Source organism: Diabrotica undecimpunctata, chromosome 5 (genome assembly GCF_040954645.1).
Source record: "Diabrotica undecimpunctata isolate CICGRU chromosome 5, icDiaUnde3, whole genome shotgun sequence".
NCBI classification, from domain to species: Eukaryota; Metazoa; Arthropoda; class Insecta; order Coleoptera; family Chrysomelidae; genus Diabrotica; species Diabrotica undecimpunctata.
The window spans coordinates 122,395,454-122,467,542 of NC_092807.1; the positions used below are offsets into that span (position 1 = coordinate 122,395,454).

General features: G+C 33.3%; 6 protein-coding genes across 7 annotated transcripts in view; 2 read left to right on the forward strand and 4 right to left on the reverse strand.

Moving 5' to 3' along the window:
* Nucleotides 1–15,276: 15,276 nt before the first annotated feature.
* LOC140441736 (uncharacterized) lies at nucleotides 15,277–22,771 on the reverse strand. Its single transcript, XM_072532628.1, has 5 exons — nucleotides 22,525–22,771; nucleotides 22,256–22,471; nucleotides 21,361–21,495; nucleotides 17,245–17,695; nucleotides 15,277–16,209 (listed from the first exon to the last, which is right to left on the reverse strand). Exons 1-5 carry the CDS (start codon nucleotides 22,555–22,557, stop codon nucleotides 15,401–15,403), a joined length of 1,644 nt encoding a protein of 547 aa, XP_072388729.1. The 5' UTR covers nucleotides 22,558–22,771; the 3' UTR covers nucleotides 15,277–15,400.
* Nucleotides 22,772–23,181: 410 nt separating this feature from the next.
* LOC140441738 (dolichyldiphosphatase 1-like) lies at nucleotides 23,182–29,297 on the forward strand. The gene is made up of 5 exons (XM_072532631.1): nucleotides 23,182–23,411; nucleotides 23,489–23,589; nucleotides 23,649–23,827; nucleotides 26,266–26,578; nucleotides 28,891–29,297. The coding sequence occupies exons 1-5, from the start codon at nucleotides 23,315–23,317 to the stop codon at nucleotides 28,933–28,935; spliced, it is 735 nt and encodes a 244-aa protein (XP_072388732.1). The 5' UTR covers nucleotides 23,182–23,314; the 3' UTR covers nucleotides 28,936–29,297.
* Nucleotides 29,298–34,235: 4,938 nt separating this feature from the next.
* Nucleotides 34,236–47,977, reverse strand: LOC140441737 (uncharacterized). Its single transcript, XM_072532629.1, has 2 exons — nucleotides 43,521–47,977; nucleotides 34,236–43,304 (listed from the first exon to the last, which is right to left on the reverse strand). The coding sequence occupies exon 2, from the start codon at nucleotides 36,160–36,162 to the stop codon at nucleotides 35,278–35,280; it is 885 nt and encodes a 294-aa protein (XP_072388730.1). The 5' UTR covers nucleotides 36,163–43,304; nucleotides 43,521–47,977; the 3' UTR covers nucleotides 34,236–35,277.
* On the reverse strand, nucleotides 36,319–36,873 carry LOC140442456 (uncharacterized). Its single transcript, XM_072533526.1, has one exon. It carries the CDS (start codon nucleotides 36,871–36,873, stop codon nucleotides 36,319–36,321), a length of 555 nt encoding a protein of 184 aa, XP_072389627.1.
* An 8,701-nt stretch (nucleotides 47,978–56,678) lies between the features above and the next one.
* Nucleotides 56,679–59,819, reverse strand: Polr2C (RNA polymerase III subunit RpII33). The gene is made up of 4 exons (XM_072531139.1): nucleotides 59,614–59,819; nucleotides 59,360–59,531; nucleotides 58,818–59,205; nucleotides 56,679–57,017 (listed from the first exon to the last, which is right to left on the reverse strand). Exons 1-4 carry the CDS (start codon nucleotides 59,697–59,699, stop codon nucleotides 56,833–56,835), a joined length of 831 nt encoding a protein of 276 aa, XP_072387240.1. The 5' UTR covers nucleotides 59,700–59,819; the 3' UTR covers nucleotides 56,679–56,832.
* A 1,435-nt stretch (nucleotides 59,820–61,254) lies between these two features.
* Neurl4 (neuralized E3 ubiquitin protein ligase 4) overlaps nucleotides 61,255–72,089 on the forward strand; it is a 306,909-nt gene continuing 296,074 nt past the window's right edge. For both annotated transcript variants that reach the window (XM_072532633.1, XM_072532632.1), the window contains exons 1-4: nucleotides 61,255–61,485; nucleotides 62,311–62,412; nucleotides 64,035–64,148; nucleotides 69,606–69,883. In XM_072532633.1, coding sequence (XP_072388734.1) covers nucleotides 61,330–61,485; nucleotides 62,311–62,412; nucleotides 64,035–64,148; nucleotides 69,606–69,883 — 650 coding nt within the window. In that variant the 5' untranslated portion in view covers nucleotides 61,255–61,329. The remainder of the gene's footprint in view (nucleotides 61,486–62,310; nucleotides 62,413–64,034; nucleotides 64,149–69,605; nucleotides 69,884–72,089) is intronic.

Sequence of the window (72,089 nt, forward strand, 5' to 3'; positions counted from 1 at the left end):
ATCCATACTACTCAAAACAACTGTCGTGTGCCTGAAGGAGTCAGTGTCACGAGATAAATCTTATTTCCCTGGACTATATTACAACAGTTAATCGTTTAGGTATTTACTAGACTCTGGTATTGAGTAGGCAAAGTCCAGTAGGTCTCCATCAAATTTCCTCAAAGGGATTCTTCAATCATGTGCTGAATGGTCTCTCCTTCGGCGAAACTGCCTCATTATGTAATCAAATAAGATGTAATGAAATAAATATGTAATAAAATGTAATGTAAAAGATGAAAAATAAAATCTATTAATATGTTTTAATGTTTATACAAACATGCATTGTACTTATATAATTATTGATCTTTCAGATTAGCGGTTCCAAATCAAAAAGAGAAAATAATCAAGTGAAAACAAACGATTTCGATTCAGATAGGTTTAGGTACAATAAATATTTCAATATAACGCCTGAAGAATAACTTTTATTGTTTTTAATTACACTGAAACTGGCACTGCTTTTGGACAAGTGATTAATTCTTACTATTAAATCATATTTATGCCGATTGAAGATATCTTACAATCTGAGAAATAACTTTATGATCAATTTGTGTTTGTCTTTAAATTTCACCACAATTAAATAAAATTAATCGTTTTACTGAATAAAAACAAAACGTAGATATGCTACAATAAAATTATACAAAGTTCTTATTCCATGACTACTTATGATATAATACAGGGTGTTTCAAAAAGGTATATCATAAATTAAATCAATAATAAATAAATTGATTGAATCCAACTTACATTAATACAAAAGTGTATACAAAAAAAGTTACAGCTCTTTGAAGTTACAAAATAAAAATTTTTTTTTGCATTATCTCCTAAACTACTTGATATTTTCTAATAAAAATGGACACGTTACCTTCTTGTTCTGAAAGAATTTTTCATACAAAAGAAACAACAAAATCTAAGCTCACAGAAAAGTTTTAAGGGTGGTGTGCAGCCCTAAATCAGTCCAAACTTTTGAATACGTTCAAATCAAATGAATTTTGTGGCATCATTAGTTTAACACATTATTTTTAAAACTTTATTGCCCATTATCACTTTTTCGAAAAACTAGTTTTTTCCTAGTTGGCAATAAAATTACAATTAGTTTCTACAAATACAATAATTACAAACAGTTCCATCAATAATAGTCAATCATTTGAAGCTATCATTTATTGTGTGAATAAGATTAATATTAAAAATTTTGCTATTACAATGGCCTACATATTTCAGGAAATGGCAGATATGCATTTAACTTTGGGTAAGTTGGATCAGATTAAATTATAATTTCAATAAACTATCCGGAATATCGTAGGTGAATGTCAAGGAAATAGTGCAGCAGCCGCAAGGCATTATGCAGTAAAATACCCCAATCGAAATACACCCGATAGACGATTATATCTGACAATTGATTGTCGTTTATGAGAAACGGGTACATTCCAACCGCAAGTTGCTGGCAATAGTGGTCGTCCAATAATAGATGCAACTGATAAAGATATTTTAGAAATCATTGAAGAAGTCCCTGGAAGAAGTACAAGGGTAATAGCTGTTCAACTAAATGTTCCTCACGTAACGGTTTGGAGGCGTTTGAAGGATCAGCTGCTTAAACCCTTAACGGTTCAAGAGTTATTGGTTGAAGATGATCCTAAAAGGATTGGATTTTGCGATTGGTTGTTAATGGAAAACACTCGAAATGTTAATTTTATTAGAAATATTCTGTTTACCGACGAGGCTACCTTCAGTATAAATGAAATAACAAACCATCATAATGAGCACATTTGGGATGACGAAAATCATCACGCCAAAAAAACGACTCATCACCAAAGGACTTTCAAAGTTATTGTTTGAGCAGGAAATGTGGAAAACAATCTAATAGGCCCAGTATTTCTTCCCAACAATTTAAATGGTGATAATTATTTGCAGTTCTTGGCAAACGATTTACAAGAGTATTTGGAAGAAGTGAATATTGCAATAAGGCAAAATATGTGGTTTCTACAAGATGGAGCTCCACCGCATTACAGTAATGAAGTCCGTAATGAAAAGGTGTATAGTCAAGGCGTCAGTTCCAAGACTTAAATTGTGACAAGCTTTACCACAACTCGGCATTAGTCCATACCTTTTAGGAATAATCACAGAAGTATACAGGGATAACACTACTTACCTAAAAATCGGAAATAGACTATCAGAGCCAATAAAAGTAACTAAAGGACTAAGACAAGGATGCAGTATGTCACCTTTACTGTTTAATTTATATATTGAGGCAGCCCTCCAAAATTGGAAAAACCACTGCCAGGGAATGGGAATTCCCATGAGAAATTACATACTGTTCTCCCTCAACTTTGCGGATGACCAAGTCGTCTTAGCTCAAGATTCTTATGATCTAGAATTTATGATAAAGGGTCTATAAAGAGAATATATAAAATGGGGGTTATAAGTCAGCATGAAGAAAACAGAATATTTAGTTATCAATTCAGATGCAAGGTTTGAAGTGTTGATAGACCAGGACGTGGAAATAAAACAAGTGGAAAAATTTAAATATTTAAGTGCACTGATTGATAAGAACGGCTTGGGGGAAACCGAAATTAAACACCGAATTAATCAGGGACGTAAAATTGTAGGATGTCTGAACTCCTTATGGTGGGATCGCAACGTTTCCAAAAGGAACAAAAAAGAATAGGGCAAACCATGGTTGAATCAGTTCTTTGTTAAGGCTCTGAAGTATGGACAATTAATGCAGACCTGAAGAGAAAATTGTTGGCAGTTGAAATGGATTATTTGAGAAGAATTGCTAGAACATCAAGGTTGGAAAGGAAGACCAACGAATCTATAAGAAATACCATGAAAGCTGCAGAAACGGTTATTGACAGAATAGAAAAAAGAGGTTTAAAATGGTTTGGACACCTATTGAGAATGCCTGACGAAGGTTGACCCCAAAAATTTCACAGATGGAAGCCCCCTGGAAGAAGAAAAAGAGGTAGACCTCGACGCTGATGGAATGAAAGAATTAGAAGAGCGATGGAATCGAGAGGTTTGGAGGAGGAGGAGCATGCCTTGAACCGGCAGGATTGGCGGAGGAGAACGGGAATGCCGTTCTCTCCAAAATGCCGTCTCCAAAATGTATTGTATTTACAAGTTGGATCCTGTCATATATATATATATATATATATATATATATATATATATATATATATATATATATATATATATATATATATATATCAGTGGCGGTTGGTATATAAGTGCTGCGGAGCTGCAGAACCACCAAAATAATCCAAACAAAATTACTTTGAAAATTAAATAAAAAATATCACTACTTATAAAATTTAAATTCATTTAGATGGTTTTCGTGCATGGCCGCCTTTATTTTAATCTGTCGTCCGTCGCATCTCATGGCAACAGCAAGTCCCACTTATTTGACCGGACCGGTGCTACTCCGAGGTGTGAACTGTTAAAGATATCCCCGATAACACCCGCTCAACCCCTCGCCTACACTTTTCAGGCGACGACTGAAAGCAATATTTGAGCTGCATTTGTCGCAGTTCGAACTAGTGTGTACAAACCTACGTTTATTGTAATTTTAAATAATCGGTGATCGCGACGCGACGACTGTTAAAATAAGTTGTCCTGCACGTAATTCGGTATTTATATTAAGTATATGAGAATAAAAGTGCTGTTCAGGATGGATGTTATTTATAATTTGATTAATGTTAAGAGATTCTTTAAATATTCTTATGACGAAAAACTAGAATTAAAATGCAAAGGACGTCCTTTGCCAGATATTAAAATCGTAAAAGAAGGATCAAGCCGAGGGAAAAATTACAAACGACAATTTAATTGCGATATTTATACGAGAAATAGTTGGATATGTGGCTGCAACAGAAAAAACGCTCTTTTCTGTTTTCCTTGTGTACTCTTTGGAGGTGATAAGTCATGGACGCAAGTTGGTGTAACAGACTTAGTACATTTAAGTGATAAAATAAAAAAGCACGAAACTTCTAAGCATCATTTGCACAATCAAATGGAATATGCTTTATTAGGCTCCGTGAATATTAAGGGTTGTGTTATAGAGGTAGTACCTTTTATCGGAACGACCACATCGAGCGTCATAGACGGGAGATGGTTCTGGATAACTGGTCCTCATAAGACACCTAACTCTCACTTATGGCTCCATGTGCCACACCCCGGGCAACTGCATTGGTCTGCAGGCTAAACTAAGTGAGGGTAGCCAGATATGGCGAAAATTTCACCGAGTGATTACCGAGTGATACCCTGATGAAGGGCAGCAGCGATCATCAGTACCAGCTCAAGGCGCAAAGGAAATGATCCTGGATCGGCTTAAAACTGGACTACCACAAGCATGACTGGAGCAGTTTGAATGGTTGTGGTACTGCGATGGGGAAGGCAACGGAAAACCACCCCATAAGAATTTCCTAGAATAGTTATCATGGCAATACACTACGATAACAAAAACATTACTGATCATGGTGATCGGATCCCAAGACCCGGCAGGGGAGGATGCACACAAACAAATAGTAGGGCCTCCCTGGTCGTCAGCCAGCGAAATCCCTACGGCCTAAAAAAGGAAGCAAGTCCTCAACACCTAAGGATTGGAACTTGGAATGTACGAAGTATGTACGAGAGCGGCAAAACTCATAACATTGTAAAAGAGATGAAAAGATTAAAAATTGATATATTGGGAATTAGTGAAACACACTGGCAAAACTCTGGACAATGCGATATACTTGGATATAAAGTTTACTATGCTGGAAACGACACAACACATCACAGAAACGGCACCGCAATAATAGTTGCCCCACGTATTAATTCGGCAGTAAAATCTTTCACTCCCCATTCAGATAGAATAATGCTTTTACAAATTCAAACAACACCGGTGAATATTAACATATTACAGGTATACGCGCCAACGGCAGATAAAGATGAGGTAACCAGCGAAGAATTCTATGAACAACTGGGAAGCCTGATGAAAATGACAAAAAAACATGAAGTAACAATAGTGATGGGAGATTTTAACGCAAAGGTTGGCAGAGGCAAGGTGAATGAGATCGTGGGTAACTTCGGCCTAGGAGAGAGAAACGATAGAGGTGATAGACTTATATGCTTCTGCCAGGAATATAACCTGCTATTAAGTAATACACTCTTCAAGCTCCCCAAACGTCGACTTTACACATGGAAATCCCCCGCTGACTCACCTGACAACATCATAAGGAATCAGATAGATTATATAGCAGTACCAACAAGATATAAAAACATGATAAAATCATCAAAAACGTACCCAGGTGCCGATGTTCCTACGGACCACAATCTGTTGGTATGCAGAATGGTCATGAGAGTAAAACGGCTCGAGAAAAGATCTAATTTAAACACAATTGATATTAAGAAACTCACTAACCCAAAAACCGAAATAAAAGTACGAGAACAACTAGGAAAGAAAATAAACGACATTAACGAGAACACGTCGGACATAATAGAGAGATGGGATAAATCGAGGGAAGCAATCCAAACAACATGCGCGACTCTATTAAAGCGTGACAGACGAAAGAAGAACGAATGGATGTCTGATGAGATAATGGATATGATGGATGAAAGACGTAAATTCAAGAATAAAAATGAAGAAAAATACCAGCAGATCCACAAAATCATAAGAACGAAAATTCGAGAAGCCAAAGAAAAATGGTTTTCCAACGAATGCAGGGAAATAGAACAATACGAACGAAAATACGACAGTTACAATATGCACAAAAAAATAAAATCAATGACAAACAAGAGGAAATTCAATAAGTCACCCAACAGCATAAAAGATGGCGATGGAAATCTTATCTCGGAGCCATCAGCGATCTTAGAAACATGGAAATCATACATAGAAAAATTATTTGCATCTGACAGGACTGATGATCACCTATATGGAGAAGGAGAAACAGGACCTTCAATCCTTAAATCGGAGATAGAAGATGCCATTGCAGCACTAAAAAACAATAAGTCAGCAGGTCCGGACAATGTACCCTGCGAAATATTAAAGATCCTATGTAAATCAGACAAACAGTTCCTTGATAATCTAGTTGAACTTTTTAACAACATATATAATAGCGGTAAAATCCCGGAGAACTGGCTGCAGTCAACATTTATTACAATCCCGAAGAAACCAAAGGCCCAGATCTGTGATGACTACCGGCTTATAAGCTTGATTAATCATGTCACTAAAGCGTTCACTAAGATCATTCATAGAAGAATATATGATAAATGTGAGTCAAATATTGATAGATCGCAGTTTGGCTTTCGGAAAGCACTTGGAACTAGAGAAGCAATTTTCGCTCTCCAGGTGCTTATACAGCGGTGTAGAGACGTTGATAAGGACGTGTATTTGTGCTTTGTGGATTTTAGAAAAGCATTTGACAATGTCAATCATGAACAATTGATAGATATTCTGCGAAAGACAGGTATTGACGACAAGGACATTCGAATTGTGGCAAACCTATACTGGGGTCAAACAGCAAGAGCAAAAATTGGCAACGAACTCACTAAAAGTGTGCAGATCAAAAGAGGTGTCCGTCAGGGTTGTATATTATCCCCACTCCTATTCAATATTTATTCCGAAGAAATATTTAATAAATGTATGGAAAATGCAAATGAGGGCATAAAAATAAACGGCGAGTTAACAAACAATATAAGATATGCCGACGACACGGTGATCCTTGCCAGTACCATAGACGAATTACAGCAGGTAATGGAAAGAGTTTATTCAGTTAGTGAGGAATACGGCCTGAGCCTCAACTTCAAGAAGACAAAGTGGATGCTGATAAGCAGGAAGCAACAGCCTGCTCGACAGTTACGGATAAGTAACATGCTAATTGACCATGTAGAATCTTATGTGTACCTTGGCACCAACGTAAATGCAAAATGGGAACAGGCCACAGAAATTAAGGCGAGAATAGAACGAGCTAGAGCAGCATTTAGCAATATGAAAAAGCTCCTCATAAGCAGGGATTTGTCTCTTCCCCTAAAACTACGTCTAGTTAAATGCTACATTTTTCCGATCTTACTGTATGGTGTGGAGGCCTGGACGCTGACGGAGACGCTCACGAGAAAACTAGAAGCATTCGAAATGTGGGTGTACCGACGCATTCTTCGTATATCCTGGACCGAACATGTCACCAACACAGAGGTAATCCAAAGAATCGGAAAGGAGAAAGAAATCGTGAATACAATTAAACAAAGAAAGCTTGAATATCTAGGCCAAATATTGAGACACGATAAGTACCGTCTACTGCAATTGATTGTCCAGGGAAAAATAGACAGTAAGCGAGGGCCAGGCAGGAGAAGACACTCGTGGCTCCAAAATCTGAGGAAGTGGTTCGGGCTCACATCGGTCGAACTATTCAGAAGCGCCGCAAATAAGATCAGAATTGCCATGTTAATAGCCAACGTTCGCAACGGACAGGGCACTTGAAGAAGAAGAAGAATATTAAAGAACAGTTAGATTCTGCATACTGGATAAATATTCAAAAATTCAATGAAGCTGTAACAAAAAATAGGTATGTTCTCTCAAAAATTATAGACTGCATAAAATTTTGTAGTGTTTTCGAATTGGCGCTTCGGGGACACGACGAGACACAAACATCCGACAATCCTGGAATTTTTCGCGGCCTCATAAATTTTACTGCTGAATTGGATAAAACTTTAGCACAACACTTGGAAGAATCGACGGTTTTTAAGGGCATTTCTAAAGAAATTCAAAATGATATTTTGGACTGCATGTTGGAATTATGCCAGGATAAAATTTTGGAGGAAATTCGGGACTCTCCATATCTAGCTGTCATGGCCGACGAGACTACAGACATTTCAGCAAAATCACAAATGGTTGTAGTATTTAGATATTGTCGAAATGGAGCACCGGTAGAACGATTTTGGACATATGTGGTACCTTCAAAATTAAATGCAGATACTTTAAGCAAAAACATTTTCAGTGTTTTGGATCCTATCCTGGAAAGCTCAAATAATAAACTAATTGCTCAGAGTTATGATGGGGCAGCGGTCATGTGTGGACAGCACGCAGGAGTTCAAGCCAGAATCAAAGAAAAATATCCATTTGCTCATTTTGTACACTGTTACGCGCATCAATTAAATTTAATAATGTCTAAGGCTTGTTCCGAAAACTCTCAAGTTAGACTTTTTTTTGGAAATTTAAATGAAATCCCTACCTTTTTTAAAAATTCGCCACAACGAGTGGCAGTTTTAGATAAAATCGTCCAAAAAAAATTCCTCATGGCGCTCCAACTCGCTGGAACTTCAATATTCGAACTGTTAATGTTCTGTTTGAACATCGATCTTCTTTTATCGAATGTATGGAAGAAATAGAAGAATCGTTTGATAAGGCAGCTGTCTGTAGTTCAGCGTCTTAGATTTGAAGAATACTAGTGGATCAAAATTTTGTTTTTTGGTTAACATTTTTCCATCGCATAATGCCACAAGTAGACGTTTTGTATAATGCCCTTCAAAAGACTAAAACGGATCCTTTGGAAATCAATAAAAAGGTGACAGATTTCGAAAGATACATGAATTCAGTTAGAAATTCAATAGATGATACCATTGACCAAGGTTCTAGTTTATGCGTTGAACCATTACCAACTAAAAGGTTATGGAAGGATAACAGTCCAGTAGGTCATCGGAGAGCATCTATCGAAGTTTGTGATATAATCATAAATTGTGCAAATGATAGATTTGCTTTTAAAAGTCACCTACTTGCAACTTCATTGCTTTATCCTGAGCAATTTGATAATTATTGTGATAATTTCCCAGATAATAATTTAAGCCTGACTTGCGCGTCATATCCAAATTTAGATGGGAGCGCTTGAAGACTGAATTATCTGTTATTTATTTTAGAAGAGACTGTAGAGACATTAATGGGGCAATACCTTTTTTAAAATTTTTAATTGAAAATAATTTAACAGAGCCTTTTCAAGAAACTGTAAAACTGCTTCAAATTCTAATTACAGTGCCCATGAGTACGGCAGAAGCTGAAAGGTGCTTTTCGAGTTTAAAACGGATTAAAACATTCTTGAGAAATTCCATGACTGAAGACCGACTTATGTTGTCAGTAGAAAAAACACTTATAAAAGAAATACCAAACTTTAATGAAAAAGTTATAGACAAGTTTGCTTTAAAAAAAAATCGACGAATCGAGCTTATTTATAAAAAAAAATAATATATTTGGCTCTGTGTGTAGTTAGTTCGTAAGACCCTATAATGCAATTATTGTTGTGGCGATTTTGTTTGTAGTGTTTTTTCGTTTGCATTCCTTAGTTTCACGTATTTATCGATACAATTCTACTAAAAACATAAACTATAAAACAATTACTAGTGTGCCATAATGTACCATTGCTATTTTTGATATAATTGGATTTATCTTCAATTTGAAAAGAAGAAAATCGGTAAGTTCTTTATTATTTTTTAATAGATATATAATGAATAAATATATGGTGTAAAATATCAAACTAAAAGCCTCGTTGTAAAATACAACGATTAAAAGATATTGAATTAAAAAAAACCAAAAAATACTGCAGAACTACCAAATTTTTGAGTCTATATATATATATATATATATATATATATATATATATATATATATATATATATATATATATATATATATATATCGTCTATCGTCTATAGCCGTATCCTAAAAATACCATGGACAGCGAAAATCACAAATATAGATGTCCTTAAAAGAATAAACCAAGAACGCCAACTTTTCGAAACCATCAAGAAAAGGAAAACGGCGTATCTAGGTCACATCATGCGAAATGAAAAATACCAGTTCCTCCAACTTATAATCGAGGGTAAAATTGAAGGCAAGAGAGGAATGGGACGCAAGAAAATGTCCTGGCTCCGAAACATAAGGCAATGGACAGGGATTAACGACATACAATCTCTGATACATATTGCAAGAAATAGAGAATTAATGGAAAATGTGATCGCTAACATCCATTAGTGGATTTGCATCTAAAGAAGAAGAAGATATATATATATATATATATATATATATATATATATATATATATATATATATATATATACATATAGTACATTTAATTATTATATAAATTACGGATCGAATCTTTTAGTGACAGATATTCTTTTACTTGTTTAGTTTTCATTTAATGTATATATTTTGTTAGTTTATTTTTCATACAGTTTTTAATTTAAATCTGTTTCGAGTAAATATATGATGACTAGATATGAATTGATCGAGAGTAATGAATCGATGTCAAGTACCGCTATTCTATTAAGCTACCCGTGACGACGCCTTCTCGTGGCTCTAGTTCCGTGACGCTCGCCTCAGCATTTTACCGTAGAAAAAAAAGTTTTTGGTAAAAAATTACCTGTATGGGCGACAATGATGAATATAAAATTCCTAATTGTATATAAAAAAAATCACAATATCTAAGTCTTAAAACCCAGCAAATTTCATTTGTATACCCCAACCGGTTTCAGGGCAATAAATAAATCGTTGTAAGAAAAATTTTAACACCCCATATCTCGGAAAAGGAAGCATTCGCGGACATACGTTTATACAGCAAACTCATTATTTTTCCTGCAGAATTACTTCCTGAAATTAGTTGCACGTATTTACTAAAACTCTATTCAAAAGGACGACAAACCGACACTTTGAACCTCTAGGTCGGAGTCATTTAAGTCAGTAAAATTCAGTAACTGGGATAGAAGGTTTATCGTTAGATAGAACCACGCTCGACTCAACTAGTCCCTTGAAATAGACCCTGTTTGATTGAGATATTTTCAGTTTTGATATGGTTTTAATCGGGTATTTGAAGGTGAATTTTTGTGTTGCAATATGTTATTGTGTTTTAAAAATATCACTATATATTTGTAATACATCTATAAAACATTTATGCGGGACTTAGTCAAAGGCTTTCTTGTATTCAATAAAAACCGTAAAACATTTTTTTGGCGTATGACCGTCGATTATAAATTGTTGTTCTTTGCAGCATATGAAACCCTTAGCGTATCGTTTCTGTTGATGCTATTGTTTAGAGCACAGTTTTGGTAGATAAGCTGGATTATTCACGATGTGACCAAATTATACAAAATTGGAAGGAAAGTATTGGGCGGTACTTGGCTAATTCTCAAAGAGTGTATTGTCATATTTCAGGTGGTTATTTACTTTGTATCTCCTTAGGCGGAACGAATAAACGGATGGTTCTGTTGTACGTGTATCGTAGTGCTCAGCATTACCTCTTCAGCTCGCTTGCTTACCTTTCTGGTTCTCAGTCCTCAAATATACTCTGTGTATAATTGTCAATTATCCAATATCCCTACGCAGTCATTCAATTTTTCTTATCAATCGTATTTCCCCGGGTGGCATTCTGGGATCATTCCTGATTCCAGATCCTCATGTCGTGGCCTGATCTTAATGCTCATGACAGCAATTGATGTTGCTTCACAGTAGATTAACATGTGCAAATATTTCAATACATGAGCTTCTATAACGTATGTGGGTTTATACCATCTTATACAGCACATACTATTTCGCTTACCAGATCATTATGTGACTCGTTATTGACTTGCTGTGTATTATTAAGTGAGTTTCTTGCGTGGTATCTCATTATTATTTTTTAATGCGTATTAACCCAACACAGCACACAACTAGATTGTGACGTTTTAATATCGGCTCCTGGCTGTTTCCAGATTTTATGAAATTTATGTATCTTACGGGTAAAGTGATGTAATTAATTTGATTTATTTTTACGCGTATACTTGACGAGCAGGGAGTTTGAAAAGGGTATTACCCAGAATCATACTGTGTTCTTGACAAAAGCTAATAAGACCATCTCCACGATTGTTTCCCTCTTTAAGTCCTAATTTCTACTTTTCCTTTTACTACTTTTGTATTAAATTTGCTCATAATATTTATGTCAGGTTTATTTGAATCGGTGTAAACAAAAACGTTCTAACTCATTTTTTTTTTTTTCATTTTTGACATTTGGATGGAAAATTGTTCTATGAACAGAACTGCATCTTTTGGTGCAAAAACATTCTAAGTCTGTACTCTCGATGCATGTTAAAGAGAAAGCTTAAATATATCATTGTAAACTAAAAGATTCTATGTCAGTGACTCAGAATGTTTTTGTAGACAACACTATCAACATCTGTGTATTGTACTGTATTACTGTTCTGTGAGTCCCTCATAAAATTAAATAATCACATGTTTTTGTAAGGTTAAAGTCGTATTTAGCATCATTTTATTGTATTTTTATTAAAATTGTAATGGATGAAGAACTCAGCAGTACTAGCAACGGAAGAAAAGTAAAAAACGAAACTAAGTGGAAAAGAAATATCGTGAGAAATGCTAGACTCAAAGGTGAAATATAATTGATGATTTTTTTACGTAATAAATTAATTACCTGCAACAATGTAAAAACCCACAGACCCAGAAAAGGAGGTGCCGAAGCGAGGGCTGCTCATGTTTATTTTACATACGAGGTAATTGTCGGTGAAACTAGAGAAAGGGTATGTTTAGAAGCCTTTAAGTCGCTCTATGGCATTAAAATAAGCCGTATTAGAAGGCTTTGCTCAATATTATTATTGGGTAAACTCCCGAAGGATCTCTGTGGAAAAAAATTGGGCACTCATGCAATCAGTGGTCATACCAGGTTATTAATAAGACAACATGTAGAAAGTTATCCATTAAAAGAAAGTAAATATGCAGGAAAGACTATAAAATATGTGGACACAAGGTTGAATGTTACAATTTTATACAATATGTTTAAAGAGAAATACCCCGAATCAAAATGCAGCTATGAGTTTTTCTTAAGGTTTCTCAAGGACAACTTCAATTTACGATTTGGTCGCCCCCAGATTGATTCATGCTGTATTTGTTAAGAACTAAATTTAAAACTGAGAAGTCCTCATCTTAGTGATGAAGCAAAAAGAAATGTTGCTGAATTGATGATTCACAAGCCTAGATCAAAAAAATTCTACAATAAATTAAAAAAAGAAAATAACCAAGAAACAAAAGCAAAAGAGCCCTATGTGCTAGCACTAGCTTTCGATTATATGCAAAATATTCCGCTGCCCATGATTCCAGTACAGGAAATCTTTTATTTGAGGCAACTAACGGTGAATGTGTTTTGCATTCATTCAACCTACTATGTATAAAAAGACGTGCATTTCTGAGGAAACAAGAGGAAAACGTGTTCCTGTTAAGAATACGATATCTTTTGGAATAAGTTCCTTCGTGCACTTAACTTATGAAACAGCTTATCACCATATGGGATGTAAGGGCTTGTCAAAATATGGCCACTTATACACTCCCACGGTGCCTTACAGAAGGCCTTCGACCATTATATTCGAAGTACCCTCTGCGTATCTGCAGTCGTGGTCTGCCTCTACTCCTATTTCCCACTGGGACCGATAATAGAGTTCGTCTGGGTGGGTAATTTTCATTTGCTCTTGACACATGTCCAGCCCATCTAAGCCTACCTATTTTTATGAAGGATATTACATCTCTACCATTTACTATTTTTTTATACTTCTCGTACAATTCGAAATTATATCGCCTTCTCCAAATACTATTCTCACAGAATGCGCCCATTATTCTTCTTAGTATCTTCCTTTCGAAGACGAGCAGAAGATTTGCGTCTGTTTTGGAGATGGTCCATGTTTCTGACCCATATGTCAGCATGGTAGGATGAGTGTTCTATATATTATTATTTTGGTTTTCTGGCTTAAATTTCTGGAGAACTGGAGCAGCGTCCCGACATCGGACTCCCAGGGTGCAGAGACCCTATTTGGGAGCCGAGACTAGATTGATCCGAGAGCTGAAAAATGTCGCATATTTATAAGTATATTAATATTTATATGGCATTTTCAGATCTCTCGGCCAATAGAAAAATATAAAGATGTTCAAAGGCGGGGCGATGCGCATCCGGGTGCGTATTAGTCCACGACTAAGGCACCAGGATGACAAGCTAAAGGTGTGACTGTTTGTAGGTCTTTTATTGATGGGTTCATGGAACAAACCTACAAAAGTTCTCACGTCAACAATCAATCAATTAAATTTCCCACAATAATGTGGTATCCATACTGTAAAGTACCCTTAAAAAGTGAAGCACCAAGATATTGGTAAGCTGTTACCTTATATACCTGGTAGTATCAGACAGTTTTATGACGAATTAATGGAGTGGCCAACAACTGATAATCCCAATGCTGGAGAAGATGAACACGAAATCCAGTAGGAGGAAACACGACATTTTGAAGCAGTCAAAAAATGACTGAATATTTGAATTTAAAATGTTTACTTAAAATTGGATTTTTGTAGGTTAAATATATTTTTCTTGAACAAAATGAAGGTTTTTTGTGTCATCTTAGGAATGTAAACAAAAAAGTACTAAGTCGACAAAATTTAAATATTTATATCATATATACACACATATTATTTTGCACTAGGAGTTTTTTCCAGTTTTCCGCAAAAATAATTTTCATGACTTAGAACGTTTTTGTTGACACCGATTCATTTGTCATCTTGGTCAGCCGTTCCAACTGAATAGTGGTTTATTCTTTATCTGTCGTTGACGCCTGTATCTGGGCCACCAGATTTGTGTAAATTTCCAATCTCATACATACTTTGTATATTGCACGTAGCGATCTTTTAATATGTTGGTATTGCGAACCTTTCCGTTTTATACGGATTTTGTTTGCTGACGACGTGAGAAGCTCTATAATCCGATCGCTCTGGATCCCGGCTTCCGAGATGCGTGATCAGTACTTATTTTCTCATTACAATCTATCGTCATAACTTGGCGGTGAAAAATATGAATGAGATAGTTTTCCGTTGCCTTGCTCATCACTGTGTAAACGCTGATTCTGTAGGTACTACTGCTGTTTACTGTCTAATCCACAGCCTTAGGTATTGTCTATGGTCAGTTTCGAGACAATCAACTACTGCAACTAGAGTTTCACTATATCTGGCTACCATCACTTACATTAGCCTGCAGACCAATGTAGTTGCCCGGATTGTGGTACGTGAAGCCGTGGGAAAGTTGGACGTCTTCTGAGGATCAGTTATTAAGAAACATCGATGTGGTCGTTCATGATAAAAAGTATTACCTCTACAACAGATTCCCTACACCCGCGACTGATCCCATGACCTAACCTAAAACCCTGACTGTCAAGAAAAAATCTTAATAGCTTTGGCATTTATTAAAAAACTTACATTAAATATAAAGATTAAAAACAATTTATTATATCAGTCTATATCAGTTACATTTACAATTGTATTCACTATAAAATAAATACATAAATAAAAAAACTAAGAAATATTTTATCTAATAGCTACTTAATTACCTCACATGTTATGAAATTGGAATAGATCTAAACTTGGCAAGTCTAAATTTAACTCTAAATCAGGCTCCGTAATTTTCTTAAACCTTTCATTGACAAACTGATCTACATTTATAACTTCGTCTGAACTAGTTGAGTTGTCCAACAAAGTGCCACCTGGGTCGACTGTAGTTAACATTAATTCGTCTACTGTGTTCCTAATATTTGACAAATGAAGCAAAGAATTATCTGATAACAGTTCTGGCTCAATATGAGTGGTCTGATCTTTATCATTTAAAGATGTGTTACCTTTAGACTGAACTGTAGGTATACAATACGACTGCGACTTTCTCAGTTCATTCGAGTCGGTAAAGTAATCATATTCAAGATTTTTTGTAACATTTTCAGCTAAATTCAAGTCATTTCTATTATGTTCATTTAAGGTCAAGTTTGAGTTACCCATTGTGTTATTACTTTGCATGTGCTGGTTCTCAATCCCTACACTTGAACCTATTACTGTCATCTTTTCACTAGCTTTAGATACAGTCACAAAAGAAGGTGCTATCTTTTTTGTAGTTACTTGTTCTCTACGAAAAACTTCTTGCACATTTTTTGAAGAAGAATCATTCACATTTGAAATGGTTTCATTATTGACTATAAATGGGTCTCTTTCTGTTTTGACACTGATTTCTTTGGTTAGTTGGTTTTTATTTTTTGGTTGATCTATTGGTTTAAAAAAATCAGTTGTTGTTATCAGTTTAAGAACCGTCACATCTTTATAAAGTTCACTATCATTGAATGTATAGCATCCTGGATTAAGACCTATAGCATTGCCTGAAAAAAAAAAACATTATTAATAACGAAACTGTAAAATTAAAATATAAATTTTACACATATATGATGGTAAATCAAGTTTATTTATTTATTTGTACACAGGATGTCCCCATTTTTACAAAAATAGAATATCCTAACCATAACAAAAATACTAAAACTAAATATTAAATAATGATTAAATAATGGTAACCAAATGATTAAATTTAGATGAATTAAATTTTCCTAAAAATCTTATTAAAATGAAATGAAACTTTACTCCAAGTTAAAGGTCACACATCTTCGATCTCTAACATAGTCAAACAGTACTTAAATCTGACAGATATTATAACCACCAGGTCATAAGATTGACTAAAGTCCTTTCCCAATATCTGAATTCTGTTAATAGGAGAGAATAGTTAAAGAGGATATTCGGACAGATTCCCCTTATAACACTTGTCTAAATTATGTTATTCCACTTCCAATTTCCTCTTCTACATTAATTAAAAAATCATTTATTTACACTGGTAAGAAAGTGTTTAATCACCTACCACTCGATATAAGATCCTCAAGCAATATTTTTGTATTCCAAAGAGCAATCAAGAAGTTTTTATTATCTAAATAGGACTGAGGTCAGTTGCGCTAATTGATATATTTTATATATTTTAATTATGGAAATTTTATAATTAGTATTTTAATGTATCTTGTACCTTGTTTGTACTATACCATGTTGTGTTTTATAAATGTAAACTAATTTTAAAAACAATAAATTTCTCTCTCTCTCTCTCTCTCTCTCTCTCTCTCTCTATTCGCAGATATCTTTTGGGCAGCAGTTTCTAAAACTACAATTTTCATTTAGATCGCCAACCTTCGACAGGACACTGCGCAATAAGAAATAATTGTAAAGAGTCTAATGCATATTGTGTATTCTAAACCACAATTTTTAATAACTTCTAAATCACCACTGATAACCTTTTAGGGTTGATGTAGTATTTCATAAGAAAAACAATAAGAAGATATTTTCAGTTATGCGCCTAGAAAGCCTGCCATGAAACTTACCTAATACTTTATCAACTTCAACAAAATTTTTGTTTTCCTCAACTTTTTTGAAGAGAGCACTAGTTAACAGCAACACGTTATGTAATAAATTGGTTAATTCTTCACAAAATTTAATTCCTCTTTGAGCTACAGAACATCTCTGTGTAATATCAACTAAATAATTCCAAACCTCGAAATTGACATTACTGTTGTCTGTCTGTGGTAGAGGTCCATGATCTGGATATTTTTTAATATGCTGAAGCATTTTCATTTTACCCATATAAGCTTTACAACATTTCGGACATCTATACTGTGATGCTATTTTTCTTGGCCTTTGATGAGTGTCAAGTACTGGCATGTTTGTATTTGGGGGAGCCTCTTTAAACTGTGTAAAATCGGATGTGGGTATTTCGTAATCTTCTTCAAAAACATTTGAACTTCTTTTATCTATAATTTCCACTTTTTTAAAATCCTAAAATGAATTATTTAAATGTAAAAAAATAAAAAATCAGTATAAATACGTTCAAGCATTACACAGCGTGTTCTTAAACCCTCTTTGCAAAAGAAAACTACAAAATCTGGAACACATTTTACGAGAGCGGCTTGAGTACTTAGCCTACAGAAGAAAACACAAAATTTTGGAAAAGTGACGATTTATTTCTCAACATAGTCTACTTTTAGCTCGATACACTTGACCCAGGGATGCTCCAATTTCTTTAACTCATCTGAAAAATATGTTTTCTCGAGGTCTGCAAAGTAGGCGGCGAATACCTCCACATTATACTCAAACTTCTGCCCAACAAGTGACTTTTTCAAGTTTGGAAACAAAAAAAGTCACACAGAGCCAAATTTAAAGAATACAGTGAATGAGGCAGCAGTTTGTAGCCTGATTCGACCAATTTGGTCGTGCGACAGCGGAGGTGTGAGCCAGTGCATTGTCATGATGGAAGAGCACTTTTTTCTTCATCAAATGGGGCCGTTTTTCTGCAATTTGCCGTTGAATCGACGCAATATTTCACCATAGTAGTATAGATGGTCAGAAAACGATAACAATCACCTTTCTGGTCGATAAGACAGTCTTTGCCTTCTTCAGAGCACGTTCGCCGGATGAAGTGCACTGCTTCAACTGTTTCTTGGTCACAAGTGTATACCGAGGGATCCACATTAGGGTGTCCCGAAAAATCGCTTTTTGTTTTTGTTTAATACAAGACCTCTTGAAATTGGGGTAATTGCTCGTACATTATCACAATAATTTAAAAAAAATTATAACAATATATCTTTAGGGTTCTACCGAACTTTAAAGTTTTGAAAAATTGTCATTTTTATGGTAATATTTCACTATACTTAATTTCGCATCCCGAACTAAATATAAAACATTATTTAATGCAAGACCTCTTAAAATGTATGTAATTACCAATAGATTATCACAGTATTTTTAAAAATAAAATAAAAATATATCTTAAGGGTTCTACCGATCTTCAAAGTTTGGAAAATTTGTCATTTTTGTTATAATATTTTTTCGGCTCCTGAACTAAAATAAATTGAGATTGTACTGTAAGATTGTATAATATTGCGTTGTATTATACGTTCCGTTAAAGTTTAGAGAATTCTGTGAACTTTGGTTACGTCAGAAGAATCAATGAGGGCAACAAAAAAGTTGTGTACTACTCAAACGACCGATTCTATATCAGCAAATTGTGATGAAGAAGAAGAAGCAGTGCCTGACTCTTTCTCAACAGAGACACCGTCGACTTCTACGTTTAATAGAAATACGTTGCGGTTGCCAATAGTTGCTAAGGTCAGTGATAGATACAGTTTATCGATGCGTTCTGCTGCTGCTGTTGCTTCTGCCGTTTTGGTTGACGTGGGTTTGGTTTCTATCGAAGATCTGACACTGGTTATTGATAAAAACAAAATTCACAGAGCTGTATGTAAAGCCCGAAGAGATGCTTCAAAAGATGTTGCAGGTATTGTTGTAAATAGCATTTACTTTGATGGACGAAAGGACAAGACCCCGATAAATGAGAAAATGGGGAATCCTTACCATTGCAAAGAGATTTTGGAATAACACATCTCATTGTTATCAGAACCCAGATAAATTTATTTGCGACATATAACGCCTAGTGGTGGCACTGCAAATGGAATTTTTACTTCGATCACAACTTTTTTTGAGGGTCAAAGTTTGAATTTAGATGATGTAATTTGCGGATGTGATGGAACTGCAACTAATATTGGCTGGATGGGTGGTGTGATTCAATATTTAGAGGAGTATTTGGAGAGACCGTTACAATGGTGCGTTTGTTTGCTTCATGCCAATGAGTTACCGTTTCGTCACTTGTTCCTGACCATAGATGGTTCTACTTCGGGTCCTAGAGAATACTCCGGACCTATTGGAAAACAGTTAGTTGCTTATTAAAATAAACCCACCGTGACTTTTTGTGCTGTGAATGGTAATTTGCCTGACTTGCCAAAAAATGTGGTCAATCAATTAAGTACAGATCAAAAATATCTATATGAAATATGTCAAGCAGTAAACTCCTGAATTGGCAAACCGTCAACCTGGAAAAATGGCGCACTCCAGATGGCTTACTACTGCTAATCGTCTACTCAGACTTTATGTAAGTACGCTTAATCCATCAGAAAATTTACAGTTGCTTGTAAACTATGTTGTTAAAGTATATGCTCCGATGTGGTTCAGAATTAAGCAAAAAGCGTCTTTTAAGGATGGAGCGAAGCATATTTTTCAACTAATTATGTACTCTCGATTTCTACCCAAAAATCTAAGATCTGTTGTGGATACCGTTATCGAAAGAAATGCCTTTTTTGCCTACCCAGAAAACTTACTTGTGAGTATGTTGTTTGATGATAGAGATCACATTAGGGAGCTGGCATGGGGAAGAATAAAAAAAAGCTAGAGACACTGAAAGTATCGATAAACGCAGAATATTTAAAACACCAAAAATTAACTTCTCTGCTAAAGATTACATCGATATTATTATGTGGCATTATTATGTCAGGATTGTCAGGTTACAACACCGCCGGTTCTTCGGCATATTTCTACTGAGGACCTTCACATCATGGTAAAAGATAAAATCTTGTATATTTTTGACTTTCCCTACCACACACAATATGTGGAAAGATGTATTAAACTGATTACAGAGGCCTCGCAGAATGTAACTGGTGCTATTTCTAGAGATAGCTTTATCAGAATCAGGTTGGAGTCTCGGCAAGAAATGCCAAATTTTGGACACAAAAATAAGTTCAAATTTTTAAGTTTTTGTCATCACATATAGGATCTGTTTTGTTTGTTAAGTTGTTTTGAACCTTTTTCATTAATTTTAATAATAAAATATCTTTTTAATTTAATTTGTGTATTATTTGAAGTATATGATTTAGGTCTGTACAAACGTAAAATTTACAAAACTTTAAAGTCTAGTAGAGCCCTGAAGGTGACATGCTATCGTATTTATTTTACATTTTTCATAATCTCTGAAAAATTACGCAAATTTGGATACCTCTTGCGATAGTGTAGCTCAAAAAAAATTTTTTTTATGCAAAGACGGGACACCCTAATCCACATGCCATTGACGATCACGAAACGACGCAGAAACTCCTTCAGATTGCGCTTAAACAGCGTCAAACACTGCTCTGAACTAATTTTACTGTTGCGCTTGTTGTCCAGACTGAGAAAACGGGCATCCATCGCGCTGACAGCTTTCTCATGCCCAAAATTCAATGCAGGAGATGACCCATACGGTCTTTTGAGATGCCTACTGTCTTAGCTATCTCGCACGAAAAAAATAAACAAGGAAACAATAAGAACAGGGCTAAAACCCTATTGATAGTTTAAAAAAAATCCAACTATACATACAAACAAAACTAAAATAACAAATAAAATGGGAAAGTATCACTGTGGAATAGAATCTTTTATATTTTTTCTTTTTTTCTTTTAAGACACGTAAACATTGACATATTATATAAAATATTATTTGCCAAAGATTTAATTCACTTTTATGTAAACTATAGAGTAGCAAAAGACAGACATACATTTAAAAGACCAAATACCTTAAAGCCACATTTCTCATAATATAATAAGTTAACAGAAATATTGGTATATACATAAGTATGGGTACTAACCTTTACAATATGCTTAGGAAACTTAACAACTCTACCAGATCGTGTTCTTGGGGCAGGTTTTAAAACTTTTGCTGTATCTTGCTTAACTTCCTCAAGTTTTTTCTTTTTTCTTCCCCTTTTCATTGTATCTCCTGGCTGAAAATTAATTAAACTAATAGATATTTTTACCAAAGTACATAATTTGTTTTGTGTAAACACTGTAGTACATCCAATAGTCCCATTTAGATAATATATTATAGTAAAGCCCCATACAAAATTCCGGACGAGAAATTACAAGATCTATGTCACTTAAATACTCAACTCAGCAACAAAAGTTGTGAGGACATTGAGAGGCTTCAAAGAACTTCCCTGATATTACCAGCAATTAAATGAAACTCATATCTAAAGACATTGAGTTAGTTAATAGTTAGATTTACTTAAATCAATGTATAAATAAATTATGCATCTTTTGTTGTAGTTTTGATCTTTTTCCAAAATCTGTACATTTCCAAAATCAAAAGAATGGCTATTTTCTAGAGAAGCCTTGGCTAAGGCTATAGTGTATAATTTGTTGGTTTGTACTCTATGTTTGTGTGCAACAACCATTCTATGTAGATATTGGTGTGTTTGCCCAATGTATATGTTGAATTGCAGTCTTTCTTTACAATTTATTGGGTTTGAATTATTTTGATATTATTTTCTGGTTTTTATTTGACAATTTATGTCCAACATTGCACAGTTGAACCTCATCTACTTATTCAAAATTTTGTTCAGCAAAAATGTTTCTATTTAGACCTGATACAATTTGCTGTGGAATTAATAAGTTGGATCTTGGAATCTAGGAGTAAAAAGCATATCATTTAAGCAATTACCTCATCAATACTTGAAAGAAATCTATCACTCTGAAATTACATACCTGTGGTTTTGGTTGAGAAGGGTAAAACACTCGATAAACATACTTGCTAGGAAAATCACTCTTCACTTCACTACCTTCAGCAATATTTTGAACCTTATTTTTAATTATAGGGGCTAATATTGGAACAGGTAACTCATCCAAACCAATGGCAAGATTTGACAAACTAGGGGGAGCAGACTTTTCTTCCCTAGCAGGATGTAAATTAAGTTTCTGAAACTAATAGAATATTTAGTTTGTTAATTTATAAGTTATATATAAATTGTATTTACCTCATTGATTTTTAAAAGGTATGGCACGGCCATATTCAGTGTATTTAACAAACACGATTTTAAAGACAGTTACAAACAGTTTTGTTGACTATTATTTCAATTATTTATAAATAAAAGTACAATGTTAGTAAAAGTACACCTAAATAATCAACCCAAGTAAACTAAAATGTATTCAATTATTTCAATTTAGTTTCATTCAGTATTCATTCTTTATTTCATATTCATTGTAAAGGACCACAGACCACAGATTGATTAAAATGTGATAAGTGACATTGACATCCTCATCATGGATATAAATGCATATATGCATGAAACACAACAGAAACGCAACCGTCTATGTATTTATATTTAAGTGGACTGATACAATTATTTCATAATAATTGCAAGGTGGACGATTCATTTTTTTCCATCGAGTTTCACAAAGTCTTGATGATTGGAAAATCATGAAATACGTATAGAGGAATAATGAAACTCGAATTAAAATAATATATTATTTGCAACAGTTGGTTGTACCTTGTACCACAGAATAATAAACAATAATTCTGTGGTTGTACTGTGACGAAATAGAAATTTCATTAATGACGTACAAAGGACTTTAAAAGAAATAATTTATAGTTCAACAAAACCCATGGTACAATGAATACACAGTTGACAGTTAGACAGTTTCTGGTGGTTTCTGCTGACGTTTTGATGTTTTTTGGTTATGTATGGCATATGTGTTAATGCATCTGTAAACGAATTTACAAACAATATTTAGAATTTATTAATGTTCCCAATATAATCATGCAAAATGGCTAGTGATGATGGAACCACTATTCTGAATTCAATAAATAAAGACCAAACTGAGTGGGTACCTTTATCTTTAACATTAGTGGAATATCCAAAGGGTAAGTGAAAATCAAAAGAAATATTTTCAAAGTTCATTTTAGGCCCGTAATCTAAGGCATTATATATACATTTTTAGGTGATTTATTTGGTAAATTTTTGGCTCTTATAAGTTTAGCTCCTTTCGGAATTGGTTCTGGATTCATTGCATTAATTTTATTTAGAAGAGATTTACACACAGTAAGTATTAAATACGTTTTACTTTAAATAATACAGAGTACACTTCTTTGCGTTTTTAGATAACTTTCTTCTTGGGTACAATAGTCAGTGAAGCTTTTAATTACCTATTAAAACACATCATATGTGAGTCAAGACCTATCCTTAGAGAAAACCATTATGTAGAATATGGTATGCCATCATCACATGCACAATTTGTATGGTTTTTTACAACATATGTGATATATTTTGTCTATATAAGGTAAGTAATGTTTAATGTTTAAGTCTGGCAAAAGGCAGTTGAGGCCGTAGCTTATAGCTAGCTATAGTACTGGCACATACCAAATTGTACAGCGCGGATTCAATCCCTAGCACAAACACCAAAATTTTTTCAAATTCTAATTTAACTGAGCATCTACTGCAATTTGTAAGACATGTAGAGCTGTCAGTTCTGGCTATATTGGTAGTTGTTAAAAAAACCTGCAAAACCTGAGCTAGATACTTCTTTTCATGGGAGCTGTCTGGTTTAAACTGCATATACTGCAGTCAGTTGGCTTATTGTACATCTTCTATTCCTTTGTGATACCCATTCCAGAATTTTGGACACCTGTACCAGCATCTATAAGTCTAGTAGATGGGTACCATATGTTTTGGAGTTAAATGGTAGTCCCCAAAGCATGTTTTCTGTGGTCCAAAGGGTTAGCACATGCCTGTCCAATATAGATTTTGCAATGTGTAGGACCACATCATGTTTTCTCAGTAAAAGTTATTTTGCCTTCAGATCCAGGCTTTTTTCTGGTCAAGGATGAAGCTTTTTGACACTTTCACAGCTGATTCTGGACCAGAGTATTTTGCAAGTATTCTATCAAGTGCCATCAGCTCTTTCATTGCTGTATGTTCCCTAGTGACCTGGAACCCATACAGTGTAATACTGTTTTGTTCTGACAGTCTGTCGGTTCTCTCGGACTTCGCACACTAGCCTAGAGTCAACCCTAGAGCAGTCCCCATGGCTGCTTGGCTGGCTGTGCATACATTACTTTATATATTATTAATTCAGTTCGAAGGCCCTTATGTTATTTTATATTTATTTCTTATATTTCTTTTGCACACTGAAAGATTGCAAACATTTCTGTTTGCTTGGAAAGGTACTTTAGGCTATATCTGGGTACCACATGGTCAGAAATCATCCATTAGGTATCTCTAATTTTATTTATAATGTTACCATGTCCTGATCTAACTGGTACATTGCTCAGGTTTTCTTGTACTCTATAATATACCATTACGACTATGTGTAAAATTATGTGCACAGGGTCCCTGCACTAAGCAATGTTTTATGGAACTGCACAAATTGATTCTTACTTCTAATATACCCTTACTTCCCCTTCTACTGCTTGTTCCAGTTTGTTGATGATCAGGTAGGATCTATGTAGTTGAATATCAGGATGGTGTATGTGTGCTACTACCATGCTGAATACTTTTGTGACATTGCTATATAACCTAGCCTGCTCATTAGATTCCTTGGTTTTTAGCAACTCTTTCTCGTGGGCTGTAGTGCTCCTAAGGTCTTGGTGTTATGAGGATTTGTGACTTTTCTCAGCTCCAGAGAGGTGTTTTTTTCCTACTTGGCATAGAGTCTGTTCCTCTTGGAACACCTCCTGGCTGAGTCTTTTGGGGCAGATACAGAGTATGCGACTTTTTATTGATGCAGTCAGACATAGATAAACTGAGCAACATTTATTGTTACTTACTGGAAAAACATCCAAAATAAAATTAATATCTACCTGTACCCACACAAATTACACTTATATGCATAACATGTTGCATACCATTAAGACAGGTTTAAAAATTAAAATCACCTAAGATGGGCCTCTAGTATTTCTTAAAAAGAAATATAATATTAAGTATTTTGTCCATTATTTTATATTTATATGTGTGTTATTAATGTTGAGTGTCTATGCTTTTACAAATAATCTCAACTACTAGTAAGTTGCACTGAAGATTTGTGATATTTTATAAATATTTACATTTTTTTCTTATTACAGTGTCTTGAAAAAGGAATAAAACCATTCCGAAAGCTAGACAAAAAGTCATAAGAGTGTTTCATTAACATCCTGGCCAATTTTCTGACTGCAACCCTAATAAACTGTGTTGTTTGTTTATATCGACAGTCACTAATATCCAGTAATTCTTGTAACTAGAACAAGAATATATATATACACTATATATATATATATATATATATATATATATATATATATATATATATATATATATATATATATATATAAGAATTACTATATATACTAATATATATATATATATATATATATATATATATATATATATATATATATATATATATATATATATATATATATATATAGCGAGAAGATTAGATAAATGAAAGATGTACAATAAGCCAATTGGGTGCAACAAACGACTTCCGAAAAAAAAATGGCAAGAGGCATATAAGGATGCTAAAATATGACAAATGTAATTAGTTAATTAATTTCATCACAAGTATCCAATATGTAAAGAGAAAAACACCAACCTTTTTAGATACCCAATGAATAATAACACTTAATATGTACCATATGTAGATGAAGTACTCACTGTCTGTGAATTTATGTGTTAATGATAACTGTTAAATTATGTCAATTATTAGACTAGAAAAAATTATGTTTATGAAATTTGTTTCAGGTTACAGCATATGAATAATAACACTATCATACAAAGTTTGTCTAAATTTTTGATAATCTTTTCATCTTTGTCTATGGCCATCTTAGTCAGCATAAGTAGAATATACTTAGAATATCACACAGTATCCCAAGTGCTTTATGGAGCATTAATAGGTGTTCTCTTTGCAACATTTTGGTTTGCTCTGACTTACTTAGTTCTTGCTCCATTATTCCCACAAGTTGTGACCTGGAGTATATCAGAATTACTTCTATTAAGGGACACAACACTTATACCAAACGTTTTATGGTTTGAGTATACCAACACCAGAAAAGAGGTAAGATATATTTATTTTATATACCTTATAAATTGATATTTGCCTAATAAGGAATATACTGATTTGACTGTTAACCACTTATAAAATTCACACAATCTATACAAATTGTGATATTGATTACTAAATTTTTGACACTACTACAACAGTTGATCTACTGTCAAGTGACAGAAAACAATATTATTTATTAACTTCTTTATTTGCATTGTGAGACTGATTTCTTAACTGGAAATCTAATGCTAATACAATATTTAAATTACAATTATTGTAAAATTAATGGGAAAATCCCAGTAGTTGGCTATATACCATCGTTTAAAAAAACATACAGAAGTTAAAACACTTCACCATTGTATTTAGGTATATAAAATAAACATGTAGTTAAAACTTTTACAAGTGTCGTCAAAATTTATACAGTAGCAGCATAACGTTTTCGATCTAATCAGATCATCTTCAGTGCCTTATGTACTTGAAGCTAACAATGAAATTAGATTTCTATGACATCCATATATGGGTTACATCTTTCCAAACTTAAATTATGTGTTGACTCTAGTCAACACTGACAATTATTGTGGTTTATTCTCAAAAAATATATATTTGTTATTATTATATGCCAAATCCACATTACACTTTACACTATCAAGATGACAATAATTATTGTTCTTGGTTTTTGTTAGTTATGTCACTGTAGACTACTACCAACATGTCATGCCAACCAGAACCTAACGATCAAACACCTATCTGTTGTAATCGAAAAATGTAGAATTCAATATTTTACTACATTAATGGACAACACTTGGAATTCAAGGAAATGACAAATGATTTGGGAACACTGTTTGCCTCTAAACTAAATTTTTCTCATCATGTTAATCAGATGGTTGTAAGAGATAACAGAATGTTGGAATTTATACTAAGAAATTACCACAAGTACTCATTGGATGCAATAAGATCATTATATGTTGGACTGACTATAGAGCGTTTCACGTTAAGAACGGAATGTTGCGTAGATAGGGCTCCGTATTTCTTATGGACGATAGAAACGCTCCGATGCCATGACGAGCACACTTAAAATTAATGTTTTTTAACATAACTGGAATCAGACAAAAGTGGGGAAAATGAATTTAATTAAATAAATATTATTTGTACAAGATAATTTTATTTTATATTAATTTAATTATATTAACAACAGGTTAATTGTTTTTCGGTGAGAATACAACATACCATTAGAATCATGGTCATTACAAAGTAATTTTCTTTGTACCTCATACCTATAATGATAGCAAGGCTTTGTGGTTGTTTAGTAGTTATTCCGACCTCATAGTTTAATGTTTAGTGAAAATGGAAATTAAAAAATTAAGTCGAGGGAATATCTTGGACATCCGTGAAAACCAAACTATTTTAAATGTACTTAATTATCATCTAAATTTAAATAGTGGTGAAAGTGCTAAAAGGTTAATCGATAAAGTAAGTGCTATGACGGGAGTAGGTTCTAGTACCATTTCTAAAATATTCAAAGAAGCTGCGGAAAGAGAACTAAGGCCCGTAAAAAAAAAACAAGAAAATGTACCAAAAGTAGAGTGAACAGCAGAAAGTTCACTTACGACGTACTAGTTCATACGCGGCTCCGCGCCATCGTGCATAGTTTTTTCTTTAAAAATTTATCGCAGACATTAAACGTTTAAACAAGTTTTTGCACGGGTTAAAAAAGACAAAGATTTAGCAAACATGTCACGCACAACAATGTGGAGAATATCCCATGAAATGAACTTTGCTTTTTGCAAACGAGAAGTAAAGTCGACCATGATGAAATGGCCCGATATTCTAAAACGGAGGCATCAGTATTTGTGTGGGATAAAAAAGTTTCGTTCCCAATGATACACGCTCGTTTATTTGGATGAAACTTGGGTGGATGTCAGACATAGTATCTCCAAAAAGTGGAAGGACCTCTCATTGACTTCAGCCAGAGATACGTTTGTTAAGGGGTTGTCAACAGACTAAATTTACCATTTAGATGTAGTCAACAGGTTGACTACATCTACACAGTGCTGAATACGGCTCTGATTAGAATGACTCGTATATCGGCAGTCTAGTAATAACACGTGCCTGAGAGTTTTGGCAACACTGATCTGCATAAGCGAAACGTTGCGTTCTTAACGTGAAATAAAGTTTAGATAAAATTTGAGTATAGATCAATTATCTGGACTTAAAAATACAATGTGCATAGTTTTTTGCTCGAGAAAATTTTTGTTGAAGTTCCGGTTATAAATAATTTAATTTTTTAATTTTTATTATAAAATTAACACATTATTTTTATTTAGGTCCATGCAAGAAGCAGAAAATTGGTCAGCATGAAGTCTCAATGACATATAATGTGGGACAATGGTCTCAACTTAGTACATTATTGCCCTGTAACATTTTTGAAATTTTTTGGTTGGATGAAAAAGTGGAAATAGGATAGAAGGAAATAAAAGAGCAGCTTGTTCAAATGACTGCTATTTTAAAAACTATAAGCTATATGTGTTAGGATTTAAGAAGTTGTAGACATTGGGTTTTGAGCTTTGACAAAGTAGTTTTCAAGAGACTGATTTACTAAAGTATGTAATGCAGCATCAGTTAAGAAGATTGTACATTAATAGTTTTTTATAAACATTGTTTAAAAGATCTCATGATATTTAGAGATATTTGTAGAAGCTGTGTTCATTTGAATAAATGCACTCATGAACAATGTCTAAGTATATTTTATACGATTTTCTGCATCTTTCTACCTTTTTGTTCAATTTATACTAAAAAATTAACAAGTGACAATCACTTTTCTTCCTTTATGTTCATTTTAAGTATAAGACAAAATTTATACCATTTATACAATTGTTCCATTCTTTGGTATGCATTAATTTTAGCTCTTTTAATTCATATTTCCTCTATATATCCCAAACATTCTCAGTTGGATTACGAACGGGAAAATCGAACTGGTAAAGGAAAAACGTATTGTCTTCCGTTTAAAAAGGACCTGTTAGCTAGATGGAATCATTTGACAAAAGTTTGCTACATAAGGAAAGTGAATAGAATTAATAATATAGGCTCATGTGATATTACATTTATAAAAGTAGGTCAAAGAAAGTTTTCATATGAACTTTTTGATATATAACTATGGACATCTTGAGATGTTTCTAGATGTGCTATTGACCTAAAATGCATTTAAGTAATCGCTTTTCTTGAAACTAGATGTTATGTCTCTGAATAAAACTGTTCAACTTTGTCCACTGATTTCATTTAATTTATCGGATTTTAGTATATGAATATATTATACCATTTCGTTTCTCCGGGGAATCCATGAATTAGCGTTCGAAGCTCTTCTATAAGCAAGACGAAGCTTATTTTTGTTCATAGGTCGTCCTTTTTTACGTCTACACATTGTCTTGCATCATAAAGTCGTTCCCTGTGAAGTGTGAATATTAGAAAACGTGGTCGTCTGAAATAGCATTAATGTATCTTCGTGCTGACATTGCCCCATCTTCAGAAAAACCAGCTCAGTTCGACCTTCGATTGATATTCAACCCACACCATTAGCGGTATTTCCCCACCACTAAGAAAGAGTGCTAAAAGTACACTCCCTAAATTTTTCATCAATTCACCAGTTAATTTGGTAAACTTCATTATCAAAAACATATTGAGAATTAATAAAAAAATTTCTCAAACTGACGTTACGACAATAAGTGAAGCAATCTTAATTGTTTTATGACAAAATTAAAAAAAAAATTAATACTTTATTCTATACGTCATAACTTCAAAGCAAATCGAAATATCAAAATGGATTAAAACCGGTATACAGGAAATGAACATAAATAGTTTTGATTGATACTCACCACAAGGTATCGTAGACCTAGATAGAAGAAAGCTATTTATAATGTCCGGTTTATAACGTCCTGCGCCTTCCGGTTCCGTCTCCATTCACGTCTATCGGCCTAATCTTTTGGTCATAGATCTCGATTCCTGGTCTGATTATTGCTATGTGTTTTTATTGACGTTTTTCTGCTTCATGATTTGGATTGCCTTTCAGTTGGACAGACATATTTTCCGAATTTCCCAAAAAATCCCCTTTCTTCAAAATAACTCAACAACTAAAACACATACAGAAAAAATGCTACAAACCAAAAAAGCAGCTTTTTTTACTGAAGACTTTAATTTTTTTTGCATTTCTATAGACTACAAAATAAACCAGATATTCCAAAATAGAACCAAAATTTTCATTAAAAAAAACAATTTTTTGTATTGTATCATTATTTCTGTATTTTTTTAAGTTGTTGAGTTATTTGTAAAAAAAGATGATTTATTGGGAAGAAATTCCGTAAATAGTATCTCTATTTAAATTCGGATTTTTGCAAAACTAAATCCCCTAAACCAGTTAAACTTCCAGAATGTAATGTTTGTATATAAATGGAGGACATTGTAAATAAATGACGAAAAGTTTCAACCAGGGTGGATTTGGCGGGTCGAGTTTGTTACTTTCTGCATTACAAAAAATATAAGACTTTATTGTAGTTATAACTTACCTTAATTTTTATTCAAATTCTTTTGCCAGTGGTAATTTTAAAGATCTTTAAAAAAGTTTCGATAAGTTTTCCATGAAAAACTTACTGTTTTCCGGTTATTGAACATTATATGTTTGGATTTTTGTATTCAATGAATCAAAATCTACTTTCGAACAGACATAACTTTTTTGTATAAGCTTCATTTTATACCCACACAATTTTCCCGATTACATTTTTGGAGTTATTCGCGAAAAATCTTTTAAAACATGCTTTTTTGACGTATAATTTGTGAACGCTTAATCACGAATAATTCAAAAAATGTTGACCTTTCCAAAAACCCTATAGAACATTTTTGTCCTAAAATTCACTATTGTAGCGACTATTATGGTTTTGTTTAAAAACTTTTTTCACCCGCCGAGTTTTGGTGGTAACCACCCTTTAGAAGCAAAGCACATATTGACATAGGGTAGATTTTAATTTTTGAACTATTTTGTAACTACTGTCATTTCAAGCAAATTGATGCATATAAAAAAATTCAGAGGTCTTCTAATATTTTTAGCGTCATATCCTGGACTATACTTGTGTTAAAGAAGAAATTTTCTCACAGAAGTATCGGAATTACGCCGAAGAATGTTTTTACAATTTTCATAAAATTATTATAGACATTGTTGTCGTGTATATTTAATAATTATTAAATCTTTTTAGCAATAAGTATTTTGTACATATAAAACTAAAACGTAAAATCTCAACTCTTTATTGCTTAATTAGTTTCGTTAGAGCATAATGTGTTTAGATATATATATATATATATATATATATATATATATATATATATATATATATATATATATATATATATATATATATATATATATATATATATATATATTATATACTTTTCTACTTCCTTAACATGTCGACTTCCCGAGTAGTACAAGCTTAATAGCAGATGCTGAACGGTTTAATAATTCATGCACTTTAAAAATGCCAGCGTACATAATGAGTTATGTACCTACTTTTTTAATAGCAAATTCATATTTGAAGCAATTTTTAGATACGTATTTTTATTTTTAGATAGAAAATTATTTATCTTTACATAACGCATACTTGGTTAGCTTTTGTGGTATCGATACATTTCTTCTAAAACTCATCTCGTTAAAATAGAATAACGATTAGTAAATAAATACGTTCTTAGTGAAACAATCAACTCAACAATATTATTAGCGTGAGGATGTTGCCATAAAAAGTGCTAATTTGATATGTTATAGATCCACAAAAAAATGCTCAATAGAAAAGCACATATTGCCATAGGATAGATTTTGATCTATGAGCTATTTTTTAACTACTGTCAAAATTTCAAGCAAACCAACGCATATTAAAAAAAATCAGAGGTTTTCTACTATTTTTACCGTCATATCCTGGACTAAATATGCTGAAATTGAGGTGGACGTGACACAAGTTCATACAATAAACGGTTAAATGCAATTCATCGCTTATGAGTACTAATAACTGCTTTGACTCAGGTCAATTTTAGAAAATTCTTGACCACCCTGTAATGTAACAAACAAATTGTCAATCCATGCTAACGGATATTTATTCACTTCTATAAAAGGATTTATAGTTGAGTAGGTAAAATGCAAACAAGCTTAAGTCACAAATAAGTAATTTTTCAGGGAGGGTGAAAAACTTGTATCATTGCTTTGAAAAAGGATAATGATTTCTAATCAATGTCATGCAATAGTATTGGTTCCAAATATTGGTTAGGGTAGCTAAAAAATAGTTTAAAAAATTGATTTTGTTTTGGCAATAAGACCTTTTGCACGAACTCAGTGGAAATAAGTCGTTTTGCATGGTATAATGTTGTGGACTTAAGATGATTTGCATGTAAATAAAGTAAAATAGCAATAAAGTAAAGGAACAATGGTTTTCTGAATGAACTTCTATTCTTGTAAACTAATAAAATAGGTGACAAACATTGTCAGAATAGGTCGTTAACGCAAGAACAAACAGTTTTTTAAATATAATTTTGACAATAAACCCACATAACCTCAAATTTGTAACACTCACTGGGTCAGCTGAGTGGTAGTTGCAGAGCTCCTATTGGTTAATTGGAAAATAGCTGGTTAGCATGGACCAGTATAGTGGAAATAAGTTGTTTTTGCATGTAAAGGTGGTTTTTAACATGCTTTTACCAGTGGTAATAATTTTTTTTTTTTGGTGAATCGGATAAAATAAACCACTTTGGCTACAACCAAACAATCTATTGGCACATCTAACTTAATTTTGATTTTTGTTTGACTTAAGCCTGTTAGCATGTTACCTCCTCAGATATTTAGAAATCAGCACTAGTACTAGCATTCCCCATTGTAAAAATTCTTTTGCAGAGATAATACCCTTCTGGACTATTTTATTTAATTCCATCTATACCTTGTTCCGTAGTGAAAAAGGAACAACTCTTGACATGACAAAATCAATTTGAGATAATGGTTGTTTCATAAAATATTTGTTCTTTTTTTTTCATACGTATTGACATAACCTGTATTTACTGCGTTTATATTTATTTATTCTTATTTGAATCATCAAATGTAGTTTATGTTTAGTCTTATTTGTGATCAAAAGACCGGCTGCCTTGCTCTCTTTAGTGATCTTCCTGGGTGCCTTGTACTTTAACTAGGTATTTAAACGCAATTTAATAAATGAATAACTGATTTGTACTAATTTTAGTAGGTAATACTGTTTCCGAATGTGCAAAAAGTAATGCATATAAAACAAATGCTAATTAGGGCCAAGTTTAGTTGCGCAAGTTTCAAAACGAACCATTAGTAGTAAAGCGTAGCAATGAAACATTGGCAAGTATAAGTCTATCTGAATAGTAGACTGCTAACATCTCGCAAATACGCTACTGAATGAACGTCCGGTAATTCGAGGCGATAATACGCCATTTCGCGTACCAAGAACACCCGTGAGTATTGTTTGTTGTAGTTTTCATATTATTAATTAATTTTTGTATTTTCAAGGCTCCATAATTTTCATATATTTCGAGTATAGAATTGGGAAGAAATGAATAGATAAACATCACATATAATTCCCATTTCTAACCTATAAAATTATAATGTTCTAATAATTTTGTAGTAAGTAGCTCATGTGTTAAAGTGCATGCATTATTACGGAAACTTGTATGTTCGTATGTAAAATATTTTTATTAACGTGTTTAGGTGTTTTACCTATCATTATTTTAGGAATAATTTTTGTACTAATCATATATTTCCTTAATAAAATTAATCCATTTATTCTTTTATATTATCACCTACAGTGTTTTGGTTGAAAACTACTTAGAAAATATTACAAAATGTAAACTTTCAGTTTTATAATTTGTTTCATTGTAAGAAATAATGTGTTTCATTGAAATTAATATTAAATATTTTAACAAAGTTACATTCTAATATAACCTTATTTGAAAGGACTCGGCGTTTTTACTACTTTTTACTTTTTTTAGTAAATTTAGTTTTACTTTAGTGAATGACTAATATCTACTCTTATACAAATAGAGAAGACTTTATGAAAAATAAAAATGTTGAGGCTTACTATCCAAATACAATATGAAACATCCGGAATCGGTAATTACGAATCTTGTCTCCCACATTCCAATTAATTCTGCTCTTCAGATTACTAGCGCAATACAGTGTTAGCAACACTACTATAATTATAGTAGACATACTATAATTACACTCCTTTTTGTTATATACTATCTCATGCCTTCACAATAATTCTTAAATCTACTACATATAATTTTCATAAACCATATTTTTACACCGAAAAAAAAAAACATCTTTAGTAATTAGTTTCAAAATATTTTTTATTTATAGGGGAAAGGTGGGCAAAATGGGGTACGTAAGATTTGAACTTACATATTTTATACACGGTATTAAAAATTATTTGTTTCAAGCTGTAAGCGTAATCTCTATGAAATAATAAGTAAAAAAATAATATTGCGTGACATAGTAGTTTTGACGTTTCTGATGTATACAAATATTTTGACGCATGTGTCATTTGCCCCATTTTGCCCCACCTATGGGGCAGAACAGGGTACCTCCTAAAAGCTAAAGTCAGAAGGTAAAAAATATCTTTATTTTTGTATTCATAAGTATTGAACAATAAAATACATATTATGTATCTTTAATTATTTTCGCATAGAGCGCATAAGTGTGTAGCATCATCGTCATCTTCATCAACTCCTGCACACGAATTATGTGCCCATTTGGAGCATGATCGGCAACGAATCCACCCTTCTTCAGAGAAGTCATGGCAGTATAGACACTCATCTTCTGCAGCCTCTTCTTCACTATCAGATGAAGCAGGAGTAGGAATTGGCATTTTTTTCTGAATAGTAGATGTTTTTTGTTGTTTGGCTGGTTTAACAGTGCCTTTTTTATTTTTAAGCAGATTTCTTTTTACGGTTTGGTCTGCTTTTCCTTGCCTTTGATTTTCAGCATTCCGCAACTCGTCTTTATATGGCGATGATGTCAAAATCACAGTTTTTCCACGTTTTCTGGTAGTCCTTTTACTTGTCTGTGATACTTTGGGAATTGGCAAAATGATTTGGGGACTAGCACCTTTAAAACTACTACAATTCAGATCTGGTTGAGAAGTTGAGTAGATGAAAGATTGTGCCGAAGTCGATGGACTGAAAATATTTTGTACAATCATAGATGGTTGGGACGAAGTTAGATGGATGGAAGTTAGATGTTGCTGGCCTGGAGGTGACTGGGCAGAATCTTTGAAAGCTGTAGTACTCTGGACTTGCATTTCCCTTGTATCATTGAGAAAAAGTTCAATGTTTGTCGTTGCAGAAGGTAAGAAATCTTCATCTTTAAAAACATTCATGTCACATGGCCAGATTCCAGTTTTTCGAAAACCATTTATAGCTGTGCTCATCGCTGCAGCCTGTATAAAAGCGGTCCCAAATAACGAAGCTATCTGAAACAAGGTAACGACTTTTCCAGGATTACATCTCAACCATTTACGTATTTCATCCTCGTAGTACTTACTTAACGGTTTCATAAATGCCACCTCTAGTGGTTGAAGTCGGTGAGAACAATGGGGCGGAAAACACAACAAAATTACCCCATTATCTCGTGCAAGATCAATTAATTCCAAGCTCTTGGTATGGGTGGAGTGTCCATCTAAAACAAGCAGAATTGGTTTCTCTTTTTTGGCTCAGGTAAAAGAAATAAATCTTTGAAACCAAACAACAAACAGTTCCTTGGTCATCCACCCAGTCTCCTGAACCTCAGCAAACGCACCCGATGGAAGTCCAGTCTGGAATTCTTGCTGCATGCGTTTTCTGGGAAAAATTAACATTGGGGGAACATATGTCCCGCTAGCGGAGAAACAAATTTCAGCGGTAACAATTTGACCTCGTTCAGCTGAAGTTAAAATTCCGACCTGACGACGTCCTTTCTTGGAAATTACTTTAGAATGACCTTTAGGATTTACTGTTAAGCCCGTTTCGTCGCAGTTATATATTATATCCCCTGTTAACTGATGGGTATCCAAAATATTTGAAAGAAGGTCGAAAAATTGTTTTACTGCGACTTTATTAAACCCCATTGCTCTAGCTGACGAGGTAGCTTCTGGCTTTCGTAAGCTAAGATTAGGATGCCTATTCAAGAATCCTTTTACCCAGTCTAAACCTGCTTTTGAATTTTTAAACGGATGAACAATATTGTTGCGTTCTGCTAAATCAAAAGCAAATTCTCTTAATTCATTCATGGTCAGACCAAATAGTTGAGCTTCCACGGTGGTCAAATAAACTGCTAGTTCTGCTTATTGTTCTATTGAAAAGATGCATTTATAACGTCCAAGCGTTTTCTGAATTTTGTATTCGGAATTGTTTCGCTTTTTTTTAACGTAGCGCTCTAATGTTGTTTGGGGTATATTAAATTGCTCAGCCGCTTTCTTATATCCCATGAAACCATCTATAACTAGTTGCACTGCCTCGTGCATCTGTTGTTCACTCCAACTTTGTTGTCTATCTGTTTTTCTTTTATAATTTCTTACCATTATTATCTGAAGAAAAATAAAATGTAATTAGAATAATCAAACACCAAACATATCAATTCATGGGGCAAAATGGGGTAGTACCCCATGGCAAAATGGGGTAGTACCCCATTTTGCCCTACCCCGTTTTGCCCCAGCTGCATATTTGTGATTATAGTGCAATAATAAATTTAATAACACTTGAAACGTAATAATACTAACAAAATTATAAGTTCACACCTTAGACAATGACATGAAATAAATAGCTATTGAGTGAATATAGTTCCAGTCTACTTACTTTTGTAAACGAAATATGTAAATATTGCAATACCACTATCAATCCTCACTATTCAACGAATTTATCGACTTTGGCGCGCTGTACAGCCAAACGGCGGCATCAGGTGATGTCGTACCACGTGAACACGAAATTCCTGGAGATGTAGCTCAATTGCACTAGTGGTTTGGAAAATAAGAGGGGTACCCCGTTTTGCCACACTACCCCGTTTTGCCCCCCCCCCCTACCTCTATATGCTTAAACTACAGCTACTCTTTTACATCTATTACATTTATTTATTTTAAGCCCTTTTATATAGTACCAGTTTTTTATACCTAAATATGCAATTATCATCTAATTTAATTACTATTTAAATGGGAATAAGCCACAATTAAAGGTTAAAGTACATTTATTGACGTTTCAATTTCCACTTCGGAAATCGTTCTCAAAATACAAATATTAGTAAATTAAACAAATTTTGTTTGTTTTTTTTTGTTACTTGGCGAAAAATTCTTCTAGTAATTTAATTTTATCTGACTCATTTATATTGAAAATTCAGACATACATTATACATTTTAAAGTAGACGACTTTAAAATGATATTGCCAATATTGTTGAGTTACGTTACTGGGACGACTTTACTTGTAAGATAGTTCATTCGATTACATGAAATCAACTTTAACTTGAGAATATCCGTCAGAAAAAATCATAGCATGTAATTCGAATTTAAAAAAACAACCACATGCCATGATGACAGTAAAAATCTCCTGTTAGTAATTCCATAGTAAATTATGATGGAAAAAAACCTCATAATACTATCCCGACATGGCAAGTATTTGGTCGTGCATTTAGTTTACTTTCAATAAACACCAAATTCTGATTTTATATGTTTGTTATTTAAAAAACATAAATAATGTATTCTCTATATGTTACCGACTTACTAATACTGGTATTTTCCTTTTAATAACTTCCTCTTTTAATATGAGCAACCAGATCCTGCTACATTCTGCCGAGGAATTTGCGACACAATTGGTCTCATTTAGAATAATTAGAACCGCTTCTTTGATTTTTCTCTTTTTACCAATATTTTTTTATCATATAATTATGCTAAATGAGACCAATTGTGTCGCAAATTCCTCGGCAGAATGTAGTAGGATCTGGTTACCCATATTAAAAGAGGAAGTTATTAAAAGGAAAATACCAGTATTAGTCGGTAACATATAGAGGATACATCATTTATGTTTTTAAATAACAAACATATAAAATTAGAATTTGGTGTTTATTGAAAGTAAACTAAATGCATAATTTAGTATGAAATCACTAACAGAATATTTTTACTGTCATCATGGCATGAGTTTATCTTTTTAAAGACGAATTACATGCTATGATTTTTTCTGACGGATATTCTCAAGTTAAAGTTGATTTGATGTAATCGAATGAACTATCTTACAAGTAAAGTCGTCCCAGGAACGCAACTCAACAATATTGGCAATATCATTTTAAAGTAGACGACTAATGTATGTCTGAATAAGTATAATGAGACTGAGTAGTATAATGTATGTCCGAATTTTCAATATAAATGAGTCAGATAAAATTAAATTACTAGAAGAGTTTTTCGCCAAGTAACAAAAAAACACAAAATTTCTTTAATTTACTAATGTTTGTATTTTGAGAACGATTTCTGAAGTGGAAATTGAAACGTCAATAATCGTACTTTAACCTTTAATTGTGGCTTATTCCCATTTAAATAGTAATGACTCTAACATGCCACAAGAAAATAGCTTCAGAACAATATCTTCTAATTTGACCGAACTTAAGAAAATTAAATTAATTTCAATGATTCAACTATTTGTCATTCATTTTTATTAACGTTTATTATTATTATTTTTTGTTAAATAAATTGTTAGACATTTTTCTTTTATGTTTATTTTACTTACAAGATATAAATAATTTAAATGTGTGTCATTACAGTACACCAAGAAAACAGTTTGTGTTCTAACTTGTTTTCACGATTAGGTATCAGACAAGTTATCTTAAACTTACGCTTTGATAAAACTGTAATGACTAATGTTTATCATTATACCTCTTTGAAAATAGATCGCAAAATTTATAATACTTTAACTATAAAGTTTTCAATTGACAATACTAATATTTAATGTACTATTACCCTGTTTTACAAGACTTTAAATGTGTACCAACATTTTTGTTTATTTCCAAATAAATGTACAATTGTCGAATAACTAAATAGATCAATGGTAAATCCAAAAGCAATTTTTAAAGCAGCTGGCTGTTCTTGCATTAAATATACAATTTTACTGTTCTGTTAAGCTGTTAAGTTAACTTAATAATTAGCTCTATATTACAGAAAATTGCAGTTGGCGACAAATGTGTAATTTACATGCATTCTTCTAATATTTCGGTTCTTTGAATTTGGGACCTTGTAAGTTATATATTGGAAATCCATATCTTCTTTTTTCGCGATATCGACGCTTTACATATTGTTCGAATTGTCCGTAACCCTCTAAAATAATTTTGTGTGTACGGAGTGTAGCTCGGTGGTTGGATTACCAAGCTGGACGGCCTGGATTTGATCCCAACACAGACACCAGAAATTTATCAATTTCTAATTTAACTAATTTAAATGAATACCAAGACAATATCAATAAAATTCTACAACAAAATGAATGCATAAATAATGTAAATACCCTAAACGAAAATATCGTAGAAGCTATTCGAGAGGCTCAAGTGAAATGCTTCCCTAAAAGACGCCAAGAAGAAAAAATAACCATTGAAATAAAGCAACTAATGGAAACTAGAAGAGAAATCAAAGGAAACGAAAGCATTGACGAAGAAAAACTAAAAATAAATAAAGAAGTATCAAAAGCTATAAGGAAAGATTTAAGAAAATTTAAGAATTAAAAAAAAGAATTTAAGAATGAATGAACTATAGAAGAGAAGAAAAATCTGAAAGTCCTGAGACGACGGCTAAATAATGGAAAATATGAAATACACAAACTAAAGAACAAAGGAGTCCCCATATTAAATAGAGAACTACTACACATAGTTGAAGACTTCAATTAAGAACTATACACAAGTCAAAAAGAACTTGGAAACCGCCGCATCACGCATAATCATCAACCAGGGTTCAGAGCTCGTGCTAGAGATCACACTAAGCGAAATCCAAGACGCAATGAAAAAATGAAAAATAACAAAGCGCCAGGAGAAGATGGAGTCGTAATAAAAGCTATAAAGATGGGCGGACGTGCCCTTCTCAACCAAATAAAGTTTTGTTTAACCTTTGTCTAACAGATTGTTGCATACCGGAAACATGGAACAATGCAGTAACAATTTTAAACAAATTTGGTTCCCAGCAAACACCTAAGCATCCTTGCTTGGGCGGCGTATGGTTCACTAAGAGACATCTTTAAGAGCAACATCCCGATAACTATGAAACGGAAGACATTTGACCAATGCGTTCTTCCTATTATGATATACGGAGCAGAAACTTTCACAAAAACAACAGCACTAAAAATACGTGTGTCCCAAAGGCGCATGGAAAGATCGATTCTCGGCGTGACAAAAAAAGACAAAATAAGGAACCAAGACCTAAGGAAAAGAACAGGTATCGCTGATGTCGTCGAACGTAGAGACAAGCTGAAATGGAATTGTGCAGGTCATGTAGCGAGACTGAAAGACATAAGATAGACCAGAAAACTAATTGACTGGCGCCCAAGAGAAGACAAACGCAGCAGAGGACGACCACCAACACGCTGGATGGAAAACATTAAACGAATATCCAAGAAATGGCAACAAGACGCACTGAACCGTGAAGAGTGACGAAAAATGGGAGAGACCTATGTCCAGCGGTGGACAGACGAGGTTGCATGATGATAACAATAAACGGCTTCTAAAAAAGGCTATAAATACCGCATATATTCGAGAGGCACCCTCAGTTAACGAAAGACAGTTACGATCGTTACCGCATCGCCTTTGATAAGTTATAGAGAAATTCGAACGCCCATTATAAATTATTTTATTTTAATAAAATTTGGTATACAGACCATTTTTTTTGCTAAATTTGCTAACCACTAAAAATTTTAACTTTTAAGTTTAGTACCTATCAAAATTTAGCGGTGTGCGGTTCTTGATTTTTTGAAAGTCGTTTACGATACTTAAAGTACCAACGAAGACGCGTAAATTTCCATCAACTGAGTGGGTTTGATAGAGGACAAATAGTTGGCCTAAAACAAGCCAGACTTTATTTTCGGAAACTTGCGAATAGGGTTCACATAAGTTTAGATGATGTGTTAAGATATTATCGGGCGTAGCGTTAAAAAGTCCGAACATGAAAATCGAGGGGCACCGGGCGGCACTAAGATCAACAAAGTGTCAAGATCGTCGCCTAAGGATGGTGGCTTAAAGAGACTGTTTCTCCACTACCAGGTATATTACAAATCAGTGGTTTGCAGAACACGGTAGACCAATTACAATGCGCACAAATTATCGTCAAATTCGGATTTGTGGCCTTTTTTATTTTGGTTACACTAGGTTCTACCTAGTGTTACCAAAACAAGAAAATTAGAATATCTCGGACATATTACACGTGAAGAGAAATACACCTTGCTCCAACTGATTATGCAGGGAAAGATCCAAGGAAAGAGAAGCATAGGGAGGCGTAGAATGTCATGGCTGCGCAACCTGAGAGAGTGGTACGGATGTACATAAAATGAACTTTTCAGAGCAGCCGTCTCAAAAGTCCAAATAGCTATGATGATTGCCGACCTCCGCCGCGAAGATGGCACTTGAAGAAGAAGGTGCTACCTCATACCCCTGAACATCGACGTAGTCGCCTTGAATGGTACAGAGAACGATTGGCTTAGGACCAGGAATGGAATGGGGTTGATTTTAGTGATGAATCTCGATTTTGTTTAGGGATGCATGATTGCCAAGCCAGGGTCAGAAGCCAACGTGGTGAAAGACAAAATCTACAGTTTTTGTCGAACGGCACATGCACCCATAAAGATATGTATATATTAACATAGACCGAGCAGTCTGTAGAGCTAACTGAAAACACCATCTTTGTTTTCGTTGTTAGTTGTGTCTCTAACTGATATCAAGTAAGTATAGCAGCGTCCCTTTTTAATCGAGGGAGAGCGAGTGGGGAGTTTCAGATAGAGAGAGAATATATACGTCTATGCATGCACGACACTGTTGTGTGGCGTGCCATCACTTATGGTTTCAAGTCACATCTAATCTTTGTGAGAGAAAATATGACAGATGTATAGAAGAAATTCTGGAACGTCATACCCTACGTTCAGACGCTCCAACATCAAATTTTTCAGCAGGACAATGCACAACGTCTGTGAACAAGCTGAGTCAATCTTCTGATCTAGACCTCGTTATCCCCAGAATCCCCAATTAAACAGTGTGGGACATGATGGACTATTTATATAAAAAAAAATAAGGACATAATTGGAAAAAAATATATATAAAAATTATCCCCAATTAAACAGTGTGGGACATGATGGACTATTTTTATAAAAAAAATTATGAACATAATTGGAAAAAAATATATATAAAAATTATAAAGTAATTTTTGTAATAACGAACAATATTGAAAAGAACTATTAACTATATCTTTGATTTTTAATAATATTTGCATACCACCAGCCAATGAGGAATTATTATGGGGTAATATTGCAACGGGGAACTGTAAGTTGCAATTTCGTGCAATGCTTTGATTATATGTTTTGATTGTGTTTTTGTCTAATAATCACAATGACGAAACTGAACAGAAAAAACTTTGTTTAACTGTTTATTACCACACGTTTAATTTGTTCCACATAAAACAAAGTTATAAGTGACAATCTCTTCAATGTTCCCGAATTTACCTTCTTCCTTTGCCCTATCCGTTTCGGACGTTGGCTATTAACAAGGCTATTTTGACCTTGTTTACGGCACCTCTGAACAGTTCGGTCGATGTTAGTCCGAACCATTGTCGCAGGTTATGCATCCATGAGTGTCGTCTTCTTCCCGGTCCCCTCCTACTGTCGATTCTTCCTTGGACTATTAACTATAGTAGCCGGTACTTAGTATGCCGAATTTACCACTTTTATAATATTATAGTATGTGCCTAATTGAAAGATTAACGCAATAATAGATTTCTTTAACGCCAACGGTCATATACTAGACACGAGAATGAGAGATTTAAATATCTGTACATGCCATAAGAAAATAGTTTCAGAACTCTATTTCTTTTATATGTATATTTTATGTTCTTGTCTCTTATTGTCTATACTAAATTTCAATAAGCGATGCAGGGCGTGTAAACAACGATAAAATTGTATTTTAATTGTTAAAGATGTTCAAAATTTATCTACTCGTTCCGATAGTAACAGTATATTATTAAGATTACTCTAATAATTTTTCTCTTTGCTCGATTATTAGTTTTTATTGCATAGGTAGTATATAAATTATTGTAATCACTGAATACATAATTCGTGAAAAATAATCATATTAATTAAATTAATGAATAATTTAAACGATTATGCAAGTAACGATTGTCCAAGAATATTCAAAAACTAAACGAAATAACCATCTCTATTGTACTAGAAAAATTGCTACTCGACGTCGTCGGAAACTGATACAGATTCGGACCAGATTTACTATTTTGGTATTGAAGTGTATTTTGAATGGATTTGTTAGTAATATTTTTGTCGTTTTGATGGTTAAAGGACAAAAACTTTAATAGAACTATAATAGTAATAATTATTTGTTGTGCGTTTTAAAACTACTTCATCTGTATAACGACTTTAAACTGTATACGTGATTACCTACTGTTCTTGAAAACAAAAATGTCGTCCACTGTTTCTGTTGATAAATTAGTTTAAAATGGAGTCCTTCTCAAAAACGAACTACAAGAAGTTTTCTTATCGCTAAAGTAAAAGAAATAATTTGAAATGTACCTATTTAAATAAGAAACAAGAAAATCCCAGGTTAGTGGTTGGAGATATTGTAAAAAAAGTGGCGAGTATAGTTGGAGTTTGTGATCGAAGTATATTTACGGTGATTAAGGAAATTTTTTATGAGAAACAAAATACCCACCGTGTATAACGTTTTAAAGGAAGTAAACGATGATCCTGATTTGCCAAATTTGACGAAAAACGCATTTTATAGAGTATTAAAAAAAATTAATTTTCAATATTAACGCAGGGGAAGAAACGCCCTATTATTATTTAGAGGCGACTTTGTGGTGTATCGACGAGAATACATTCAACACAACAGATAAGGTCTTATAGAGAAGAGAAGCGCAAAATTTATTATCTGGATGAGACATGGTTGAACGCTGGGTATACAAAATATAAAATACACTACAATCAAATCTCCTAAACAAGCTTTTTTGGATGGATTAACAACGGGATAAAAAAATCCTTTAAGTAATTTATTACATTCTACATATTTCAAATCTCAAAATTAACAAATACTTTAAATTTTTACGAAAAGGTAAAAGACTTATTATTTGTCACAGTAGCAGCCTGAATTTGTTTGTTCCAAATCCCCTCTGGGCATTTGAGTCGAATAAGTCTGGTGATTACCTTGAAGAGATGATCAGATCCAGAGACAGATCAATCTTTTGAAAATTGGTGAAAATTTTCAATGTCTGACCAATATTAGAAGACAAATCTATCATTGTTCTTGATAACGCACCGTACCATTCTCGTAAAATAGAGAAAATATCAACAATTGCTTAAATAGGTACGGCTTCTTTCAATCGTAAAAAACATAAAAAATTTTATGATAAATATGTAATTGATGAAATAGCAAAACCCAGAATAAACTGGCAATGAGACTTTCTCCGTAGCACTGTGGATTAAACCCCATAGAACCCATCTGGACAAATATTAAAAATTACACTGCAGGAAAAAACACCACCTTCAAATTCTCAGATGCCATAAATCTATTTTATAATTCAATTTCATCAATTATACCAGAAATATGGAAGAACTGCATTTTAAATGTTCAACAAAAAGTAGAAAAGGAAATGTGGTAGCTGGAAAATAGAATTGAAACACATTTTAAACCACTTGCTATAAACGTTGATGATAGTGACATATTATCCAGTTCATCAGAATAATGTAAAAGTAGCATCTCAATCTCTGTCATATATTCAAACTTTTTGGAATCTTTCCAACTATAACAAAAATTATAAATAAAACATATATTTTAAAAACACCATGTGTATAAAATTTTTTGACCGTTTTTGAGATAAAAAAAATAATTTCTCGGTTTTTTTTTGTCCTGTATAATGGTTCCTATTGTCGGATTTCAACTAAAAACAATCAGGTTCTTTGTCTTGCATTTTTGCAAAATTAAAATATAAACTTCGTATTTTACAAGATAATACTTCTGACCAAACGAAATGATAATCGTAAATGCGGCCCTGTTAGAGGCCTACACGTGCTAATGTTTACGTCCCCTGCATCGCTTATTGAAATTTAGTATAAATATGTTTGAGTATTCAATTTAACTTTAACGTCCCGCGCGTAACTACCTGCGCAGTGTATTATCTACATCATATCTATTAATGAGAGTGATTGATGAAAAACAATAGATAAAATCTTCAACAAAGGAAGAAAGAACTCGAGAAGAATATAAAAAAAGGAATGAAAACCTCACATGTAGGTATGGATATTTTGTTTTATTCACTGCTTGCTTCCCCATTTTTGTAACTGACATATTGCAACTTTCGCAGATGATCGTTGTGATTTGAGTTTTTTTCTTACCGCAAATGAAACACATCTTTACAGGTGGCTCCTTATTGAATTATGTTGTATTCAGAGAGATATGGCTTCCTCAAACCTGAGGAGCACCTTCACAAAATTCTCTTCACACAATGTTCATGAGTTGGAAAAATATAACCAACGGCCATCTTGTTCTTCTTGATACTGAGTAATGTGCCACACATTTTATCAACAGTATAAACTTCACCTTCGGAGACGAGGCAAAAACTTGCGGTATTTCGCGTTTATTGGTTTATACATATACCTATTTATTTATTTTTTATGGACATAATCATAGCAATATCCAACAATTCAATATTTATAATAATTCTTTCGCTAGCGGATAACTTGAATACCAGTCAAGCTAGGATTAGTACCTTTTACGTCCTTCAACAAGCGGTTACAAATTGCAGTACTTGTATTTGGCATGCTGTAGGGATTTCGTGTTTCTTGCTGCAATAAACTTCAAAATATGGCACGTAATAGTTATTTATGTACCAAGGGTATTAAATAGATGTTTATGCCCAGAGGGCGACGCTGTTACAAACCCAAGGGTTTATAAGTCGCCCTATACAAACTTTTATGTCATACTAGTTCGTTATTGCATCTACAAATAGATATGTTCTAAAAAATCCGAAAATTCGATTTCATTTTGACAATATATTTACTAGTAGACATTCTATCGTCCGTGTTATGTTGCTACGCTATGGAAATGCTGTCAAACTAAAACCGTGAAAATGCAAGATTTTTGAGATCCCTAACCGAATTTTTAAAAAAAGCGGAAAAGCAACGCAAAAGTTACTACTACATAAGTCGAGAGATGCCTACGACAAGCAATATGAAAAATTACAGCACTGGATGACAGAAAAGCATGTAGAACACATTAGTGAAACTGTGCTACTTGTATACTTTGCCGATCTCGCCGAAACATTTTCTCCGAGTTCCGTGGGGTCCAAATACTCAATGATAAAGAAGAATTTAATAGTAAATAAGAATATTAAAATTGCCAATTTGAAATGTTGTTAAATAAAGATGTTTCTAATAAGTTATCTTTTTGTTTAAAATAAAGTACACTATTAGGTAGTTGGTAACGAAGCAATAAAAACAGAATAATCAACTAGTAAGACATATTATAATATTTTTACATCACAATATAAACAGTATGATGTAAAACACACAATAACTACAGTGTCCTATAGTTTATTTTTATGAACGAGAGAGTAATTAGCATAATTTTAACTGGTAGCTCCGACCACTCCATGGGCGTGCTCAAGATTAATTGAAAAATTACTTTGATTAATTGTAAAAAATAAATGAATTATTTCAGTGTTATAAAGTGTTATGTGTATGTAAACAAAAGTGACCTCTTTTATCACACACTATATTAGAACTGACTGGCCTACATTAAAAAGGGTTTTAAAAAATTCACATTTTTTTTAATTTTTAAAAATTACAAAAGAGAAAAAGAGTTTTTAAAACCGTCTAAGGTATGTTAAATAGATGAAAAATATTAATATAAAACTTACAGCTACTTGTTACAAATCCAAATCAGATTCAGAAGATGAACTTTCAGAACCAAGATTTATAATAACTGGCTCGATCATTTTATCAGTAATATTGTCCAGCTTCCACATTTTTTCCTCTTCTTTAATAGTGTAATTTACTGCCTTTTCCCAGTTTTCAGGTTTTACATTATTTACGGCCTCCAAAAACAACTGTTTAACATCATGAATTTTAAAAGTGGTATTTTTTCTTGAAACTTCACTCTTTATCTGTGCCCATACCAGTTCAATCGGGTTTAATTCACAATGATATGGTGGGGATCTAAGTACTGTCATTCCACGATTTTTGGCAATTTCATCAATTTCGTATTTTTTAAATTTTTCTTTATGAAGGGCACACAACGAATAAAGTTCCTTTCTTATAGATCCGGGATGGTACGTAATATTTTTTGAACTCAGCCAATTCTGCAAGTCTTTTTTTAACCACTTGGTTGTGGGCAGTCCTTCTATAAGTCTGGAGTGATAACTTGCATTATCCATTACTATTACACAGTTCTTAGGAAGAAGATCTATCATTTGTTCGAACCATTCTTGAAAGACATCAGCGTTCATGTCTTCATGGTAGTCACCGATACGAGTTGATTCAAAAGTTAATAAACCACCTTCAACAAAACCGTCTGAACTGCCAATGTGTACTATTATCAGCCTGCGTCCCTTTCCTGATGGTGGGTTTAAACCAGTAGATAAGTTATTTACAAAAGCGTGCCTTTGACTTGTAACAGTTTCATCCTGCCAAAATTTATTTAGTGTATGACCCTCGTTGATCCATGTTTCATCAAGATAAAATATTTTTCTTTTTTGGTTTCTCATTTCCTTTATGGTTCTTAGAAAATGTCTTCTCCATATGACAATATCGCTTCTTTCTAATAAAATAGACTTTCTGGGATTCTTTTTCCAGCGGAAGCCTATTTCTTTTAAAAGTTTCCATAACGTACTTCGACTCATTTCTGGGTAATCCTTATCATCTCGAACTGAGACAAGAACTTTATCCAATGTTGGAAATTCTTGTCTAAAGAAGATTTCATGCACTTTCCGTCGAAGTCCTTTAAAATGATATTCTATTTGAAATTTTGGTTTCCCTGGGGCATTACGTGGCATTTGAAAACTACCACATTTCTCTTCTTTAATAACTCTGTAAATCGTACATTTCCCAACACCAAGTGTACTGCTAACTAACTCAACGGTCTCATCAACACTTTCACATAAACGTTTGTCTGTAAATGATTTAAAACAATTAAATATTAATGTTTTTTCATTAACTGTTAAAGGACCAATTTTTCGGCGTTTACACGGCACTTCCAAATTTTCCATAACACTAGTATACACAATAAACTGCACCTTGCAACTGAAGTACCTACTTTTAGTGAACTGTTAAGAATTTTGAATACGCCACTTGGACCTTCCTACAAAATGGAAAAACCCACTATCACATTTTCTGTGGAATAAGTTTAGAAGGTAATTATCTAGTCAATTACTGTCGTAGATTCCTGGAATTAAAGAATTAAATGTTTGATTGTTGAAACCCTTACTTCGTGGAATGCACTCATTTCAGATAAAATAAAACGTTTTATTTTATCTAAAGAATTAAACTTTATTTTGCAAATAGGCAAAGAATTAAACTTTATTTTGCAAATAGATAAAATAAAACGTTTTATTTTATCTAAAGAATTAAACTTTATTTTGCAAATAGGTAGGTACTTATTAAACTTTTATTGGTTGTATATAACCAATAAAATAAACATCTTACATTTCTTGCAAATTCATTAGTACCTGTTAACCTCCATTACTCCGACACTGGCAACCTTATTTAGGGATTAGTAACTCTCACAACTATTGTATTCTATTCTGCTCCAACCTTTATACCTGGTGGTCATACTCAATTTAAAATTGTTTTCCTATATACTTCTGTAAACTTGTTGACAAATATCTGTTTTTCATCGAGTCACCCGTATCAACAGTTTAGGGATTTGCATACATAATTTATTGTTTTATTACTCTCTCATACATAAAAATACACTATAGGAAAGATATCAACATTTCAACAATTGCCATTAATTCCTCTATGTACTTTTCAGAAGAAGTATCAGCATCATTGTCGGGTAATTCTTCGAACTCTCAAAATCGGAGTCGCCAATCAGTTGAGTTGGCTCCTCTAATTCCACCTGTATCAATTAATTGGGGTTTTATTTTTACTTTGTCCCAAAAATAATAAAAATGTTTAAAAAATCGGCATAAACACCAATTCAAAGTCAAATAAAAGTCTCCAAATAGCACTTACACAGCTACCCGCGCGATGTATTTCATTCACCAAACTGTAATGCACTAAAGAAATTGTCAATAAACCAACTAACTGTCCAACCATCAACGCGCAACTGTCTGCGCGCCTAGTAAACACATCAGACGCATAGACGTATAACATAGACGGACCAGTCTGTAGAGCTAAGTGACGACACCAACCTGTTTTTTGTTCTTCATTGTGTCTTTGTCTTACATCAAGTAAGTATAGCAGTGTCTCTTTTGTTGAAGGAGCGAGTGAGTGAAGAGTTGCAATGCGCTAGAGAGCGACAAATCGAACAACCGGCTGCTATGCTCGGTCTGTGTTAATATATACGTCTATGATCGATCGTGGGTTACATCGAGAGGCATGAATGGGGGATACCGCATTGAGTTTTTACCGCTGTTTAAGTAGAACTGGTGTATTTTATATACCTGCGATGGTAATTAAAGGTTAAAGTAAAGATAAAAACGTAGATAATGTAAAAAACCTAAATTTTGTAGAACAGCCTTACGCATGGGTGCAAGTAGTCCAAGTAAAAAAGTTGAAATAAAAGCTTCTTAGACTTTTACATTTCATTCAGAGTTTGTTTGATAATATTTATAAGCTCTGCCATTTATATGGTGACAAATTAGACCATAGCAATTAATTTTCGAAGACGTTTTAATGAAAACATACCTGATTCTCTGTATTTAAATGTTTAATGTCATTTATTGTATATTTGTGTGAATACTCTAATAGTAACAAACAAAATTGCGACTATTATTGTATAAAACATTCGTGGTAAAATTTTATGTTAACTGGTTAGGTGGTTTGAAATTTTTAATGATTTCAGAAAATATTATTTGTCACTGAAATTGTAGCTGCTCGAACAAAAATTATATAAATATCCATTGAGATAAAGATATCTGTTTATTTATTATTGTTAAATTTTTCGATATTCCTATATTACGGCAATTATTTATTATATTTCAGCTGTTTTAGTTATTGTAGTTACCTACCTACTACATAAGAAGCAGCTTTTTAATACATTTGTACTGTAATTGTATTTGTCAATAAAAAAATATATGTTTGTCTTTTTTGTATTATTGTATGAAAGACTTCAGGTATCAATTGCTCTCGTTGACCTTTCCACACTACGACCTCTACAAAGGATCTAGACTCTAATAAGGCCTATTATTCATTTCATAACTACGTTTGTTGCCTTGATCAGGTTATAAAGATGCCTCATAGGTTATAATACGAGTAGTGCCTCATTAATACAATTCCTTTATGCCTTGCCACCTATAACAGAGGTACTGTTTTGTACTACGCAGTTGCTTAAGGGACTGTTAACTCCAATCTGTGACCGACTCCGCCCATTTGAAAGAGGTGCAGGGACTGCTTTGTGTCAGTTTTATCTGCCGCACTGGGGGCCTGTATTGCAACAGGCAGTCTATTTGTATTATATGTCTATGTAAGATGTAAGCTATTTTCAAGACAATCACATTTAACAATACAAAAATGCTCATTAGATTTTTCAATTTTTTGTAGCATAGGAGAGAGTAAAATGTTAACACTCAAAGTAAAAAATTTTACTCTAGAGTAAAAGTGTAATGATATAATTTTACCCTCAGAGTCGTCATTCCCGGCTATGTAACTAGTTTTTAAACTACATTCATTTTACAAATTCCCAACTGGCAACAGACGCACGTGAAAGCCAAACAGGGTCGTACTAAGGTGTATCATATGATTTTTAAAAATATTTACTTCTAAAACTATTAGTGTAAGAATTTCTTAAAATTTAATCATTGTGAGCGAAATTTAATGTTCCATTGAAGAAAAATTTGCCAAAATAAAATATTCATTAATTGAGAGATACATAACAAAGTGAACATTTTGAATAAAGTAGCATTGTCATAAGTTTATCAAAGCATAAAAACATACCATTTAAATTACTCAGAGTCTGAGGAGCTACATGTGCTGCTGTCTTCCACATTTTGGACTCGACTTTTTGTTGAACGTGTTGCACACATTTCTGCCACGTAGTTGGACTAATATTATTTATTGCATCATAAAAAGTATTTTTCATATCTGCGAATTTAAAAGTAGTGTTTTTGGCTGTTGCATAATTTTTTACTTCTGCCCAGATGATCGGATTGAGCTCACAATGGTATGGAGGCAGCCTTAACACTACTTTGTTTTGGCTTTTTGCCATTTCATCAATGATATATTTATTATATTGTCCCTTATGTTCCTTAACGATAGCCAGCAGTTGCACTTTTAACATGGAGTCCTCAAACCCTATTATTTTTTTTATTTCAGCCACGCTTGGAAGTCAGCTTTTCTAGAAGCAGTAGTTGGAATTTTTTCCAATTTTCTGGAATGATAAGACGCGTTGTCCAATACGATGATGGAGTTGTCTTCTAATCGGGGCAGTATATTTTTGAACCAATTTTCGAAAGATTTCCCGTCCATCTCTTCATGGTAGTCCCCACTTTTTTTTATTCAAACACCCACAGCCCTTCTGGAACAAACCCATCTTCACTGCCAATGTGACAGATTATTAGTATTTTTCCTTTTCCTGAAAATGTTATTATTTTAAAATTTACTTGAAGTGAAAAAACACATAAACATTTACCTGCAGGATTTTTTAGCCCCGTAGACAGTCCATCTAAAAACGCTTGTTTATAAGACGTTACCGAATTGTCGACCCATACTTTAGATTTTGTATGCCCAGCATTTAGCCAAGTCTCGTCTAAGTAATAAATTTTGCGGTTTTCATTTCTGTATGACTTAATTTTTATCAGAAATTCTCGTATATACAAGACAATTTCGTCCCTGTCCATCAAAATGCTGTTTCGCTGAGGACGTTGAAACTTATAATTTATTTTTTTCAATAATTTGAAACATGTAGTTCTTTTGAAGTTAGGCAAAACCGGATCTTCATTAACAACCCTCAGAACTTTGTCTATTGTGGGTATTTCATTTCGAAAAAAGAATTGATGGATTATTCTCCTTATTGCTTCTCTGTCAAATTCATCAAGCTAGTTAACAATACTTTTACGATGGTCAACTGATTTTGATGTCGACAATGTTCCCGTAATTTCATATTCATGAACCACATTGCGTACACTACAGCTACACACGCCTACAATAGATAAAAAGTACCAATATTTGTTAACCCTTGCATCATGATGATACTATAATTGAAGAAACTGGTGAAAAGAAATTACCTGAAATTATCGACTTTTACAATAGAACCAAAAGCGGTGTAGACTCATTGGATGAACTATCTGCTAATTACAGCGTACCAAGAAATAGTCGTCGTTGGACTTTGACACTATTTTTTTCGTTTTTGAATACAGCTGGAGTGAATGCTCAAGTTATATATAAAACAAATACAAAAAACGATAAATTAAAAAGACAAATTTTTTTGAAAGAACTGGGTGTGCAGCTGATTTCTGAGTTTCGAAACCAACAAAGACAAAACCCTTCCTTGCGTCGACCACTACGTGATAATCAGCAACCAGAGGTACATCAGTTGGGACCTAAGCGACGTAGGACAAGCCGTAGATGTTCTGTTTGTCCAAGAAATAAAGATAGGAAGACTTTTTACATATGCATGCAATGTGATACTCCAATTTGTTTGGAACACGCAATAATGACGTGTTCAAATTGCGACAATTTTGAGGGGTCGTAACTTTTTTATTTTTTAATGTATTTTGGCGAACATTTGTTTCTTTAGTTTGTAGAATCTTAGGCTATAAGTTTATTTAGAGTTGTGTGATCAATAAAATTTTTCATAATATCTAAGTGTATTATTGTTCACGCGTGTTTTTTGACTAGCATAATTGCAATATGTTGGATAAATGATGTTTACCATTTAAATATAAGACTTTTACAGTACCATATTTAATTTATTTGAATCATAAACAAGTAAAAAACCAAGATTAACCATTTTAAATTATTAAGTTTAAAAATTTTAACTACCTGCGATAGTTCAGTTTGGGGTATGACATACCCCAGAACACCTCTTGTGCTAATTTATCTAGGCACACTAACGTAGGGTTAAATAAAGTGAAATATCAGTACCTGTTTTATCTGCTACTCTAATAGAAATCGCACTTTTCGACATTGTAGGGTTCTCCTGCATTTCCGTTTTAAATACATTTATAATCATTTCCTTTGTTTTAACGTCAAAATGTCCCTTTACTGGTCTTTTTTTAGGTGAAGTGAGGGTTAAATCAATATCAAGAAGTTCATCGGCTGTATCAGTGCTTGACATTTTTTGTTATTCTATTTATCTTCAATAACTTAATGTACTTAGCAGTGGCGGCTTTTGGGGGTAGGCAGGATAGGCCGGGCCTACCCAATAATTTTAAGAGCTTCAAAATAGAAAAACATATATTCGAAAATTATGTTAATGCATGTAAATAACTTTTAAATGTACTAAATCACTCAATACATTAGCTTCAGTTAAAACAACTATGTTATTATATTACCACAGAAAGCATCGAATCGTATTTTAAATATCATAAATAGGCCCGATCGGAACTGGCCGACCCAGCTCACGTAAGATCCCCGTACAAAAAGCGTTTGAAGTTATGCAGCTTGCCGGACAGCGATTATTATTGTCGTGTTTATGCTTGCTGTTTGGGCACCAGACGATCGGGCATACGGCGACCACCGTTGTCACTTGTAACGTAATTATCAAATTGTAATATAAATTTTCTTTTAAATTATGATAAAAAAAATATGCAACATAATATATAATTGTAAAATATTTTTAAATAAACAACACAATTGCAAACAAGTGCACGGTTGCCCAAATAAATTTAAAAAAATTCGTAAAATTCGAAGAAAAAAAATCACATTTGCGTGATTTCTATATCGCCTGATTGTATGCAACTTATATATTGTGAGATTGTTTTATAACTGATACACAAAAATGACTGAAATTGATAGAAAAAAAATTATTATGAATGAAAGGCCTACTCCAACATTGCGCATTGACCAAAAAAATCGGAAAAAGGTGCGTACTTTTAATTTCTCTTGGTATGATGTCTACAAATGGTTGTCTGGAAGTATTACGAAAAACAGACTATATTGTTGGTCGTGTTTATTATTTTCTAATACGAAATGTGTATGGAATTGTGAAGGATACTTTGATTTAAAAAATATGTCTGCCTCCTTAAAAAAACATTCCAGTTGCAAGGAACATTTAAGTAATTTCCTGTCCTTTAAGGATGTACAGAAGATGGCGTTTTCTGTTCGGGATTTGCTAGATGAAAAATCAAAAATCGCAAAAATTAGATACAACGCAGAAGTTAAAATGAACAGAGAAATCATTAAAAAATTAGTTAAGGGGGGGGGGTCATGACCCCTCCCTCTGGATCCGTCACTGATTACACATAGCTATATGTAATTTGCTGGCTTGGCCTACCCAAGGAAGGAGCTATTTGCGGAAACCGTCTAAAAACGTGGTTTTTTTTATTGAAAAATGATCATATTCACTCGCAAATAACTCAATAAGTATTGACTTATCAAGTTTGTGCATTAGAATTAGTCAATTTATTCAATTCTGGACTTATTTTGAACGCATGTTTTTTCACACCCGAGAGGGGGTGAAACTCACCCCCATGGCAAAAGCACACATCGGCACAATATCACTTTTTTTCTTTGCCGTTAGCTATGTATATGCCAAATTTCATGCCAATCTAAGCGGTTCTTTAATATTTACAGCAAAAACAGTCAATAAATGGACTAAAAGGAAATAAAACTTTTCGAAACATCAATCAATTAAAATATTGGTTTCTCTTACCTTTATTAAAGTAACTACCGCAAGCTATTTTTACTTTTGATTAACAAATACTTTGTTTTTGGATACTAAAAGTTCACTACACACTATAAAACTTAATACTCAAAAAATAACACAACCAGAAAATAACTTAACAATAACTATAACATATAACCACAATATATTAACTTAAAATCCAACACGCCAAAAATACGATTTGAATTTAAACAGACTGACAAGTTTGGACCTGTAAAATGAGAATCCGTCTGGCTTAAGGCAATAAATTATATTTAATAGCCTCTTGACGAATGAGAGGGCGAATATCAACACATGCGTTTGTTTACACTTGGGAATTTGCTGAACGAATGTACTTTAACACAAAAACCTGAGCCAGGAAGCTACACTAATGAAAGATGTACAAAAAAGCAGTTCAATGTAGTACAATCGGTTTATATCAGCAAAAGGTTTCAGAAAAAAATGTTTTCCAGCTGTTTCCATAACTATTGTAGACAATATTCTGTATCATTTTAGATTTGAACAATTACCTACAACTACTTGAAAACAAGCATAAATTATCCAGTGGCTTTCTACGAAAAAAATATGAAATTTGAAGATGAGATGGTACAAAATGAACTATTTGTAATTGTAAATATGTCTGTCTCTCTTTCTCCCTTACTCAATATCAAATAATGTGTAAGTGTTGTATTAAGATAATATATGAGAACACACTACTAAGAGGTGAATGGCAAAGAGGAGCTACAAAGGGAGGGAACAAATCAATAAAGTTAGATTTCCTCTTCATTTGGTTTTTTCTTATACAACAAAGAAGCTTTGCAACTAAAAACTTAAATGTAAATTTAAAGATTGAGTTTGTAGAAATTAGATTCAAAATTTTATTTCTAGTCTATTTGAACAAGATCTTTAATTAACATGTCAGAAATTGTTTCTATACTGTAAAACTTATGTACTATAAAAAAAATGTATAACTGTGGTTGAATGAACCGTTCGATTGTGGTTATCTTCTTAAATTGGAATGGCCAAAACATCTGGTGTTAGTTCGTGGCTGAGTTGTGTTTGCAAATTTGACAGTTTTTCTTTTAACATAGCTACACCCATGATGACAATATTTTCTGGTTTCAACAATCCAGCAGCTTCCACATTGTAGAAGAATTTGTTAGGTTTTAATTCCCAGTTATATGGAGCTTCATCTAAAAAGTAAATTGTCATTAGATTAATTTACATAAATGCTTTGACCAGTGAAACATTGTTGTCAGTTTATAACTACTTTATTTCTGATGAAATGTGCCCCACAATGTGTCTTTAGCAACAAGTCTCTCGGATTACATAAAAACTTTTAATTGGCTTAATCTTAATAATTATTTATTTTTTAACTATAAACATGTTACTAGAAATATATTCTAAATACGATTCTGCAATAAAAAATGTATGGCGCCACGGACCCAAGTTTTGACTATAATAAATCAAAATTTTTGGAGAAATCAGTGGAAATACAATCAATTGCTCCCTTATCTATAAACCATTTAAAACTTTTATTTCATATACTACCAAATTAGTAACTATAGATCTAGCAACTAAAAATTATTTTTTATTGATTTAATTAATAATTTATTTTTATCAACTCATTTAAAAATAGAAAGATCAGAATCTAAAACAGGCCATTCACGTTCCGATTTTTAGTCCGACTAGTGGTCCAACTTCCACAGTTGGATCTAAAATTGGACCGTGAGTGGGCTGGTTGGATTAGTTGGACAACTAGTAGTACGAGTCGGAACATCTAGAGGGACTACTTGAATGTCTGACTTCCGACTGGCGACAAAGTGGGAGTGTAAATGGTGAAGTTGGAAGTCAGATTGAAAATATCCTGTCAGTTAACCTTAGGCACCTGTTACATATGAGATTTCTATGAATTACTTCACTCAAAGATCTCTAGTTCGCAAATATTATTAATTACCACTATTAAAATATATAAGATTCTTCATCATTATCTATTTTTTGTTAGGGCAAATCATTTTCCCTCTGTAAATTTATTTCGGACACTCCCACACGGGTACAATTTCCAACACTCTGAATTGGCTACAGAATAATTATCAACAAACGATGAAAATTAAATCATAGTTGTACTGAAATTAGAAGTAACTGTTTCTTTATAATGTTCTGAAGTTATTTTCTTGTGGCATCTTATGAAAAATTTCGTGTCACAATAATTCACAAGATCAACAAATAATTTCTTCATCCAACATTTTTTCTTCTTTTTTTTCAAAAGATAAGGATAACAAGCACAATGCTGCCATTTTCCTCCTCCTAATTACATCTTGTGTAGTGTTTACTTGATACATTTTTTGGTTAAGCAATGTACACTGTTGTGAAAATAAACTAAAACTGAAGTTGGACCTGGACCGCCAGTTGGATAGCAAGTCTGATCGTGAGTGGAGACGAATATCCAGCTAGTAGTCCTACTAAGTGGGACCGCAAGTCGGAACGTGAATGCTCAGCTTAAAGAGATTCCAAACTTTAGTAAAAAAAAGTATTTCAAAAAAGTAAAGTAAATAAGCAATATTTTAAAAAACAAATACAAATAATAAGTTCACTTCTTCTTATGGTGTCCTATCTAATTAGTGGATGTTGGCAACAATTCTGGCATACTCTGGGTCTTATGTGGCTCTAAAGAGTGCATGGGCATCAAGGTTAAATAAGTTTACTAACATAAGTGAAATCTAAATTAGTTTTTACAATTCATTTGAAATAGTATTTGGTTAAAAATCTTTTAGAGACTTAATTATGTTAGGATAATGGTGGTATTTTTATTATCCATTATATTTAAAGTTTATTATTTACTTATTTTATTAAGTAATTCAATAATTTTATCCATTTTCACAAAATATGAGAGTAGATGTAGAAATTGAAACTAAAAACATTTTCATTTGCCTTAACCAATTAAAACTTAACCAAACTTTCATTAAACAAGCCTAAAAAATATTTATGCTTACATTGATCATCTTCTAACTCGCTATATTCACTTTTGGGCCATTCATCTGGTTTAGGAAATAATGTATGTCTCATAGCATTATCAGGATCATATTCAAAAGCAACACCACATGTAGGATTCCATTTGGCATGCTCTTTTCCAAAGCCTTTTTTGGCATATGCTTTAACTTTAAGCTCTTGTCCCTTTCGCAATTTAATAATAAGAATTTCATCTGTTTCACCATACTCAGAGGATTCGTCATCACGATGTTTCGATGTTGCTGGTATGACTCGTGGATCACTAGATTTAAAATCAGCAGTTGTTACATGCCGAGTTTGATCATCTGTACATTTTACATCTAAAGTGAATTCAACACTGCATTCTTGACAAAAGTCCAGACACACGCAATCCTTAAAAGTAAAATTATAATAATAAAAATGCTTTACATGATTAAAAAAATATTTTATATGCACATAAATTGCCAGCAAATTCAAATTGCATAAAAATGGTTATTTTCAAACGTTGAAAACTAAAATAAAATCGAAGACGTTTTTGTTAGCTTACCCTAGGATATTGTAATCTTTGTACAACTTCATCAGAAACCAATGGTATCAATCCAATTCGGTGTGCTAAAAATTCATCACTAAGAACAGTTGAGTTAGCTTCTAATTTTACCCAGTCAATAGCTAAAGTTGGAGTTTCTGCAATAAGGACGCGGCGAATGCTATTCGCAACACTAAAACAAGATATTATGAAAGTACATACAGTATTATGTGATTATACATGTAACTGTTTGTTATTATTTTAGGTTATGTTACCTTAAATCCGTGTCTTCTATATAAAATTTACAATTATCATCTGTTAAATCTGTTATATGAACAGATGGCTGATTTGCATATGGCATACTAAACGCTTTAATATAAATACGATCAAATAACTTATACTGCAGTGATATAATTTAAGCTAGATTTAAGTTATTAATTGAAAAACACAACTTCCCATAAAAATGACCTTGTTATTAATTGACATTGACATTATTGACAATCAGAAATTCAGAATACATAGTACACAGCCCTCTATACTTCATCTAATTTACATACCGTTGTACGTCATCCGCGTCATAGCCCGTGAGGTCACATGATACCAACACGAAATATTTATATAGGTGTGTTCTTTTTTAGAATCACATTGCTGAGTACACAGGCATTACAGCTACTAGACATATTTTATTATATACGCCTAGAAATAATATTTAAAGATTTCTATTAATGTTAACTTAAAGAAATACACAATAATATGTTTCATTTAATTTGTATAAATGTATTATAAAGCGTTTTTACGAAGAACATTTGTTCGGAACGAACTGTAACTGTAATCAAACGAAGGTGATATTTTGGCATAAATCACGGTTCGTAGACTTACTACGGTTGCCTCTTCCGACTAACCAATGAACATTAAGCCCGAAATTACGTCACGAGAGTACAGTAATTTGAATCGTAACATTGTTAATCGTCGTTTTTATGTCTTTGATGTGTGGAAAATAGTAAAGATAGTTATGAAATAAAGATGTCTAGTGGATTATAATACCTAATTATGGAAAACTGTTGATATATAGGCAGTTTGGTACTTAAAACTAATCAGAACCGGTTGTTAACGTTTATCCAATTTTAATGCAGGATTTACGTAAATCTAGGACTTCAATATCCATTTTACACTGAAAATTTGTCGCGTATACTGAATTTCCATCAATACTGGATTAACTATTGAATAAATTACCGAATTACATAACTATTTTTTCCATTTTTTTTAATATCTTTTCTTGATTGATCATGAATGATTATTTTTACAATTGGTCACACTACAACCTGTGCCTGGCATTCTAAAATTTCATCAACATTATTATTACGTTAATACACAATGAAATTTTAAAGTTTTAACCTACCTTATAAAAAGATACGAAGACAATAGGTACGATGTACAACTACAATAAATAACGTTTCTTCGATAATTCAAAATAAGTTTTTATAGAAAACAACACCAAAATTTCAAATATAAAAATATAAAGTAAACTGAAATAATTAAGAAACGATAAATAATAAAGCAAATAATAAACTGAAAGATAATTACCACGAACAAACTGTGATAATAAATGAGTTTTGTATTCTTGTGTACTCTGGTGACATAACTCAAGCTTCCCCACCCACCCCATTTTGTTGTATAATCCACTTTTGAAATAATTATGTAACCTATTTGATTTAAAATGGATTCAGTATTTTTTTATACTTTGGCAACTATAACTTGTATAACTTGTATGTCAACTTCGATCTCTGTCAATGATAATGACGTACAACGGTACGTAAATTAGATGGACTGTAGTAAGGTAAGTCCCTCTTCTTGCCATCACAAGTAAATCCCTTGCCTTGCATTGATTGACGTCTGTCAGTGTCAATCTTGAAAAAGTTTATTTATATTATAGAAATAACAGAAGTATGTAAGAGCATAAAAGCTTAAAAGTACAAATAAATATAACAATAATGGCATACTTTCACTATCGGTGTGGTGAAAGAATTACATTAATAAACGAAAACTGTACTGCCATTCGAAATGAAAGTGAATTTGATCATGGCTTGGTCATTTCTGCAGAACCCCTACAAAATGATGTCCTTTTTGAAATAAAAATTGATAAAAAGGTAAATAGGGATATTTATTTAAATTCTTGTCAGTACTTATAGGCTCTGAACAAAATATCCACCTTAAAACGAATGTAAAACCAGTCTTATTCTTTATATTAATTGTGTTTATAGATTTTTTTTTGAATACTTTTAAAATCACTTTTCAGTTAGTTATATTTCGGGTCTTATCTCCAATTAACAATGTACATTTTTTAAATTCTTGAAAACAATTTAAGGATTCTTTCCCTGTTCTGGTATTGATGTAGTCTATTATCATTTTAATCATTGGGTTGTTAATATAATAATCTATTTACTTGTTCTTCTCTTCGGCCCTCAGCATTTATTCATTTTTAGATCTGTATTTTCATCAAAATTAATTTTCAATTTTTCTTTTCCAACCATATTCAGCTCACATAATTCATGTACATAACCAGTATTATGACTAATATATGTCTTTTATTATCTGTAAATTTCATTAATTTAGCATTTTAAAGTGCCTGTGTTGTTTTGTTATTGTTAATTGTATCTCTTGTTCTTTATATCTGTTTAACCTTCTTTTTATTACCAGAGAATTAAATTTGTGGACTTTTTCAAATATATATGCTTGGTTATTACTTACTAATAATTTAATCTACTTAATAAATTGAATAATATAAATACAGAATATCCTTTTGAAAACGATTTATGGAGTGGAAATTGAAATGTCAAACATAGTTAAAAATGTAATTGTCATTACAAGCAATAATTGTGGCTTAATCCCATATAGACATAATATTTATAGATTAGATATGCTACAAGAAAGTAGTTTCAGAATCTTGTTGAATAATATAGTTTCCGTTTTAGGTCAATACATGGTCAGGAAGTTTAGAAATAGGTGTAGTTGACTGTGATCCTTTAGATTTTGATTTTCCTCCATGTGCATCAAAAATACAATCTGGTTCCTGGGTAAGTCAAACATTTAGAATAAATAAAATTAACACCTGGAAATATACTTTACATTTTGGACAATATAAAAAAATATTTTGCTTTGAAGTTTCTTATTTGGCAAGTATTGGACCTGGTCAATTTGTCTATGTATTATAAAACCTTGGAATTTAGCTTTAAGTAGTCAAGTGGCACCAACCTAACTTTAAGTTATTGCATATTTTAAAAAAATAATATTTGATCATCCAATCATCTAATTATTTCCCTAAACTTAAAATAATTTGCCAGTAACCTAATACTTTCTTTTTAAAATCCACTAGGAAACTAAGTTCCTGTAGCTGGCTGTATACCATGTATCACAAAAATTTTTTATTTCAAATCCTTTATAAAAGGTATATAATAAAATACCCAAACGGGCTATATCAGAATTTACAGAACGTTTTTGGAATGTAAATTCCCTCATTAGTGTAACGAAGTATACATGCTATGAGCCACTAAAATATATGGGTGAAAACACTTTAAATGTTATTAATTTATAGATATGTTACATTATATATATATTATTATAAATTAGGATGTTTAAGTTACCATTGGAATTGGTAACATGGCAACATATGGCTATACATAGGTTACATGGTCAACATGGAAGAGACAAAGTGTCTTCAAGGACCTATTGATAACAACTCAGTTGTTAGACAGAGTTAACAGAGTTGTTATCAATAGGTCCTCGAAGACACTTTGTCTCAGGACCATGTAACCTATGCAGAGCCATACATTGCCATGTTACCAATTCCAATGGTAACTTAAACATCCTAATTTATAATAATATATAATGTAACATATCTATAAATTAATAACATTTAAAGGGTTTTCACCCATATATTTTAGTGGCTCATAGCATGTATACTTCGTTACACTGATGAGGGAATTTACATTCAGAAAACGTTCTGTAATGTATTTGTGATATAACCTGTTTGGATATTTTATTATATACCTTTTATAAAGGAAATGAAAAAAAACTTTCTTTTTAAGTTTTATGAATTTAGTGAGGTTTCAAACAGATGCCATATATGAACTAGTTGTGTATGATACCAGGTGACTAATCATGTAGGCTCAATTTGTGGCACTACATTGAAAATTTAAATTTTTTCACTGTTACATTACAAAATAGATTTATTTTCATTACTATTTATATAGTATGTGCAGTATACACTGTCTGTTTTAGTTTGGTTTGTAATGACTGTGTTGAAATAGATCCTTAAAAAAAAATAGAAGTGTAGATTGTGAGCCAGAAGTAGAGCCTAGTCAATGGAGTAAAATTCCATTCACTCCATAGAAACTTGAAAAACTTGTTTTAGCTAGTGACTCTTAATGTGATATTCCACTAAGTTCAGAAAATAATGACAATGTTTCAGGCAATCTAGTGAAAATGACAATGGCTCAGAAAGAGACTCAAGAAGTTTAATTTGAATGTAACACTTTTAATTTGTGTTATTTAGTTTTATGAAATTTGTAGTTATATGAACTTTCTTTTGATGGTAAATTTACTTTCTTGCATATTGGACTGTAACAAAATTAAATTTCTTATAAATAATTGATTTATATTTTTTAAAAAGTTGACTTATTGCATAATTTGTTTGTAGATTATGTCAGGAACAACAGTTTTTAAAAATGGTGCTTGTCTAGTGGAGGGCTATGGAATGGATCTAGATAGACTTAACCAAGATGATAGAATTGGATTAATGAGAACAAGTGAGGTGGGTATATCTAGCTGTTTTATCAATGTTTGTGTTATTTTTTGCACCAGAAAGCAGTTGTTAATAGACACCTAATAAACATGAACTTTCATAGATAAAGTATATATTATATTAGGATATATATATATAATAGATGTGCTGGATGGTTCTATGATGGTACAGCAAATGACTGAGCAATGGTTTGCTGCAAATAGGTTGGTTCTGAACAACAATAAAACAAATGATTTTGAACAATGAGAGATGTGGGGGATATGAATGCTGGAGTTAGCGAAATTGGATTTTTAGGAGTTTTTTGGTCCCAAAATTACGGGGGGCCCACATATTAATAACATGCAAAAAACTAAATAAAAATCTCTTTATTTTGAGAAATCTTTCAAAATGCATGTCACTGGAGACTATATATGTACTACATATCAGTCCATATTCCACTCACATCTTTCATTCTCTATCCTCGTCTGGGGTTATGCAGCTAACACTCATAGAGTATTTGGTCTGCAGAGAAAATCAGTAAGGGTCGTTTCTGGGTTATGATTTAGTGACGACTACCTTCAGGCTTATGAAAGATTGGGAATTCTTACTGTACCAGCACAGTACATTCAAAAAAACCTTCAATTCATGAAGAAGGATACCAATCTTTATAGAAGGCACAAAGATCAGCATGGTTATAATATCAGCATATTGGAGTTTGAAAAGGAATTTAAAAATAAAATGTCAAAAATATTGATAAAAAATTATTTTTATTCAATTCAACAATTTCACAGTTTCATCTATTCCAGGCCATGTGTTCTAGCAACGTGTTACTTGGTAAAATATCTAGAGCATCTTTTTCGATGAACTCTGCTTTTTTTTGTGGCCTCTGCATCGAATTTAACTGCTCTAGTACTTCGATTGTTATATGTCACAAGTGCATAATTATGATATCTTGACACTGTACTTATTCCAATGAAAGTTTACGTAGCTTTTCACCCACTCATCTCACTCACTCACCATGCTGACTTCACTCACTTCACTTACCTCGCTCAATCACTCACCTATTCACACTTCAATCACTTACCTCGCTCACTCAACTCACTCATCCACTCACTTCAATCACTCAATTTACTCACTCAATCACTCAACTCACTCACTCACTTCACTCAACTCACTCACCTCACTCACTTAACTCACTCATTCATAAATGCCTATAACTTCATCACTTTTGCACCGATCACTCTGAGACTTTAACTGGATATTCTTGAAGAGTTATACTGAAGTTATAATGACTTCAAAGTCAAGTTCAAGTTCAAAAAGTCCTTATAACTCATTTCGAAAACTTGGAAATTTTTCTTTCCTATTTTTATTCCTCTCATGAGTGAAAAGTACTGATCAGGATGGAAAATTGGTGATGCTTTTCGAAACAGCTTTACATTCTATTCAGTGAGTGAATGGGCTAAATCTCCTTTATTTTCGATATGGCCCTTTATGAGAAAATTATGGATTATAGACTTTAAATATGGTAAGGTATCCACCGCATATTTATATAAGTTAAACATTGGATAGTTTTTGTCTATTATTAAATGCACATCCCAATTTCATTTACTCCACGTTGGCCTTCCCCTTCATGCCACACAAAGCAACTTACTTCATTATTTTTTAAGTCATATACTGTGAAGTTGTACACAAAGAGCTTTGACACGTAATAAAATCCTGACGCATCGCAGTGTGGGCATGAAAGGATTGCTTGTAGATCGTAAACAGCTACATGCGCATTTTTGCCACTTTTTCTATCCATTTCCATTTCTGTTCGTACTAAATCCTTTTCGAATATATGTTGCTTGTATGAGGCCTTTAATGCTTCCTTTTCTTCTCCAATGCAATTTTCGTAGCCTACGCACTGCTCACATTGGTCTTTCTTGGGAACAAAAAAGGAAATGTTAAATTCCGTTTTATAAATATTATTATACATTAGGTAATTTGTAAATGTCTTCCCCTCTTCTTTCATTCCAGCCACATAATCCCTCCATCTGAAAGCTGTAGCCACATCCGCTACAGCTTTTCCACCACAGATGAATTCCTTTGTTGTATCTTTTCGGTAGTAGTGGTTTTTAATGCGAGGGATAGATTTTATATGTTTCCTGACTTTATCTCCTCTTCGACACTGCGAGCATAATTTCCGTGCTTCCCACGTTTCTCACACTCTATATCTATACCAGCAGACGTTTTTGACATTTTGCTGATAACAGTTCTTATTCATCATCATCATCATCATGGCTTATTCACTCCTGGCGGAGTGTTTGCCGCCCTTTTGGGATCTCTGATTTATTTATTGCGGAGAATCAGTCCGCTGTTGTTTTTTTTTTATTATTATAGCAGCGTGTGTGACTTGGCCCTGTCTACAATTTTCCTCCATTCTTTCCGGTCCTTACAGCGCTCCTTCCAATTGTAGATTCTCAGCTTCTTTATGTCTCCTAAGACTTGATCTCTCCATCTTGTTTTGGGTCTCCCCTTTGGTCTCTTTGTTGTTGGTCTCCATCCAGTTATTCGCTTTATCTCCAACAGTTCTTATTAGCCTATCATTAATGCCAAGAGAGTTTCGAAAGAAAGGTTTACGTAGCTTTTCGCCGTTCTTCTTGAAATAAAAAGCGTGATTTCCACCCCTCAGTTGGGTTAGAGAACTGTCATCGTTGACATGCTCTCTCTTGTCGTTTCCTCATTGCTGAGGATCGTGATTTCCTACAATGCGGGCTGTCAATTCTCTCCATCTCTTGCGATTTTGGGCTGCTCTCATGGACTCGGAAAACGTCTCTCCAGTGGCTTTCTGTACTTGATCTGACCATCGGATAGGTGAGCGTCCTCTGCCTCTACGTCCTTCTACGTTTCCGCACACAATTAGTCTTTCTAAGTTGTCATTGTCTCTTCTCGCAATGTGTCCAAAAAACTTTAAAACATTTGCAAGACACTGAGAGGAGAGTCTGGTCTGAATGTTTAGCTCTTCGAGAATCGACTGATTGGATCTGTGCTCCGTCCACGAGACGCGTAGCATTCGTCTCCAGCACCACATTTCGAATGCGTCAATCCTTTTCCTATCCTCTGATTTTATTGTCCATGTTTCGGCACCGTAACTGAAGATTGAAAAAATGAGTGTCCATACCAGTCTCATTTTGAGTTTTTTGGATAAAGAGCGGTCCTTCCATATTTTTGACAGTCGACTCATCGCGTTCTTGGCCATCCCTATTCTTCTGCGAATTTCCGTATGGGAGGAGGCTGCATTGCTTAAGGAAGATCCTAGATACGTGAACTCGTCTACTTTCTCGAATTGACTTAGGGCGCCTGTTGTTTGGAGGATATTCGCGTGGTCCACAATCATGATTTTTGTTTTCTGATTATTAATCTTGAGCCCACACTTGTTGCTTTCGGTTTCTACTCTCTTTATCAGTCTCGACATCTCCTCTTCAGATGTTGCTATCAGTGTTGTATCGTCTGCGAATCTTAAGTTTGAGATCTTTTTTCCTGCAATGGAGATGCCGCCTTGCACATCTTACATGCACGTAATTGTATTTTCCACGCACTATAGCGTCCATACATTGCCCAAGAAAATCTCTTTGCCTTTGTAGATCTCCTAGCTTCCAGTAATCCACAAAGATAGCTGCTCGTTCCTCGTCACTGAACTTATAGATACACTAAAACTTGCATCCACCGCAGGCTTGGCCCATTTTTATTGGAGCAATCTTCTTTTTCTTAGAGGAAATTGATGAATACGCCAATCCTAGGTTCCTTCTTTCTTTCGCGATCGTTTTGTGCCATTTTGCTGAATCAGATTTCATCTTCTTGACATTAGGTCTTTTTCATACGTTCATTGTTTTATTTTCATCAGGTAAAAAATCACGATCATCGTCACCATCGGTTGCAAACGGATCTTCTTCTGAACTTTCATGGCCTCCTTCGACCGCGCTTGCATGTTCTTCAAAGAGACTCCAAGGTACCATGGTTAGGGTCCTTGTCACTTTTAGTCACATTTTCTGCTTCCGCTTTAATACTAGCCTCGACAAACTCACCTTCCAAAATAAGTAAATTCAATTTTTTTTCATTCAATGGTTAATCAAGAGCAGTAGAACCTTCAATCTATTTTAAACAATTAGAAATCACTTAATCTAATCTTTACCTTTAACAGTGACAGCAGTACAGATCTGCTCAGGTCAGTCTCAACTTCAATAGACTTCATAGCATCAACCTCGACATATTCAGTCCCATTTACTACAGACTTACTGATAATGGGCTTTATCGATTCACTCCGAATTTCTGTTGTCATAAGAGAACCATACTTAACAAGCTCGCCCTCTGAAATAAATAACACAAAATCAGGTTTTTTCTATTGACAAGCAAGAGCAATTTTATTAGACCTTCAGTCTGTCTCGAACAACTAAAAATAACAATTGAAACTAACCTTCAACTTCCATATGAACAACAGTGTCTGTCTTCACATTTTTAGTCTCAACTTCTAGAGCTATCGTAGCATCGATCTTAACATTATCAGTCTCCATTTTCATATACCTGTTGTTAGTGGGTTGACTATTGAATAGATGCTTGAAAGTCTTGACTATCTATCCATCTGCTGGTATTGCTGTGTATAGTTTCCATTTCACTAGGAAGAGGGACTTTCTTTAAATGACTAGACTTATTATCTTTTACAACTTGCCAGTGCTCTGTAGGTGACCCTTCTGTGTCCACAGCGGACTTTGCCGACCTCATTAACACCATTACTCGATTACTTCTCTGTCTCTCCATTATAGAGTCTGCAAATAATAAACGGTTTTACATTATTTTGCTATTAAATAAACTAAATCTCGTTAGGATTGTAACGTTAAGGCAATTGTTCCTAATAAATCATTTCTACCAGATCGTCCCATTTAAACAGGTGTCACTTTGAGACATAATATAATAAAAATGAGTACGTGAGTGTTATTAAGAAAAGTGACATATTTTAATTGATACATTATATAAAACTGTTAGATTTATATTTTATAAGCATAATTTTAAAGCAAACTGTTATAATTTTAATGGCACTTTTCAAGAAAATACTAGAAACAAGCCACAGAGCAAATTTATTAGAAATTTTAAATGTGACGTTTTACTAAAAAAAAATGTACTTACCCTGTAATCATGTACTCCTACTACGTCTCGCACTCAACTGAATTATGTCGATATATCAATAGACGAACCATCCAACCTTTACACGGGCAAAGCGACATTTCCTCCTATCTCGCGGAAATCATTCGGAGTTTAGTTATGACACTACGTTCATAAAATTCGCCGTTTTTCGATTTTTTGTGTATTTATCTCGATTTGACAAAATTTTGAGATGTGACACTTTTCTCGTACATAAGCGATATATGTTTTTGCTTTTTATGTCGTTTTTGGGTACTTGTTATTTTAGATGATAATTAAATATTAAATATAATTTTATTGTAAAATTTTTAGGGAGATCTGGTTTTTTACATAAATGGTGAATCTCAAGGTGTGGGAGCTGAAGATCTACCTAATGTGGTATATGCCATTGTTGATTTATATGGAAAATGTGTTCAGGTTACCATTACCAGCCCAGCATTTCGAGAGCACAATAATGATGACTGTCTTAGTGGTAGTTCTGTTTTAGCTATTGACAATGACATTTTAAATGTTACTCTTGGAGGTGATCTTAGTGAACTTAGTATGAGTAGCAGCAATAGTCTAGATATCAGGATGGATATGAATGTCAGGTATGTTCATATTATATAAATGCTATAAATAATAAATTTATTCAGTGTCATATTTATAGGATAGTATTTTTTCTTTTGAAAAGTTTCAGAAACACTTCTTTAAGTCGTGAACATTAACCTTGCAAAACAAAAGCAAATGAATATTTAAAATATTCAACTGTTAAAACTAAAATTATTTCAGAAAATTTAAAACTAAATATGATTAATTTAAAAGTGAAACTTGATCCATAATACTGTAACTAATAAACTTTAATTCCCAAATTCTTTTCTCTATACAGGCAGACGTAAAAGGAAGATAGCACCGGTATTGGCCAAAATAAATAGATAAATAGAATGGCAAAAAAGAGAGCGACCCTCAAAAATGTCGAGATCTTAGTCCGCAAAAAGGAAACAATGCATAAGGCAGCTTCTGTCTGAAGGCTCGGCAATAGAACTTACCAAGCAGAATAAACAAGGCTTACCGCAAAAATGTGAGTTTTCGCCACAACAAACTGTAATTACGACTAATTACTTAATGTCTGCTGCCATTGCAACACTAAACTAAAAATGAATCAAAACTCGGCGTCTGGGTATTTTATACGCTATTACCAGACAACTTACTAAGCGTTAATATAAACACTTTTATTAGGTACCTTGGGAAGGAAAGTGCAGGTGTGTTTACATTACGCAATTGAACATAAAGCAAACACAGACGAAATTAATTATAGCGGGAACTGAAAATAAGATGTTGTCAGTTGCTATAAAACGGTCTATGAAATATTATAGGTACAGCACAATCAAAATTTTGAGGACCATTATTACTAGAAAAATGAACAGCTACATAGTGCTTGAATGGAACATTATAACGTTTAAGTATACAAAAACATTATGTATACTACAGGCTAGCTTATGGGCTAAATACCAAGAACATGGAGCCTCATAAGTGTATTTATACCTAACTCAAAACTGGATAGAAAATAGACAACTCCATGAGATGGATTCTTTCATTCTGAAATAAAGCTAGAAAAACTGCTCGGTAGGCACATTAGAGGCGGTGTATTGGTTGAAAGGCTGATATATCAGGGACAATATGCATTTAGAGCAGAATTATGTATGGAAACAGTACTGGAAATCAAGAGACGATGCTGTATGCACTTCTCGATGTAGATGGAGCAGTCAACACGTCCTACGAAGCAATGGCAAGGGTAATTCGATTTAAAGGAATAGCAGGTGGATAGACTGCATGTTGAAGAGCCATATAATTATACGCAATGGTGCCGGGATATACAGTGTCAGCACAAGTAGCCAGAGGTTGTTCGCATCTCCTCTCTTGTGAAATTTGGTTATGGATGGCTTGATAGCTAGATGCTGCAACGATAGATATCATGTCCTGGGCTATAAGATCATCTTAGCTTACGACAGACTTATTGGCAGAGATAAAATATAACAGGCTCTGACTATAGATACAGTTCTAAAATCGAAATTTATTTAGAGAGATTAAGTGCTCTGAATCTGGTGAGTGAAGTAAAGAAACACAGATATGTTACATTGCGTTTATAACATGGTAGTAAAATCAATAATAATATATGAATCAGCAGTACGGGGCCAAAAGTATAGCAAACAGGTCTAACCATCACATTAAGCAAGTTGCAAAAACTTACTTGCCTTGAAATTACACGCCAACAGCAGCTATGGCTCTACTAAACCTCCCTCTTCTTCACATCGTTGTAAGGGAGCAGGCTGGGATACTATAGACTGAGAGAAAACCTGAGAATCGTAGTGGTTAATTCAGGACATAGTAAATATCATAAATGAAATTAGGAATAACATGGATGATGACTTCAACCATATAACTTTCCAGGGCTTACCGATATAAGTGGCGGAAATGTAAACATTTATATTTCACTATAGGGCTTTTGAATTTCAGTGGATCAATATGTGCAGAAATAATCAAGCGAATAAGAGGACTCTCAGGAATTCTCTAGGCTAATCTGGGAGTGCCAAAATTTGATGAACTTGCCAGAAAAATCCTGGATCCGAGTTCAACCTAACTCCCACTGTATAGTATCCCGGTTACTGTAGTGAGTCAAATATACCCTGTCAAGTTCAAGGCAAAATTGATATCGGATTAGATGATATTGAACATGCGCTAATAGGGCTGGAGTACTGTCAGTCAAGTGACACCTGTACACAATGATGTTGTTTCGTGGAGACTTAAGCTGTAAAA

What these genes read in the sequence shown, in the direction of transcription:
- LOC140441736 (XM_072532628.1), bottom strand. Translation starts at nt 22,557, where the DNA reads ATGGCCGTGCCATACCTTTTAAAAATCAATGAG. An exon ending in ACCTTTTAAAAATCAATGAG is followed by an intron (nt 22,472 to 22,524) that starts GTAAATACAATT and finishes ATATTCTATTAG; the next exon opens with TTTCAGAAACTTAATTTACA. An exon ending in TTCCTAAGCATATTGTAAAG is followed by an intron (nt 17,696 to 21,360) that starts GTTAGTACCCAT and finishes AATTCATTTTAG; the next exon opens with GATTTTAAAAAAGTGGAAAT.
- LOC140441738 (XM_072532631.1), top strand. Translation starts at nt 23,315, where the DNA reads ATGGCTAGTGATGATGGAACCACTATTCTGAATTCAATAAATAAAGAC. An exon ending in ATTAGTGGAATATCCAAAGG is followed by an intron (nt 23,412 to 23,488) that starts GTAAGTGAAAAT and finishes ATACATTTTTAG; the next exon opens with GTGATTTATTTGGTAAATTT. An exon ending in ATACCAACACCAGAAAAGAG is followed by an intron (nt 26,579 to 28,890) that starts GTAAGATATATT and finishes ATTTTTATTTAG; the next exon opens with GTCCATGCAAGAAGCAGAAA.
- Polr2C (XM_072531139.1), bottom strand. Translation starts at nt 59,699, where the DNA reads ATGCCATATGCAAATCAGCCATCTGTTCATATAACAGATTTAACAGAT. An exon ending in AAAGATTACAATATCCTAGG is followed by an intron (nt 59,206 to 59,359) that starts GTAAGCTAACAA and finishes TTTACTTTTAAG; the next exon opens with GATTGCGTGTGTCTGGACTT. An exon ending in CGAGTTAGAAGATGATCAAT is followed by an intron (nt 57,018 to 58,817) that starts GTAAGCATAAAT and finishes TTTACTTTTTAG; the next exon opens with ATGAAGCTCCATATAACTGG.
- LOC140441737 (XM_072532629.1), bottom strand. Translation starts at nt 36,162, where the DNA reads ATGAAACCGTTAAGTAAGTACTACGAGGATGAAATACGTAAATGGTTG.
- LOC140442456 (XM_072533526.1), bottom strand. Translation starts at nt 36,873, where the DNA reads ATGAATGAATTAAGAGAATTTGCTTTTGATTTAGCAGAACGCAACAAT.